Genomic DNA, 72,089 nt, shown 5'->3' on the forward strand with positions numbered 1-72,089 from the left:
TGAAATGGCATGTTTATTATCACGTAACAAAATGTTGTAAACAGTATTATAGAAATAATTTCATTCATTCATTCATTCATTCATTCATTCATTCATATTGTTTCGGTAGAAAACTATGCAATGCAAAATCGTTTAAACACCAGAAAACCAGAAAAGTGCTGGGCCTCAAGATTCTAGATAGAAAGTTCGGACGCTTTTTTTTTTTTTTTTTTTTAGACCCCGGCGAGTATTCGGAACCGGCCTTTATTTGTCACAACACACGCGTACACCCGGCCGTTAAAGGGAACTTGGCGGTTAATTGGAACTCGGCTATTATTTGGTATTTTACGGTATATATATATATATATATATATATATATATATATATATATATATATGTATGAATTTGCTATCAGATTTCCAGCTCTGTAACGTTACATAAAGTGTTAAATCAGTATTAAATGTCCCCAAACCCCAATTAATTTAAAATCAAACAAACAAAAAAAACCCCTACCATTATTATTTACACTGGTTAAACTGTATTGTTAGTTACATTAGTTCTGATAGGCTGCTCTCTAAACACGTGACTCTTTACGCCCGAGAAAAGCTGTGATATCATTGGCCTTCGACCGAGTGACGTAACGATGACGCGAAAACCAGGAAGTAGTTTGGTGTGAGCTGCAGCGTGCAGAGTTCTTATTAAATTAATTTAAATACTACTATTACTAATAAATAAATCATATTGGTTTTATCGTTGTAAATTATGTCCGACAGAAACCCTGGAATGGATCTTGGTAAGTGTTTTAATCAATTTGTTGATTTTTTTCCCCTAATTAATGTGGATCCAATGTGCACGTGACAGGGCGTGTTTTTATAAAATGACATAATTAAACAGAAATGTTGTTAGTGATAATAGTAATCTTTATATAAAGCTTTATTTTGCCTGTATACGCCTTCTATTATGGAGATGATCTGTTTCAACTTTAATAAGTTACACATGATCTACAGACCAGATGGACTCTAGGACTTTTGCCAAGTTGATTAGATAAATGCAAACCAGAAACCATACAAACCACAAATCATATTTTATGTCTATTCAGAATTTTATCTTGAGAATGTCATTTGAAATCTTAACACATTTCTACATGAATGAATTAATCAGTTCTCCAAACTATGGGACTCCACACAGCTGTACAAAGATGAGACTTTGAGTCAGAAGTGACTGCTTTGTGCTAAAGTTCTGTAGTAAAGTCATATTTTCTTCAACAGATCTGGAGTGGGTGTCAAAGGTCAGAGTGAACACTCAGGCTGTGCTGAAAAGGGCCCAACAAGTTCAGGGCCGCAAGGTCGCCAAGAAGCAGTGGCAGGTGCGTGAATGCTGACAGACTGCAGATACTAAATTAAATATGTGCTTGTGAGAAGCATGTGACCCCAAAGTGTCATCCTTTACAGGCAGCCTGGCTCCTGAAGGCTGTGACGTGCATTGACCTGACGACACTCTCTGGTGATGATACACCGTCTAACGTCCACCGACTGTGCACAAAGGCTGTGCAGCCCATCCGCTACGACCTGCTGCAGAACATGGACATGCATGATAAAGGTTCATTTCCATGCTGTTTAGAAGTGTTCGTACGGTATGCTTACATATACTACAGAAGAGAAGAATGGATTGCATGACGGTCTTCCTGAATCCTACAAAAGATATGGATCTGGAGGCATCAGTGGTGGAGTCAGTGGTTTTAAGTCTCTTTACTCCAGCAGCTGTCAGTTAAATATCAGCTCAGCAGAAAGTCTTTAGTCTATATGGTACCTAAGGGTTGATAAATAGAGAAAAAAGTGCATTACATTACAGGCGTTTAGCAGACGCTTTTATCCAGAGCGATGTATAACATACCCAGAGCAGCCTGGGGAGCAGTTGAGGCTTAGATGCCTTGGTCAAGGGCACATCAGCCATTCCTGCTGGTCCAGGGACTCAAACCGGCAACCTTTAGGTCCCAAAGCTGCTTCTCTAACCATTAGACCATGGTTTCCCCCATCATAAACATTCAACTATTGAGGACAACTATTCCATTTCACTTTGCTTGTCAATCATATTGTATGACAGTTACCTCTTGCACTGGTATTCAGTGGTAGTCGTTCTAGCCTTGTTTTTGGGACCATGGCTTTGAAGGGTGCACTGAGTGGATGATGTGTATTTGTTGAATTTGAATTTGAAAATCGTTGGTACCAACTAAACTTCAACCGACTACAACTTTAACAGGAAGCTTATTGGTAGCACAATTCAGGTGTGAGTTGTAAATATTTGTATCCAGTTACACTTGTAACATGGGGGAAAAAATTGTGTAGTACTGAACATCTGGAAATCGACTTTTGTATGGATTCTGCAGGCCTATAGTTCTGATATTTGGTTAGCAGCCTAAAGACAAATAGGTGTAAGATAGCAATTAGTTTATCAGGGTAAACTGAATGCACTGGAAATGCTAACTACAGTAACGTGCAAATTTACATGAACATTCTATTTACAGAGAAGTTTACTGGTAGTAGCTGCAGCAATGTTTATTGTTGGTTGCTCTAATTTAAAAATAAAAAACAAGCAGCAGTATTCCTACACTCAAGGTCCATAAAAATTTAAACGTAGACAGCCTTTTGATTTCATTAAATTGGTGAAATTTACAGTAGTTCCCTCTGAAATTTGGTCATTGTGATGTGTTTATTTCTATAATATCTAAAAAGATAAAAAAAAAAACAGGCCATTCTGTGGCTGGGAAGTTATTTAATTTGAGGGGATTCTCTAGCAAATAATGTGCATGAAATTGCTCGCTTCGCGCAGTCAAGCAGACAGAGGAAGTCCATGTGCGCATTCGCATGCTTTCCTTCGTCTTTTTCATCTTTTGGGTTTTACGGCAGCTGGCATCCAGTGTTGCATTACTGCCATCTACAGGTTTACCTTTGACTGTGCACTGACAGTTCCATCATTCTGTCGCTAAACGAACAGCTGATCACACCGAGGTGCTTGCTGACCGCCGACATTTATTAGCTTGGTCCTGCGTTTCCTTTCCTTTGTAAATAACATAACATCTTTTCTTCTCGTTTTCTGTTACTGTAGTCGGTCTTTCACGTTTCATTCTCACGCTCACATCCTCCATTTTTCTCTCCTGTTTCAAATTTGTATCCCACAATGCCTTGCTCGAACAGGGAAAGCCCACCACGTGATGCATGACGTAATATCTTGAATTGGGTCATGGTGAAGCAGGAAAAAATAGCAGGGAATCTAGGGCCATGTGGCCCTAAATTCATTAATTGTTCTCATCTCATTATCTCTAGCCGCTTTATCCTGTTCTACAGGGTCGCAGGCAAGCTGGAGCCTATCCCAGCTGACTACGGGCGAAAGGCGGGGTACACCCTGGACAAGTCGCCAGGTCATCACAGGGCTGACACATAGACACAGACAACCATTCACATTCACACCTACGGTCAATTTAGAGTCACCAGTTAACCTAACCTGCATGTCTTTGGACTGTGGGGGAAACCGGAGCACCCGGAGGAAACCCACGCGGACACGGGGAGAACATGCAAACTCCGCACAGAAAGGCCCTCGCCGGCCACGGGGCTCGAACCCAGGACCTTCTTGCTGTGAGGCAACAGCGCTAACCACTACACCACCATGCCGCCCATTAATTGTTCTATTTAAAAAAAAAATGTAATAAAATTGCAAGTCTGTGATTTGAATTCGGTAGCTTTCGGTTCACTAAACAAAAATAATTGGGTGTTGGGGAAAATTCTTTTTATGACCTAGACTTGAAAAGGCAAGAAAGGCAGTCTACCTTTAACTGCATGAATCTTTTCAGGTTTGAGACACCAGAAAGAAGTCTCCTAGTCCATTATTTTAGTCTGATTATACTTCCTTAATATGTGCATTTATGCTGTTGCTCACAAGAGGGAGACGAAGCACTTTTATTTGAACAGCTGCCTGCTTGGCCTACCTTACCATTTCATGCATCAGAGTAGTTCTGTACATTGGCTGACATTTATATCTGGAGCTTTGCCTGAATATGCATTGCCCATATGCATGTTTGTTTTTTTACAGGTATTACAACAGCTGCAGTGTGTGTTTATCCATCTCGTGTAGCTGATGCAGTAAAATCTTTAAAAGCAGCCAACTCCAGCATACCTGTTGCTTCTGGTGAGATCCTTACACTGAAAATACACGATCAAATGTATGCCATAGTGTTAACATAACATTCAGATCCTCACAGTGCTCTAATTTAACTTCTTGTCTATTTTAATCCAGTGGCTACTGGGTTCCCTGCTGGTCAGACTCCACTAAAGACACGTCTGGAGGAGGTGCGTATGGCTGTAGAAGACGGAGCAACTGAAATCGATATTGTCATTAATCGAACGTTGGCTCTGACTGGACAGTGGGCAGGTGTGTATTTCTGTTTTGTGCATTGACATTTGTGCATATGGCATCAACCTCATATTCCTGGTTACCGTTTGACTTTTAAGTCCGAACAAATTTTCATGGGCGGACAGATGATACATTTATTAGCTATCCCACTGGGCAAGAAAAAGCTCCAGCGTGCCATCCAGTCCCATGTCTTTGTTGCCCGGAAACCTAATTGACTAAAAGAAGTGTACTTAATATGTTGGCTAGTTGTGATCATGTAATACATTTGTGTTTGTTCACTCGAGAAAATGTCAGCTAGTGAGCAAGTCTTTGGCGATCCTTTATACTATGAGCTGCGGTGTTTTGTTCTGACGTGCATTTCATGTAAAAGATATTATTTGTGTCTGGTTATTGCATGTTTAACTGCATGATGATTACATGCAGGATTGTTCGATATCTTCATTTTGCCCGATTCTGTCAGTGTTTCCACATACCTGCACGTTCGTCATTCTGAAAAGGTCAGCGATCATCCGTGCACACAGATTAAACCATCTCGTTAAAATTCTCCAGTCTACGTTCCGTCAGATCTTTGCCTAGATGAATCTGGAGTAATAGTGTAACTACACTACAGGATTGAGATGGATCACACTACCATGAAGTGCACTATATTTAAAAATACTGTAGCTACACACCAAATAAATATTTTGGTCAATTCAGTAAAGGAGTATGATTTATTTTGTTCATCTGCTTGTTGAACCTTCTTGTCTGCTGGGCAGCTATGAATAAATAGCCCACAAAATCTGCTTTTAACAGGCACGCCGGTTAGTACAATTAGAATAAAATCTCTGATGCCTGTGGCTCATCTGGTTCTTTAAATGGAGGAAAACAACAATCAGTGCGTTTACATGCACATCCAAATCGAGCTACTGTCGGTAATCGAGCTAAGGGTCCCAGCAGGGGTGCCAGAGAAATCCAATCCTACATGCACACAAGGAAATCGAGCTATTGTGTGAGGTACATTGTGCACCCGAGCCACAGGTGGCGCTACACGCCCCATCGTGTTGGTACACTTCCGGTTTTATATATATTCAACTCCTTAAGCTGAATGAGCATGAACTCTATCGCCTCATTGCTCCAGAAGTGCACGTTTCTACTAGTGTTGTCATGCCGACCGAGGCTGTTGTGTTTCCCGCTTGTGGTCTCGTCACTCGTCACTTCCGGAAGGGGCAGTGCTGAAGTAAGTAGCTCGATAGGGTTTACATGCACTAAGTAGCTCGGCTACAATCGCATAATCTAGGTCACGTAGCTCGATTACGAGAAATCCACTTCGGTTCGATTTCAGCCGAGCTAAGGTGTTTCCATGGCATTTTAGAACTTCGATTTCAGTCGAGCTACAGCAGAAATTCGATTTTCTCCATGTGCATGTAAACACACTGATTGTGGACTAACGCACCCTCCAACTAGTCAGGGGAAGGAGGCATTTCCACTTTCAGGTCAGTCAGGAATCAGAATCAGAACCAAATACGTTCTCACATACAAGGAATTTGCTATGGTGATTGGTGCTTGAACAGTTAGGATAGAAGAATTTAGCAACGAGAAAAGTAGTTATGTACATAGAATAAAAATAAGAAGAATCTAAAATGTACAAATTTGAAAAGTGGACATCTTTAAGGGGCATGTGCCAGTGTTGTAGTCGAGTCACTAAACCTCGAGTCCAGTCTTAAGTCCCCAGTGTTCAAGTCCAAGTCATTAAAGAAAATTTCGAGTCGAGTCTGACACAAGCCCCGCTATCAACAGGGCAAAGAACATGAGAGAGGGTTAACACTCGCTAGTTCATCGGTCAGCAAGCAAGCCACGCTATCAGCAGAGCAATGAACATAGCGTGTCACTTCCTTCTCTGGGTGGAGTCTTACCAAATGACGATTGAAGTTCGAGGTTGTCCCCGTCGTCTCTTTGATAGTTCTTCTACATATGGAACACGCAGTTCCGGAAATTCTTCGGGATGTCCCGAATTTTAGGTGAATTTAATTTGTCCTGCGAGGAACAGCTCCCGTCCCGTATTCCAATCGCAGTCGCAGTTTTTGATGAAATATGGATGAAATATTTTGTCCAATAGTAGCAGACTGGTGATTGATGACACATTCTGAACAGGGATCTTTGATAGGCTACTGTGATAAGGCGCCAAAACTCATGCAAACGTTGCTGTGGGAGACGGTTGTTGAGTTCAGTTCAGTCAGTGGTTCTCTGCTCGTGAACAAGTCAGTGAAAATGGATGAACCTGCTAAGAAAAAGAGGCTTTGCAGCTACAACAAGGAATGGGAAGCAAAAAGGTCGTGGGTTAAAGCCACCACAGACGCTAGGAGAGCATTTTGTATATTATGCCGCCGAGAGATATCTATTGGCCATGGTGGCGAGCACGACTTATCCCGCCATGAAGACACAGACTCGCACAAAAGGGCTGTGCTATCGAAAGGAGCTAGCAACAGCAGTACATTCTTCGCCGCATCTACTTCTGAAATCGACAAAATTTCTGCAAGCGAGGTAGCCTATGTGCATCACACCATCAAACACGGCCATAGTTATAACAGCGCGGACTGTACAGTGAAATTAAATGGGACCTTATTTCAAGACTCGAGTGTTGCTAAGAAGATGCAATTGGGAAGAACCAAAGCGGAGATGATAACCATGAATGTCTTGGGACCAAGCACTGTGGGGAAAATAGTGTCTGACCTTTCTACAGATGATGGTGAGCCAATTTATTTTTCACTTGCTAGCGATGCCTCGAACAAGGGAAATAGGAAAATGTTTCCAGTATGTGTGAGGTATTTCTCCGTGTCGGCTGGTGTACAATCCAAGTTTTAATAAATAGTTTAAAAAACTTGCATACATTTCTGTCTTTGCTTTTCCTTCAAGATATGCCCCTCAAATAGAATAACTATGACAATGGTTGGTTTAGGCCTAAGGCTTTTCAGAGTTTGAGAAATTTGAGAGACACTTGTAGGCCTAATGATTGTTTTGACTATTACTTAAACACAATACAGTTTTGCTCGTGCAGTATTAATTTACCAAAATTATACTGAAATTAGTAGGATTGTGGTCTGGATATAGCCTAGTAAACTAGACCCACCCGCCTAGCGGCCAAAAATATTTTTGCCTACGAGTGGGTCTAGCCTCGCACCATATCAACAAAACACCCCGGGCATCAAATCGTGCCCGCCAATCACAACGCAAGGTTTTTGTTTGGATTCTTTGGGCGGGCTTTTGCAGGAGTGACGACAAAGCTGCGCGACGCTGGAGAAAGCACAACAGGAAAGATGGCTACGGCTAGTGAACAGCACTCGTTTGACTCCGCTTTGGAATCAGTTTTAGAAGAATTAGACTTGGAGTTTTCGTTGAAACATGAGCAGGAAGAGGCTCTCCGCTCATTCCTTTTCAAGAAGGACATTTTCGCTATTTTGCCGACCGGCTATGGCAAAAGTCTGATCTACCAGCTGGCTCTGCTGGTAGCCAAAAGGATGGGACTAGTTTGTGCAGTACGAAGAATTAATAAACAGCTTTGAAACATTACTTTTTGATTGTTTCTTATTTTCCCGTTATTTTAAATTTAAGGGAAATTATTTCACCAAACACCACTAAATAAAAACTCTCAATAACAGTTTAAGCAAACCCTTGAAAAACACTTGGAAAAAAAAAAGTGTATGTTAAGTATGTGGTACAGACTCCAAACTTGTGGTCATTATCTCCAAACTTCTTAATATCTAGAACCTGTTAATTAATACGCATTTTGAAAAATTATTTATTTCAAGGCCTCCCCCACTGCTTTCTGTCACTCTGACTACGTCACAGTCACTGTTGCGCTGATTGGTCAGAGCGTTGGCCTATACGCACAAAGACAGTTTGAAAGACAGCGGGTTGTTCCTCCCACACCCTTCGGAAATGTCTACGAGCGAGGCCAGACTAAATATTCACATTTAGTCTGGCTTGCCAGGCTAGTCTGGATAAGGAAACGTTATGATTTCCGTCGTGGGGCAGTGCGGATAGGCCTGGGAAAAAAAGTCCTGCATTTGGGTTGAAAGGTTCAGGGAGTTGGCAACCCTAGAGAAGTCTGTATAAGCAAAGCAGACAATCCTAGGGGCGTTCTCTCCAGGCGTTTTAGTACCATTAACGTTAGTTTGTTCCTGAACATGACACAGGTGAATGTGCAAGAGAATGCACAAAAATTCGTATTAAAAAAAATTTATGTAGATATAAATATGCCAATTTATTATGGCATGCTACAAAAATAAAGAAAAAATCCGAGTGCTCGTCTGAGTCCGAATGCAGTTAATGCATGAGTCCGAGTCATCAGTGCTCAAGTCCAAGTCAAGTCATGAGCCCTTAAAATTGGGGCATGAGTCGGACTTGAGTACTGCAAGCCTGGTATGTGCCTGGGTTGTTTTGAAGTCCAAGCTATACAGTATGTCCCGGAATGTACAAAAAACAGGTCACATGATGAAGATGAAAAGTCATGATATGAATGTGTGAGAAGAAGAGAATATGTGCAATGGGTTAAATAAATAGCCAAGCTGTGCGGTGTGCGCCAGAACGTGCAATAAAAGTACAGAAGCTCATCTTCTTGCACCAGCATTCAGGCATTTTAGCTTAACATGCACATGTCTTAGGCACTTGGCTTTGATGGTAGCACCAAAGTTTTAAATTTTACGTTGGAGGTATGCTGTTGAATTATAAATTCAGTCATTAGGTGCCAAGCACCAAAGGTGCCAGGTACCCATTGTAATTAATTGTTAGTTTTTTCACTATTATTCTGGATTTTGATTAAATTTGGCACATTGATAGAGGACAGTCCAAAGTATCCAGGCATCAAATTTGGGGTCAATCCATCCATTTTCGTAGCACCACTAGCAGACCAAATGTCAAGGTACATTTTTTGCTTATAAATCAAGTTTGCTAACAGTTTGTCCTAGGGTTATTATAATTTCCTCCCCCCCAAATCCTTGGACCATCTCAATTTGAATGCACCTATTGCCGTTAAAGTCCACCATAATGGATTTTCTGCCACTTAGAATTTTTCAAAAAAAACCCTGGCGGCACGGTGGTGTAGTGGTTAGCGCTGTCGCCTCACAGCAAGAAGGTCCGGGTTCGAGCCCCGTGGCCGGCGAGGGCCTTTCTGTGTGGAGTTTGCATGTTCTCCCCGTGGGTTTCCTCTGGGTGCTCCGGTTTCCCCCACAGTCCAAAGACATGCAGGTTAAGTTAACTGGTGACTCTAAATTGACCGTAGGTGTGAATGTGAGTGTGAATGGTTGTCTGTGTCTATGTGTCAGCCCTGTGATGACCTGGCGACTTGTCCAGGGTGTACCCCGCCTCTCGCCTGTAGTCAGCTGGGATAGGCTCCAGCTTGCCTGCGACCCTGTAGAGCAGGATAAAGTGGCTACAGATAATGAGATGAGGTGGAAAAAAAACCCTACTTTTGTGAACTAGTCCTAGATCGTTGATTCTATCGCCACCAAATTTGGTACGTATCACCTAGAGTATTCTGACCAAAAGTAATTGAATTTTCCTAGGGCAAATGATCTGGCTGCTGCTGTTCAATGAATTTTGATGAATTTTCATTGTCAGTGCTTTTGAAGTTGCCAAACAGGAAGTGAGCCCATATCTCATCAGTTCTTCTGTATCTAAACCAAACTTGGTAGACTGACTCAAAACATCACCCATAGGGAGGCCAGAAAAAATTGCCCCATTTTACCACTCGGGGGCGCTATAATGGAGGGGGGAGAACGTCATTACTCTTCATATCTTTGATCTAAAATCATGATTGTTATTTAAAGTCATGTCTTTAAATTATGAGGTCTGGACATGATGTCATTTCCTGTTTTGCTATCATATTTGATGGCGAAGCCTTCAAACAGGAAGTGAGGCTATTTCTCAGTAATGCTTTTATGTATGTAGACCAAACTTGGTGAAATGATTCAAGGCTCCTCCACCCTGAGGGAGTCCAGGAACAGTTACCCCATTTGACCACTCTGGGGTGCTATAATAAGGAGAAACAGTGTATTTTCAGTCATTACTCTTCGTTTCTTTGATCTAAAAACCACCGAACAGGAAGTGAGCCCATATCTTGGCCCATCTTTGGTCAGTTGACGTGAAACTTCCTGTCAGTACATACAGCCATGCCCTTGATAAAATGACATGAAGTTTCCATGGCAACTATGCCCTGCTGCTCTATTTGGCCCCCCTCATTACTGCTTGTGGCTATAAATATACTTTTTAATAATTTATTTAATTATATAACTTTTACACTTTTTTTCTTTGCTTCTGCAGATTTATATGATGAGATCCAGCAGTTCCGCCAGGCATGTGGCGATGCCCACATGAAGACCATCCTGGCAGTAGGAGAGCTCGGCACATTCACCAACGTCTACAAAGCCAGTCTTGTAGCAATGATGGCAGGTAAAGAACTGATCATTCTAGGTCTATTAAAAAGTACACAGTTTTCAAATTCCAGTCATCAGTACACTCTCAGGAAAAAGAAAAGGATGTTAAACTGTACCATTCCTTGTTTCTGGGGTGGTACCCTAATTTTTGTACCCATATGTAAATATAATGTATCTTAAAATAATTTAGGGTATATAGTTCTGTCTGCTGCCATCCTCGTAGTTGAGGGTCGGCGATCCAGGAAACCATCAATTCTCTTGTGATTTGGGTGACCCAGACCTTCATGTGGGCAATTTAGAGTAGCCAGTTGACCTAAACTGCATGTCTTTGGACTGTGGGAGGAAACCAGAGCACCTGGAGGAAACCCATGCATTCACGAGGAGAACACGTGAACTCCACACACAGAGGGCCCCTGTTGGCCGCTGGACTCGAGCCCAGAACGTTATTGCTGTGAGGCAGCAGCGCTAACCACTGCACCACTGTGCCACCCAAGGTGTATAAGGCCATTATTAAAAAATGTTCTGTTTCCGGTCCACTGGCCGGGTGAATGCCGTTTGTGCGGGTGAAATGTTTTTTTTTTTTTTTTTTTTTTTTTTTAATGCCTGTTTTTCGACATTTTTTTTTCGGGTTCGTAAATCTAAAATCGAACTTGACATTTACGCATTCCCAGGGCTTTCCACTAAGGCTCATACTAGCCAGCCATGACAAATAAGGAGCCGCCAATTCCCCTGTGTGAAATGGTGAGAGTGCTGCAGGGCGCGTATCGCAGGCTATGAGGCTCCGATGCTCTGAACCTGTGTGTGTGTGTGAGAGAGAGAGAGCAGCCCCTCCCCTCTCTGCTCCCTGAGTGGAGCTCGTCGCCTTGGTAACGGTGCTCAGGCGCAGGGAAGAGACACAATATGACAAGCAAAGAGCGCTTTTTCTCAGAGTTCCCTCTCCTCGAACAACGGGGATTTACACGGAAACGAAAGGAGCTATTCACAAAATTCTTGCACATTGAGCGCTACAAGCCTCCCATGAACACATTTGATGTAATTTTTTTTGTCCCTAGTGTAAAAAAATGTGGACAATAGAGCGAGTTAAAAACAAGTGACATTTCTGATTTTGCAGTCAGAGCGCAGCCAGGTTTATAATGGGAGTCTATGGGGCAGCGTGGCTGTCCTGTCCTTACTTTCAGGCTTCTCATTCAAAAACTGTAAGTCCTATCGCTCAGGTAGACACATTGTGTGAATCAAGACAAGTGTGACTACAACTTTTGAGAAAATTATGTCTGTAGAGTGAAATTTGTGGCTGAAAACACAGTTTAAATGAGAAAGTTTGAGCTACTTTTTCAAGCTCTCTACACTCTAACTTAACGAGCTCCACTGAAGTGTAACGCCATAGACACCCATTATAAAGTCTGAATTTCTCCAGAATTGATCATGGTGTTTGATCTGTGACTGATCAAAAAGTATAGAACCCAGCAAAAAAGTTGAATGCCAGATCCACACAGGAGAAGTTTGTCTACGTTTTAAAGTTTGAATCATGTCTCTAGGTGAAAGCATACCAGAGCAGCGGATGTTTGAAAAACATTGAAAATGTGCGATTTTTTTTTTCAATTAATTCCATAGAAAATGAATGGGACATTGTGTGATTTTTTTTTTCTCGTGACTACGTCACGAAAAAAATCGTAGAATGCTGAACAAAGTAATAGCATAATGAGTCTGTTCGAGCCGCACGTTTTGATGTATTGTTTGTCTGTGTGCGATGCACGGTTATTCGAAATCGAAATTTGTACAGAAGATGAAAAACAGAAGAACAAGAGTTTGCTGTGCTTTGCTCCCTATATGGGAGTCAATAGTTTGCAATGCATAGCACTGCATCACTAATAATAAACTCCTGTGCACGCAGTTCCCAGGATTAAATGTATTTTCCACAGACCATTGATTTATTCACTTTACTCAAATACAAAGTAAAATGGCAGTAAATCATCTTTCTTTTCTTGCGTATTGCATCATGAGGCGTTCCTGGCTTGTAAATCTCTTATTTTCGCTGCATGACACATTCACGCAGCTGAGCATGCTATGAATTAACAACGACAACGGTCTGCAGTGGTGGCTACACAAACACTCGGCGAACATTTCTCTATTTGTGTATGCAAATGCACTCCAACGATTCAGTTTGGTTTCATTTACAACCAACGGTGTCTTTTGATGCCAGCACGTAATTGAATGAGAGAAGACTGGTTTACCGGAGACGAAATAAGCGTCATCTCTGCTTCTGTTCCCTCTGATGTCGCCTCCGACGGCCCTGACACACTACTGCCTCCGCCGTGTGCGCGCGCACACACCGCATGTCGGGGCCGTGGATGACTTACTCTCCCTTGATCAACGAAGTCGGCAGGGAATTTGTGGTTATTATCGGTACAAACGGCGCGAATCACAACTTAAATGAGTGCGGTTCAGTTTGACATTATTGTCAGTCCGTTAGATAAACTTTTAATTTTATTAAAATCGAAAATTAATACTTGGAGCCTGTGGGCTACAAAAATAATAGTCATTAAAGTAGCCGGCTGGACTTAATTGTGTAGTCGGCTGTATGGCCGGCAGCCGGCGCTTGTGGAAAGCCCTGTCGAATCAGCTCTGTGCATGCGCCGTGCGGCACAAAAAAATGGCAGCCACCATGAAGGAAGGAGATCCGGAGTTTTCAAACATTTGCTTAAGTGTGAAATCGCAAAATGGTATTCTAGCGAACAACAAAATAGTAAAGATTCAGAAAAACAAATCATTCAGTGATCATTTTAATAGTGTAATTTCATCCGAACTAGGCCTAACGGTCGATTTAAAACTACAAAAAGTCCGTGTGTCGGACATTTTAAGTACCTTTTTGTAAAAGTTTTGCAAATGTTGCAGTCAGCATTTAAAATGCTAACTTAAAGTTTTTGTACAAGTTTCAGTTGATTAAACTGTCATTTTATTAAATGTGTCTGCTTTTGTAATAAAAAAAAGTACTGAAAGAAAAAGCATTGCGATTTCTTATCCATCCATTAAAAAAAAAAAATTAAAAAAAAAATCCCTCCCTCCCTACTGAATTTTTTTTTGCTCACCCGGTGGACAGGAAACTGATTTTTTTTTTAAGAATGGCCTAAGCACGCCTTAAAAATGGCCTTTTTAGAGCAAAGCTTTACACTTTTTATACAGGTACCTATGTATTTCTCGGTAAAAGATGCATACAAAAGGTACAAAAATGTACCATCCCAGCAACCTGAGGGTACATCCCCAGCCACAAGGAAAAAGTACAGACGAATAACTTACCTTTTTTCTGAAAGTGTACTGTTTTCCCTAATGGATCTCTGCATACCTGAAGAAGGGCTTAATAATTAGGTTTCCAGTTTGGTGGTGTGTTTTAAAGCATAGCAAATGCAACACTATCTCGTGGCACTTCACCGCTAGACATTGAGGTCCCAACTTGGAGATGAAAAAGGTCCTAAACTTGATCTGTGAGGGTCTGCAGTGTCTAGGATTGAGCCCTGCATAGCACAACCCAATTTTTGCCGGTCATCTCATAGCAAACGAGGAAAGCAACTCACTTAATGGACTAGTTCCCTGGTTCAGGATGTGGTAACCCCAGTGACCTCTAGATTCTTGAGTAATGTAAACCGAGGGTGTTCCCCACATCTGCTCACTGTCACCATGTCAGTTTCCTGTCAAGAATGTTGGGATACAACTAAAAACCAGTACCTGTGCAAAAGTATTCAATAGACTTAAGCCCTGTTCACACCTGGTGTAAATTATCATGATGAGCGATGTGGGCTTCGACCAAACATTGTACCAAGAACAAAAAGGTCTAAGTTGGTCTTATCAGATTGGGGAACCTCTCCAGCATGTGTTTTGGCAAACTATAAACTTTTTTTTTTTTTTTCTTTCAGTGCTAACTTTTTTTTTTTTTTGTACCCCCTGCAACTCTTGATTCTGCCTAGAGGAAGGCCTCCTCTAGGCAGAATCATGGTTGTGCCATATTCTTTCTACTTCAGGATATGTTTAGTTGTCCCCGATTGATACTTTCCAGAGCTTTGTACCAGACTTGTTTTGATAGTTCCTTGGTCTTCATGAAGCGATTTGTGTTGGTATGTTCTCTTACAAACTCTGGGGCCTCCCAGGAACAGGTGCATTCATATTAAGATCACGTGACATTTTAGTTACACTTAGATGGACTCCATTTCAATAATTATTTAGCTTCTGATAGCAACTGGTTGGACCAGAACTAACTGAAAGGTCTCGCAGGAACAAGTATATGGGGTTGCACAAGATATAGTGTTGGTCCCAAGCCCGGATAGATTGGGAAGGGTTGCATCAGGAAGGGCATCCGGTGTAAAACCTATGCCAAATCAAATATGCAGAACAGATCCGCTGTAGTGACCCCGAACATATGGGATCAGCTGAAAGAAGAACAACAGGAACAAGTATGAATATTTATGAAAACTTTTTTTTTTAAGGACAATTTTTTTATTTTTTTTTCCTCTTGCTCTCTATCCGGTTTTACGTTGGCTTGTCCACTGGGAAGTAGGTACGACATTGTATGGCAATTTTGGTTTTTCTTTTCCATCCCTGTCTATCCAATGTGTCCGAGGCCTCCAGCTTGTATTCACGGAGGTCACTTCGGATGACCTCCAACCAGGTTTTCCATGGCCTGCCCCTAGGCACCCGTCCCTCCACGCTAAGGCTGGTCACTTTGGCAATTCACGACTTGCTGCGTTGCACGTGTCCAAACCATCTTGGGCGTCTACCTGAAATGGCTGTCTTCAGATCTGCAATATCAAGCCACTCAAACAGGGAAGAGGTTGGGATGTCTTTATCTCCTCTCATGCCGCAAATCTACCTGACCAGTGATCACGCGTTCCTTTACAATCTACAAAACTCAGCCTTCTTCAGGGCCTAGCACTTGCTGGCATACAGCGTTGCGCCTCTCACACAGATGTTATAAATACTGCCATGCGTTCTCATGGAAAGGCTTTTGCTTGTCAGGAATTTCTTAATTAAAAACTATGAGTAAAACACATTATAAAAGTTCTCAGAGCAACTTTTACAGGTAGACTGCCTTTCAGATTTTTCAAGTCTAGGTCATAAAAAGGAATTTTCCCTGACACCCAGTTATTTTTGTTTAGTGGACCGAAAGCTACTGAATTCGAATCCCAGACTTCCACTTTTATTAGTTTTTTGAATAGAACAATTAATGAATTTAGGGCTATGCGGTCTTAAATTCTCCACTATTTTGTCCTCCTTCACCATGACCCAATTCAAGATACTCCGTCATGCATCACGTGATGGGCTTTCCCCATTCGCACAAAGCATTGTGGGATACAAATTTGAAACAGGAGAGAAAAATGGAGGACGTGAGCGTGCGAATGAAACGTGAAAGACCGACTACAGTAACGGAAAGTGAGAAGAAAAGACGTTATGTTCTACACAAAGGAAACGCAGGACCAAACTAATAAATATCGGCGATCAGCGAGCACCTTGGTGTGATCAGCTGTTCGTTTAGAGACAGAATGATGGAACTGTCAGTGCACGGTCAAGGTAAACCTGTAGATGGCAGTAATGCAACACTGTGAATGTGGATGCCAGCTGCCGTAAAACCCAAAAGAAGAAGCAGGTAAACCTGTGCATGCGCACACGGACTTCCTCTGTCTGCCTGACTGCGTGAACGCCGTTTCTACCGTAACTGGATCCATTAATCACTTGCCCACAAAATAAGAAATTTTTCTTGTCCTTTTTTCAGTGAGGTAATATTTTCAAGATTGAAAATATGGTATTTGGTCTTCTGAAACAGCACGTCATTTAAAAATACACTGAGTAGATCAATAAAAGATTTTTAAAGAATAAAGTTCTATTTCTTTGACATATCTGACAGACATAACTCCCATTTTAAAAATCAATTTCATTATCCCTGTTGCTATCGTCAGTGAATTTCTGTCAGATGACCTGACGATAGACTCGGCCATTATGGATCTTTGGTAGTTATCGTGTGGAAGCAGGCTTTATAATTTTTGGGTGTCAACAGATAGAGTTGAAATAGATTAACAGCGAAAAAACTATTTCGTTCACGAGAGAAGCCCACAGTTATTTTTAAAAAATGCTATCGTCAGTCTGTCAGTCAAATGCACCCGACGATAGCAAAATTCAAGCCCTCACCACGCACATGTTGACTGACGCAAAGAGGAAATTCTACTGCGCATGATTTTTGTGACAGCAGACATTTACTTCTGGGCAAGACTTGGAGTTCTGACAGCTAGATTTCATCAAATAAATCAAGGTAAGATTTTCACTCAGCTATCCTGACGATAGAAATTTTTGACGCTAGAAACATTGAGAATATATTTGTGCATTCATATGTAAAATTTTCTGGAGGAAAACTATCGTAAGTTGAGATAAATCAGAGCCACTTGCGACCCTTTCAGCCGACAGGCCGTTTCAGTGTGTTATTTCCCCGTGAAAGTGACACAGTCGTGTCTATCGTCACTGTTCTGACAATTATTGTTGATATTTCAATTCTGAAAATAAATTTTATCTTTTTTATTTCAATATTTTATTTTATTATTTAGGTGGCACGGTGGTGTAGTAGTTAGCGCTGTCACCTCACAGCAAGAAGGTCCTGGGTTCGAGCCCCGTGGCCGGCGAGGGCCTTTCTGTGTGGAGTTTGCATGTTCTCCCCATGTCCGCGTGGGTTTCCTCCGGGTGCTCTGGTTTCCCCCACAGTCCAAAGACATGCAGGTTAGGTTAACTGGTGACTCTAAATTGAGCGTAGGTGTGAATGTGAGGGTGAATGGTTGTCTGTGTCTATGTGTCAGCCCTGTGATGACCTGGCGACTTGTCCAGGGTGTACCCCGCCTTTCGCCCATAGTCAGCTGGGATAGGCTCCAGCTTGCCTGCGACCCTGTAGAAGGATAAAGCAGCTAGAGATAATGAGATGAGATGAGATTTTATTATTTGGTTCTAGTGATGAGGTATTTAATATTATTACTAAATTTGTCAGATTAATAATGTAAGAAACAGTTTTGTTGCTATTGTCATCTAGAGTGTCTGTCAGAATATGATGGTAGACGTTAGTTTGTCTGTCAGATTTTGATGATAGAAACCGATGTGTTTCTATTGTCATTTAGCATGTCTGTCATGTCAGGCTTTTATTAATTAGTTACCAGGACTACTGTCCTAAAACTTACTGTGAATGTCCAAGACCCCAAATGCTACTAGAAAAACTTAATAGAATGATCAAAATAATCAATTCAGCAATTTAAGGAGATGGGACTTAACTGGCCTCTCTTATGGTAGAATCTGCCTGAAGCGAGCGATTTCATGCACATTATTTGCTAAGGAATCCCCTCAAATTAAATACCTTCCCAGCCACAGAATGGCCTGGGTTCTTGCGATGTTGCAGAAATAAACATGTATCGCAATGACCACATTTCAGAGGGAACTAAATTTCACTGATTTTATGAAATCGAAAGGCCGTCTAGCTTTAAAGGAGTAGGAGTAAAGCTTAAGCATGAAGTTTGACAGTCACTGTAAATCGAGAATCACTTTAAATGATCGGCCACACCCCATTTCTATAATATGAGCTAACAGACATGCAAATGAAGTACAGACAAGTCATGTTCAATGTTATTTGTAAATAATTTTGCAAACTATATTGAATTCTTCTCCCCAGTTCAGTATTATGGGCCATTTTTTTGGAGACTCATGACCTGTAATTGAAAGTCTGTTTCATTTCAAGGCTGTAATACTAGAGAATGTGGAAAAGTTATGCAAACTTAGGTTCTACCTACTGCAATGAGTTACACTGCCCACTGCATGGTGCTGTTGGTTAAATGATGCTTACCTTCCTTTTCTCCAGATGGCCAATCATAATGGCCAATATACCCAACACACACACGTACAGCAAGCCAGTGACTGTATGCTTAAATAGCCATTGCCAGTTAAACTGATTACTGTACCCAATTGTCAGTGGTGCTGATAGAGATCATTATTAAAATGCATTGCTTTTGTCGCAGTGCTCATTCCTTAATCTCTCCTTGTTCCTATGAATTGCGTATGAGGTTTCTGAAATTGAATGATAATTTCGCCTATTAATCTGCAACGGCGAGGCTATTTTACTCCCTAGCTCGCCGGCATTGTACCCCCGCACTGCTGCAAATGAATAGAGCTTCATTACTGTCGGCTGCGTTTAATAACCATTATCCATTATGGTGTAATTAAGACTCCCCCGAACGAATCTTCAGGATTACGCCAGTCTGATAGAAAGGGGGAGTGAGAGAGAGAGAGAGAAAGAGTGCACAGAGTGAAGAGGAAGTGAGGAGAGGGAGGAAGGAAGGAAGGAAGAGGAAAAACGAGTGGAAAAACACATAGAACATATCCCTAATGAACTGAAAAATGTTCATCTTGTCCTGTTTGGTAATGAACAGTCATTAGACGTACGGCAGGGCAGAAGGGTGGGGGTTCAAAAGCGGCTCACAGTTTGTGGTTCATCTATTAAAATCGTCATTTTATCTTCTATTTTTATCAGATCACTGATAAACCATAATAGGCTGAGAAGAAGAGGAAGGGGAAAAATGAGCGTTCTTATTGATGAACACGCTCACGCCCTGTGCACTCCGCCGACGGGAGCATATGTTCTTGTCTGGCCCAGCGTGCTTTCAGGACTAATGTCCTGTCGGGGTGCAGAACCAGACGGCCCTATAAAATGCCAAAATAGAAGCCAGTTCTAAATTTGTGCATCCTCACTTCAAGTTTTTCTGTTTCTGTAGCTCATTTGAGCCTGCCGCAAGTGCTTTGATGTAGCTTTCTCTCCTGTTTTTACTGCATTGTGATGAACCCCAGTAGCCACAAGAGAGGAACTTTGATCCCAGACCAGATGGTCTGTGAAAATCGAAACTTTAGCCCATGGGCTTCTCATGACTGCAGAATGAACAGACTATAATGTTCATCCGAAGCTAAAAGCTTATGTGCACTAGTTTTCATGAATTTTCTGTAATAAAAAGAAAATTAGCATAATTAATTCACTGAGGAATAAAAACAATCATGTTCAGATTATTATGATGAAAATGTACCTTTATAGACAAACTTGGGGAACAGGAACCAGAGCCTGGTATGCATCAAGCTTCTGAGAATTATCAAAAATAGTCTTAGAAGTGTACTTAAGACTGAACAAGTTTAGTTCAAAGCTGGGAGTAAAATGCGTTAAAGTTCTATAGATGAAAGTCTTCCAGATTTACCCGGAAATCCGGATATTTGACAACTCTTGAAAATCTCCGGTTTCCCAAATGGAGAAATTTATTTTTCAGATTTTTCGCGTTCCTAGACGCGGTGTAATACTTCGCATCGTCTTTGCATGGGCTCAGTCCTTAAATAGCCCAAACATAGTTCATTGATTAAAGACGGGTGTTCTTTGTAACGGCGCGCATACCCAAGGCGCGCAGGACTGACACCATTCTGTGCAAGCGTAACACAATCGCACTAGAAAGCATGTTCAAGCTGCCAGTGAAGCTGCAGTCTTTTTAGTTGCGAATTACAAGCATTTCCTCGTGTGTTAATAATTCGCCATGTCAAAACAAGCGTAACTTTCCTCCTTCTTTCAACGTGAAGAGAGGTAAGCAATTTATTATACATTTTTTTCCATCAAAGTTGCATTTTGTGGCTTCGAAGGTAAGTTTTACTGTGGCGTTTCTAGAACACAACATCAAGAAAACGTGGAAGAAACTGCAATAATGGAAGAACCGGTTTCTAAGCGACCTAAAACTAGCAATGGTAATTAATTTTTTTGTTACATAATGCACTCAGGCTGCCAGTCAGTGCATCACACACACACACACACACACACACACACACACACCATGAAAAATCCTAACTACGCCCCGATTTACATGAGAAATTTGGTATTCATTGGCGTGTTTAAATTTACAGACAATACGAACTAATGTAAACAATTGGCTTCAACTCGCATAAATATCTCATCTCATTATCTCCAGCCGCTTTATCCTGTCCTACAGGGTCGCAGACAAGCTGGAGCCTATCCCAGCTGACTACGGGCGAAAGGCGGGGTACACCCTGGACAAGTCGCCAGGTCATCACAGGGCTGACACATAGACACAGACAACCATTCACACTCATATTCACACCTACGCTCAATTTAGAGTCACCAGTTAACCTAACCTGCATGTCTTTGGACTGTGGGGGAAACCGGAGCACCCGGAGGAAACCCACACGGACACGGGGAGAACATGCAAACTCCACACAGAAAGGCCCTCGCCGGCCACAGGGCTCGAACCCGGACCTTCTTGCTGTGAGGCGACAGCACTAACCACTACACCACCATGCCACCCTCACATAAATATGAATTGGAAATTTTTAGTTCACTTTAGCTTATGCAAACGCACAACTCCACTAAAGAGGCTCAATGTCCCCAACAGTGAAACCTGAACGCTTTAGAAACTCTAACAGACGTTTTACTTTTTAACAGTACTGTTTTGGGATTTTGCTGAGTTTACCTTCAACTGTCTGATTTTTTTCAAGTAATGAACTGTGTAGCAGGAAAATCACCGCGTTTTCTAAATGCACTCCTGAAAATTACTCATTAACTAGGGGAATTAAATTTGATATTTTTGACATGTTAATCATTAATGTACATGAAAGAAAAAGGCTTAAAAGTTATAACTTGTTTTAGTGAAAATAAGTACTAGGGTTTTGCGTGTTATTAAAATTTTTTCGGGGGACGTTGCCCCCCCCAATCTTAGTTTGACTTTCAAAAGTTCAGGATTTTTTTCTTTGCTCCACTTTCATCTCTAAAGTTCTCAGAGACACTTTTATTTTATTTTTTTTTTAAAACAAGGATGAGCAGTTAATTCTAGGAGTAAATCTCAAGCATTAAGAAGGACTGCCATGGACTGAAGGTTAGAGAAGCAGCCTTGGGCCCAAAGTGTTGCTGGTTCGGACTGGCAGAAAAATGTGAAGGGAGTTGAGTGAATGAACGAACAGCACTTTTATGCCCTTGAGCAAGGCACCTAACCCCCAACTGCTCCCTGGGTGCTGTAGCATAGCTGCCCACTGCTCTAGGTATTTGTGTTTGTGTGTGCACATGCTCATTGCTCACTTGTGTGTGCATGCGTGTATTCATCGCTTCAGATGGGTTAAATGCAGAGGAGGAATTTCGCTGTGCTTGTTCTTCTTCTAATGATAGTCAATGTAAATCAAGAATCACTTTAAATTGATCAGCCACACCGTATTTCCATTATATGAGCCAGAAGAAGTGTACAAGTAGTATATACAAATCATGGTGAAGTTTATTTATGATACACCACCACATGGACCATGACTACTCCTCTTCTTCTTCCTCTTTGTCCAGCGCTATTGCCAGGCCGGGGTCCATGTGGACCATACTGATCCACATGTCATATTAAAGGAGAACTGAAGTCATTTTTAAACTTGCTTTATTTCTTAATTAACGTGTTTTTCAATTACGTTTTCGGTTTTAGTAACCTTATATCGTGACTCGTATTGGCAACTAATTGCAATTAAATATTATACTTATCGGCCTATTCGGTTTTTAGCCATGTTGAATTTAGTTCGTTTGGTCCACGGCAGGCGTCGCTTATCCACGCGATCTTCACGAGACTTGTACAAGACTTCGAAACGTGAAGTGTCAGCCAGGTGTCAGTGCCGCCATGTTGAAAACTGTTGGACAGTTTTCGAAAGAGGGCATGCGTGTCTTTTGATGACGTTGGCAGATGTTGGTCACTTTGATTTCCGCTGTACGTTTTACTTCCGTCCTACGATGTCTCGCACAGGTCTCAGTGAAGCTTGTTTATGGCCATTGCTTTGACATATGGACTGATATATTACAGAGCACATTTCAAACACTCATAACTTGCTATAGCAGTGACAGAATAGCTATCAAAAATGCATTTCTATATTTAATAAAATGAGAAATAGAATTTTGATGATTTTAAAATTTTGCCTTCAGTTCTCCTTTAATTCGAGCAGAGTTTTACTCCGGATGCCCTTCCTGCCGCAACCCTCCCATTTCTGCGTTTGGGAAACAACCATTCATACCTATGGGCAATTTAGAGCCACCAGTTAACCTAACCTGCATGTCTTTGGACTGTGGGGGGGAAAGCGGAGCACCCGGAGGAAACCCACACGGACACGGGGAGAACATGCAAACTCCACACAGAAAGGCCCCGTCAGCCACTGGGCTCAAACCCAGAATCTTCTTGCTGCGAGGTGACTGTGCTAATCATTGCACCACCGTGCCACCCCAGATCATGACTTAAAGCTACAGAAAGATAATCTATGAAGGCCAGTAATGCTATAGTTAGATGTCGGTAAACGTAGGCAAAGAACAGAAGCATATTTACAGTCCACATATTACATCATTCCTTTTTACATGAGATAAAATGAACAATGAGTTGACCACATGCTGCATCCAAAATGATTGTTCCAGTAATGTGATTTGCATTGTATTTGATTACTAGTCAAGTCAAGTTTAATTGTATAGCGCTTTTAGCAATAAACATTGTCGCAAAGCAGCTTTACACAATTACAACCCCGATTCCAAAAAAGTTGGGACAAAGTACAAATTGTAAATAAAAACGGAATGCAATGATGTGGAAGTTTCAAAATTCCATATTTTATTCAGAATAGAACATAGATGACATATCAAATGTTTAAACTGAGAAAATGTATCATTTAAAGAGAAAAATTAGGTGATTTTAAATTTCATGACACATCTCAAAAAAGTTGGGACAAGGCCATGTTTAGCACTGTGAGACATCCCCTTTTCTCTTTACAACAGTCTGTAAACGTCTGGGGACTGAGGAGACAAGTTGCTCAAGTTTAGGGATAGGAATGTTAACCCATTCTTGTCTAATGTAGGATTCTAGTTGCTCAACTGTCTTAGGTCTTTTTTTGTCGTATCTAACGTTTTATGATGCACCAAATGTTTTCTATGGGTGAAAGATCTGGACTGCAGGCTGGCCAGTTCAGTACCCGGACCCTTCTTCTACGCAGCCATGATGCTGTAATTGATGCAGTATGTGGTTTGGCATTGTCACGTTGGAAAATGCAAGGTCTTCCCTGAAAGAGATGTCGTCTGGATGGGAGCATATGTTGCTGTAGAACCTGGATATACCTTTTAGCGTTGATGGTGTCTTTCCAGATGCGTAAGCTGCCCATGCCACACGCACTAATGCAGCCGCATACCATCAGAGATGCAGGCTTCTGAACTGAGCGCTGATGATAACTCGGGTCGTCCTTCTCCTCTTTAGTCCGAATGACACGGCGTCCCTGATTTCCATAAAGAACTTCAAATTTTGATTCGTCTGACCAGAGAACAGTTTTCCACTTTGCCACAGTCCATTTTAAATGAGCCTTGGCCCAGAGAAGACGTCTGCGCTTCTGGATCATGTTTAGATACGGCTTCTTCTTGCAACTATAAAGTTTTAGCTGGCAACGGCGGATGGCACGGTGAATTGTGTTCACAGATAATGTTCTCTGGAAATATTCCTGAGCCCATTTTGTGATTTCCAATACAGAAGCATGCCTGTATGTGATGCAGTGCCGTCTAAGGGCCCAAAGATCACAGGCACCCAGTATGGTTTTCTGGCCTTGACCCTTACGCACAGAGATTCTTCCAGATTCTCTGAATCTTTTGATGATATTATGCACTGTAGATGATATGTTCAAACTCTTTGCGATTTTACACTGTCGAACTCCTTTCTGATATTGCTCCACTATTTGTCGGCACAGAATTAGGGGGATTGGTAATCCTCTTCCCATCTTTACTTCTGAGAGCCGCTGCCACTCCAAGATGCTCTTTTTATACCCAGTCATGTTAATGACCTATTGCCAGTTGACCTAATGAGTTGCAGTTTGGTCCTCCAGCTGTTCCTTTTTTGTACCTTTAACTTTTCCAGCCTCTTATTGCCCCTGTCCCAACTTTTTTGAGATGTGTTGCTGTCATGAAATTTCAAATGAGCCAATATTTGGTATGAAATTTCAAAATGTCTCACTTTTGACATTTGATATGTTGTCTATGTTCTATTGTGAATACAATATCAGTTTGAGATTTGTAAATTATTGCATTCCGTTTTTATTTACAATTTGTACTTTGTCCCAACTTTTTTGGAATTGGGGTTGTAATTAAATCTGTGATTAAATAACAAGATAACTGCATTATCATGACCTGGTAAGTTTTGAGGTCTGCATCAACAGTCAATTGCAGTACTGTATGTCTTTCGGTATGCAGGTGACTGTATCTCTTTCCTCTCTCACTGCTGCAGATATTTGCTACTCTTACCTGTTAAGATATCTCTGAAGCCCTCTTAATAGTCAGCAGGGACAGGTCTATGAATTTTTTTTTTCTTCATTTTTACACTCAATACTTGGTTGGGCTTCTTTACCATGGATTACTGCATCAGTGCAGCATGGCATGGAGGCAATCAGCCTGTGGCACTGCTGAGGTGTTATCAAAGCACCCTGGGCTTCAGTAACGGCCTTCAGTTCGTCTGTATTTTTGGGTCGGGTGTTTCTCATCTTCCTCTTGACAATACTCCATAGATTCTCTGTGGGCTTCAAGTCAGGCAAGTTGGCTGGCCAATCAAATACAGTAATATCATGCTCAGCAAACCATTTGGTAGTAGTTTTGGCACTGTGGGCAGGTGCTAAGTCCTGCTGGAATAGGAAATCGGCATCTCCATAAAGCTTGTCAGCAGATGGAAGCATGAAGTGCTCTAAAATCTCCTGGTAAATGGCTGTGTTGACTTTGGACTTGATAGAACACAGTGGACCAACACCAGCAGGTGACATGGCACCCCAAATCATCACAGACTGCAGAAACTTCACACTGGACTTCAAACCCCTTGGATTCTGTACCTCTCCACTCTTCCTCCAGACTCTAGGACCTTGATTTCCAAATGAAATGCAAAATTTACTTTCATCTGAAAAGAGGACTTTGGACCACTGAGCAGCAGTCCAGTTCTTTCTCTCCTTAGCTCAGGTAAGACGCTTGTGGTGATGTCTGTGGTTCAGGAGTGATTTGATATTAGGAATGCAACAGTTGTAGCCCCTTTCCTGAAGACGTCTGTGTGTGGTGGCTCTTGATGCATTGACACCAGCCTCAGTCCACTCCTCGTGAAGCTCTCTCAAGTTCTTGAATTGACTTTTCTTGACAATCTTCTCAAGGCTGCAGTCATCCCTGTTGCTTGTGCAACTTTTCCAGCCAGCCTTTTCAGCAGTGACCTCCTGTGGCTTACCCTTCTTGTGCAGGGTGTCAATGATCGTCTTCTGGACAACTGTCAAGTTAGCAGTCTTCGCCATGATTGTGGTTGCGTGTACTGAACTAAACCGAGAGATACACGGTATTTATACTGTTTTACTCAAACTCGAAATGAAATATTCTCATATTTTGAGGGGTTTTTTTTGTTTTGTTTTTTTTGTTTGTTTGTTTTTTTTTGTTTTGCACTGTAGGCCATAATTATCAAAATTTAAAATGTAATGAGTCGAGAAAACTTAATATATTCACTTACTTAAATAACTGATGGAAAATATTGAACTTTTCATGCATCTCAAACAATCATAATATCAATAGTACATGACTCCATATTCTCAATATCATGGCAATATCAAGGTATATCAAGCCACTGTGATATATGATGCAAGAGGTTTCTTATTAATGAAATTGCAGCCCAGGATTCGGAATGTGCTTTTTACTGTAAGGCTCTGTAAATTCTTATACTTTTACTATTAAACCAGACTCACACACTCACTCTCTCTCTCTCTCTCTCTCTCTCTCTCTCTCTCTCTCTCTCTCTCTCTCTCTTTATCCTGGTCAAGGATGCTGTGGATCCAAATCCTGTTTCAGGAACACTGGGTTTGGGGCTGGTTAGAACACTAGATGGGATGCTAGACCATCTTAGGGCAACGTGCGCACATAAATTGCCCCTAGGCTTGACTGTATCTTCGGCAGTCCACCTCAATGTCAGTGTTTCTTAGTGCCAAGGATCTGTTAAAGGCTGTATTTCAAGGATGCCACGTCATCAGATCCCACCAAAGTACTGTTCTGATGTCCAGGATCTTTCGAATTTTTCCAAGGACTGTGTCCTTCATTCAAAAAAATTTTTCAAAGATGCATGTGTGGCTCTTCAGCGTCCTTAAATCACCCTCAGTCCTATGTGCACATACAGTTAGGTCCATAAATATTTGGACAGAGACATTTTTCTAATTTTGGTTCTGTACTGTACATTACCACAATGAATTTTGAACAAAACAATTCGGATGCAGTTGAAGTTCAGACTTTCAGCTTTAATTCAGTGGGTTGAACAAAATGATTGCATAAAAATGTGAGGAACTAAAGCATTTTTTAAACACAATCCCTTCATTTCAGGGGCTCAAAAGTAATTGGACAAATTAAATAATTGTAAATAAAATGTTCATTTCTAATACTTGGTTGAAAACCCGTTGTTGGCAATGACTGCCTGAAGTCTTGAACTCATGTACATCACCAGACACCGTGTTTCCTCCTTTTTAATGCTCTGCCAGGCCTTTACTGCAGTGGTTTTCAGTTGCTGTTTGTTTGTGGGCCTTTCTGTCTGAAGTTTAATCTTTAACAAGTGAAATGCATGCTCAATTGGGTTGAGATCAGGTGACTGACTTGGCCATTCAAGAATATTCCACTTCTTTGCTTTAATAAACTCCTGGGTTGCTTTGGCTTTATGTTTTGGGTCATTGTCCATCTGTATTATGAAACGCCGACCAATCAATTTGGCTGGATTTGAGCACACAGTATGTCTCTGAATACCTCAGAATTCATCCGGCTGCTTCTGTCCTGTGTCACATCATCAATAAACACTAGTGACCCAGTGCCACTGGCAGCCATGCATGCCCAAGCCATCACACCGTCTCCGCCATGTTTTACAGATGATGTGGTATGCTTTGGATCATGAGCTGTACCACGCCTTTGCCATACTTTTTTCTTTCCATCATTCTGGTTGAGGTTGATCTTGGTTTCATCTGTCCAAAGAATGTTCTTCCAGAACTGTGCTGGCTTTTTTAGATGTTTTTTAGCAAAGTCCAATCTAGCCTTTTTATTCTTGAGGCTTATGAGTGGCTTGCACCGTACAGTGAACCCTCTGTATTTACTTTCATGCAGTCTTCTCTTTATGGTAGATTTGGATATTGATACGCCTACCTCCTGGAGAGTGTTGTTCACTTGGTTGGCTGTTGTGAAGGGGTTTCTCTTCACCATGGAAATTATTCTGCAATCATCCACCACTGTTGTCTTCTGTGGGCGTCCAGGTCTTTTTGCATTGATGAGTTCACCAGTGCTTTCTTTCTTTCTCAGGATGTACCAAACTGTAGATTTTGCCACTCCTAATATTATAGTAATTTCTCGGATTTTTTTTTCTGTTTTCGCAGCTTAAGGATGGCTTGTTTCACCTGCATGGAGAGCTCCTTTGACCGCATGTTTTCTTCACAGCAAAATCTTCCAAATGCAAGCACCACACCTCAAATCAACTCCAGGTCTTTTATCTGCTTAATTGAGAATGACATAACGAAGGAATTGCCCACACCTGCCCATGAAATAGCCTTTGAGTCAATTGTCCAATTACTTTTGGTCCCTTTAAAAACAGGGTGGCACATGTTAAGGAGCTGAAACTCCTAAACCCTTCATCCAATTTTAATGTGGATACCCTCAAATGAAAGCTGAAAGTCTGGACTTTATGTCCATGTCCATTATATAACTATAACTTGAATATGTTTCAGTAAACAGGTAAAAAAAGAACATTTGTGTCAGTGTCCAAATATATATGGACCTAACTGTACAAGGCGGGGCGTTTTCAATGACGCACCAAAACACTGCCAATGGCCCTCAACATCAGCTGGTTTGACAAGATCAACAAAAAAATAGTCTATGGAAACCTACCCAGACCTACCACCAAAATCCAAGAGAGAAGGATGAAGCTCGCAGGCCACATAAGACAACATGACGACCTACTGGCGCACAAGCTGCTGTTCTGGGGCCTGAAGCGTGGAGAGTGAGGACGCAGGTGTCCCCACCTTACGTTCCTCGACATGCTTTACAGGGACACCGAACTTGACAGCGTTGCTGAGATAGAGAGCCTGATGCTAGACCGACGTGTGGTGGTGTACCACAGCATCTCGGATGATCAAGCCGCCCTAACGTGCACCAAAATGACTGCGTGTAGGACACACAAGTCCAAATTGTTGCCCAAGATTAATAGGGAAATATCAGTCTGGGGCATGTTTTTACTGCAGGGAAAAGTATGTTTGGGAATGCGGGGAATATGCAGAAAAAAACTCTGGAGGATCGAAATAAAGAGGCAAAATATTAATTGACCTTTTGAATAGCCTGAGATAAGCACTTGGGACACAATCCAAGACTAAAGCTGTTTTCATATTTATAAGAATGACTGACTGGTCTTGCAAATATTCATTCATTCATTCATTCATTCATATTCCCAAAAGTATTTACACCTCATTCCTGCAGAGGGCGGTGATGTACCAAGATTGCATGCTGTAATAACTCAACAGAAGAAGACGACACACACCTGCGCACTCGTTAGACTGTTCCATTATGTGTTCTCTAAATGTTAGGAAGGAATCTCGCCTAGCTTCTGAAGCACCCAACTTGGAAAGACCAGCCCTACCAAGGAAACATCCTTCATCTTGAGAAACACCCCACATAGACCCGAGCTGTGATGGTCCATCATTCCACCCTGTAAACCAGACTGCATCTTTTTAAATAGAAAGGACCGTTGAATTCTCCACTGTGACTGGTCAGAACGTGTCGATTAATTTTCTTTGAAAGTAGTGCTAACTGCAAGGACCATCATCTTCTTTTGATTGTTCCTGTTCGGAGTTGCCACAGTGGATAATAAAAACATGTTGATGTGGTGAAGCTTTCTGGAAGACGTTTATTGGAAGGAGTCTCCAGTGTCAGCACTTTGTTCTGCCACAGGATAGTCTTTTAGTGCTTTGTGGATTCTTGGTAACATGAAAAGTAGTGCCTTTTTTTTGTCTCATTAATGTTACATTAACATAAGCTAGAACAGGAACTTGCTTTCCGTAGCTGAAAGGTACATGTTTTAGGTCTGACTGCAGTTATTTTGTCAGCTCCTTTCTCACTATAATGCCTTTCCAGCTCCAGTTATGAGCACGCTTATGTATTAGGAATGTTTTACTTGAATTGGTACGAGTAGAACCAAAATTCCTTTGCTCTCAGAATTATTGAGCAGTTATAACTGGTTTCTTACTCTGAAAGGTGTGATGTAGATTGTGTAGAGTTACACGTCCTTGTGGATTTCCTAAAAAACATGTCACTTTTTGAACTTGATACTCTAAATTTGCCCAGTATATGAATTTATGTGCATGGTGCCCTGTGACGGACTATCCAGGGTGCTGTGCTCCCAGATGAGTAAATAAACGTTATTTACGTAGAAAAATTGCTGATTTAAAAGGTGCTGTTGAAGGGTACAAGCCTCACTCATGCCTCTTCTCATCATCTACTAGGATCTGACTTCATCAAAACGTCTACTGGCAAAGAGTCTGTTAATGCCACCTACCCAGTCGCCATAGTAATGGTCCGGGCCATTCGAGATTACTACTTGAAGACGGGTCAGAAGGTAGAGTCAATGAGCGAAGGCTGTCCAAACCACTTAATTTTTATTTATTTATGTATTTATTTATTCAGCTTTTCAATATAAGATTGAAGCATTATCTCTCTGTGTGTGTGTGTGGGGGGGGGTGCAGGTTGGGTTTAAGCCAGCGGGGGGTATTCGCACAGCGCAGGATGCCCTGGTGTGGCTGGTACTGATGAAGGAGGAGTTGGGTGACCAATGGCTCACTCCTCACCTCTTCCGCCTGGGAGCCAGCAGTCTGCTTGGAGACATTGAACGTCAGGTAGGCTCTGCTCAAATAACAGTACAGAACTCTGTGCAGCTCATGTTCAGCAGGCTGATAATCAGGGACCGTAACTGTTTAGAACAGAAGTCTGAGAACATTGATGTGATATGTCATCTTTAATATAGAATGATCTATAGTGTTTAATGGAATGGGACCTTCAGTGATTTTTCTTCCGGTTACTAGGCAGCCTGGTCTGTGTGTACTTTTCTTTCCAACTTTTTCCATTTTCCATCCACTGTAATTTCTGAGATTGCTCATAAAAGCACTGTTTGCCTTCCTTTTCTTCAACAGCACAGACTATTTCAGGAGTTTGTTTGCCTCTTTGTGAACTGCATCGCTCCATGATGCACATAAAAGACGATATAAATTAGTTTCAGAAGTGTGCATGAACAGGGGAGGAAATGTCACTTTCTTTTTCAGATACACAAGCATGAGGTCCTTTAGTGGTGTTACAGGTGCTAAAACCTGATTGAAGTTGGCGTTTAATGCTACAACTGAGAAACTGTGTTCAACAATATAGCCATAAAGCTTTATAGACACTGTAAACACAAATCCATTCATGGGTTTAAAAATCTGGATTTTTAACATTTGTGTATTTTTACACCTCAAAGTGCTGCTGACTGACATGATTTGTTAAAGGGGTACCAAATATAATATATACAGTTGCTGATGTGACAAAGTAACGTATTCTTAAGTATTCTATCAAATTTATATACTAGAAAACAACGAAATATCTTGGTAATTGTAAATAGAATACTTTATACGCTAAACCGCACAAGAGTCACCATTTTTAAAAGACCGTGACGTCAGCGCTACCCACTGCACTAGCGGAACTCTCCGAAATAGAGGAGATAAGCGTGTAATCATGGCGTCGGGCGCATCAAGTGAAAGCGACAGCTCTGTCGAATCATACGAAGAGATCCCGCAAGACACACTGCAAGCAGGCTATGACTTAGAAGGGTACCAGTTTGAACCTAGGAGAGGTACTCTCGACTCCGGTGATGAAATAAGAGAAGAAAGCTCGGATGACGGCGAGGATGAGACTGATGCTGACCATGGGCATGGCGAGCGTGGGGCAGAGCGTCTGCGTGCAGGTGACACGGCTTGGTGCTCGTGCGGAAAATGTAACGTGGAGTTGCTCACGAGTCCAGCAGAATTTATTTGCTGCAATGAGATAGGCGCCACCCGTGGACTTGCGAAATTGTCGCAAGAGGCAGAAACAGGTATTTCACACGTGCTATTCCCAACCTCAATGAGCCAACACAACTGGGCACATACATACGTCATGAGTGTTGCGCAGAGAAAATGAACGTGCATTCTGATTGGATAAAATTAATATCATGGCGGGCTGTTCAAACTGCGGAAATAGTTTGCTCGAGCTACTTTCAAAACACTATAACTTTCCAACCTTAGAACAAAAAACTTTTGTAAGTCTTGAATAAGGTTCGTTAATGTGTGTTTTATTGTTATATTTACTCTATATATTGCCCTCTGTTCCCCTTTAAATACGGTCACAATAATTCACTTACATCACCATTATTGTACCTCAGTAAACCAAGTTGGTCCATAACTTCCAGTGGGTTTGAATAGGTATTTAGAAGTCTTAAATGATTCTATATAATTAAAACACTAAAACGCTTTATTTCTATTTTGACTGAATAAATTTGACTCCTCTAACCAAGGAATTTTTTTGCACTTCACAGATTTATCACTACGTAACCGGACGCTATCCAGCCTATCACGAGCTACCTATGGCTTGATTTCCTGAGATCCTGTTTGTGACTGACTAAACTCAGGACCTGTTCCAAATCAGCCAATCACACCATAAGCCAAAACCTCCACTGAAGTCTTCAGGGAAATAATGTTACTCGCTGACAAACGTGTACTTTACAGATCTGAAGATAATACTGAGGGCAGGGCCTCCCATTGCCCTTGCCTTGATTTTGTAAATGACTCATTTCATTCAAGAGTCCTTTCATACTGATGAGAAAAACTGTATTTGAAGGGTAGTGTGTAAAGTTTATCTAAAGAATTAAGGAAAAAATAATTTAATAAAAGCCAAAATGTTCTATTCAGTCAGTCAGGTTTCACTTTTTTCCACTTCCACTGCGTACCACTCTTCTGTTTCAAATGTTCAATCCCGCTGATGGCTAACCTCCTTGAGCATCCCCTAATCTGCACTCGGGGTCACAGCATCACTCACAAAGGGATATATTATTTGACTTCAACTGAGCTGATTTCATTAACTCTGCACAGATCGTGTGAAGTGTGTGTTGGGGATTAATTAAGGGGGTTAAGTGAGTTTAAATGATCGGATCGAGCTGCACACCAATTTGGGCTTCATTTGAAGACGAAGGAACGAACTTTCTTCTCTTCCCTCTTTCTTCTTTAATTAAGAGATCTCGGGCCGTGCCCTTGACTGGAACAGAGGATAAATGAGTGAATTAATTGTGGAATGGAGAATGAGCTGGGAGAAGGGTTGAAGTGAGGTAAAACTTCAGGAAATGGAAGTATATTCAGGCTAGCATGACCCGGGCACTTAGGAATATATAATAAGGGTTGAATGTGCAGACATGCAGTACATACAGTATGAGGCACTATTTAGAAGTGGCCATTGGAATCTTAAATGTCTATGAGGTCATTTATGCAAACAAAGAGCATTAAATGTGATTAAACAATAAAGAGGAACGAGACAGTCAGTGACTGCGTAGCTCACTCCGACCCCCCCTCTAGTCCAGAAGGAACGATCTAAAGTGGGCTACCTTCCGCAATAAATGTTGCAAGCTATATACAAGCTACATATAGAAGCTATATACACCCTAGGAATACCAACCTATTTGCCAGAAAGAATCCAAAACGGCGAGGAATTGACTGAAGAAGCGATTTTTGTTGAACTGCTCATTAAGGCTTAATTAGTCCATGACTCCATTAATAATTGCAATTAAGTAAATCTGGGTAGAAGTTACAGTATATGCATCCTAGGTACCCCTACCTTCATGCCAGAAAGAATCAAAATCTGTGAAGAACTGAGGGAGAAGAAGCGATTTGTGTGGAAACTGCTCGTTAGGACATAATTAGTCCATATCTTCATTATAAAATTGCTATTATGCAAATTTGAGTAGAAGCTATATTCACCCCAGGCAGACCTACTTTCCTGCCAAAAAGAATAAAAATCGGTGAAGAATTGAGGAAGAAGTAGTGATTTTTGTAAAATGTGGACAATACCAAACAGACAGCAGCCAACACATGATTGTATAAACTCATCACCTGTCGGCCGGATGAGCTAATAAATGACACCAACATGCAGTTTGAGACAGTTTTGTTTTAACCAAAGTTCGGTATTGACATGATTTCAAACCTCCATTATATTGGCACGACAGCAATTCTAGTTTAGTAACCTCATCTCATCTCATTATCTCTAGCCGCTTTATCCTGTTCTACAGGGTCGCAGGCAAGCTGGAGCCTATCCCAGCTGACTACGGGCGAAAGGCGGGGTACACCCTGGACAAGTCGCCAGGTCATCACAGGGCTGACACATAGACACAGACAACCATTCACACTCACATTCACACCTACGGTCAATTTAGAGTCACCAGTTAACCTAACCTGCATGTCTTTGGACTGTGGGGGAAACCGGAGCACCCGGAGGAAACCCACGCGGACACGGGGAGAACATGCAAACCCCGCACAGAAAGGCCCTCGCCGACCACGGGGCTCAAACCCGGACCCTCTTGCTATGAGGCGACAGCGCTAACCACTACACCACCGTGCCGCCCAGTTTAGTAACCTAAGATTTTATATCTTCTATGTTATTGAGTCATTTTCGATTTCCAAATATTAGTTTTCTATCAGGCGGCACGGTGGTGTAATGGTTAGCGCTGTCGCCTCACAGCAAGAAGGTCCGGGTTCGAGCCCCGTGGCCGGCGAGGGCCTTTCTGTGCGGAGTTTGCATGTTCTCCGCGTGGGTTTCCTCCGGGTGCTCCGGTTTCCCGCACAGTCCAAAGACATGCAGGTTAGGCTAACTGGTGACTCTAAATTGACCGTAGGTGTGAATGTGAGTGTGAATGGTTGTCTGTGTCTATGTGTCAGCCCTGTGATGACCTGGCGACTTGTCCAGGGTGTACCCCGCCTTTCGCCCGTAGTCAGCTGGGATAGGCTCCAGCTTGCCTGCAACCCTGTAGAACAGGATAAAGCGGCTACAGATAATGAGATGAGTTTTCTATCACAAAATTAAATGTTACAGAAAAACATATGCATGTCAGTAAAGAAAGCAGCATACTACATAAGAGACCACTTTTCAGACAAAAGCATCATGAATGCTGCTGGGTTTTGCTGTGAAAATTAAGAAGCGAGTGTGACAGTCAAAGTGTCCAGAAGAACTGTGGCTGGTTCTGTAAGATGCTCATTAAAACCTACAGCTCATTTCCTTATAAAACTGCACTCATTGTACATGAGACTACTATTTTTAAAACAAAGAGACAAACAACTATTCACACTCACAGTTCCACTTTTGGACAATTTAGAGTAGCCGGTTGACCTAATCTGCACGTCTTTGGACATTTGGAGGAAACTGGAGCACCCAGAGAGCATGCAAACCACACACAGAAAGGCCCCAGTCATTACGTTACTGACATTTAGTAGACGCTCTTATCCAGAGTGACCTACAATCCCGATTCCAAAAAAGTTGGGACAAAGTACAAATTGTAAATAAAAACGGAATGCAATCATTTACAAATCTTAAAAACTGATATTGTATTCACAATAGAACATACACAACATTTCAAATGTCGAAAGTGAGACATTTTGAAATTCCATGCCAAATATTGGCTCATTTGAAATTTCATGACAGCAACACATCTCAAAAAAGTTGGGACAGGGGCAATAAGAGGCTGGAAAAGTTAAAGGTACAAAAAAGGAACAGCTGGAGGACCAAATTGCAACTCATTAGGTCAATTGGCAATAGGTCATTAACATGACTGGGTATAAAAAGAGCATCTTGGAGTGGCAGTGGCTCTCAGAAGTAAAGATGGGAAGAGGATCACCAATCCCCCTAATTCTGCACCGACAAATAGTGGAGCAATATCAGAAAGGAGTTCGACAGTGTAAAATTGCAAAGAGTTTGAACATATCATCCTCTACAGTGCATAATTTCATCAAAATTGTCTGTGTCTATGTGTCAGCCCTGTGATGACCTGGCGACTTGTCCAGGGTGTACCCCGCCTTTCGCCCGTAGTCAGCTGGGATAGGCTCCAGCTTGCCTGCAACCCTGTAGAACAGGATAAAGGGGCTAGAGATAATGAGATGAGATGAAATGAAGTCAGAGGTGGACAAAGTACAGATCCCACTGGTCAAATGTTACTCTGATACAAGTGAAAGTTGTACATTCAAATTTTTACTTAAGTTAAAGTACTGAAGTACTTGCTTTTAAAAATACTTAAGTATTAAAAGTATATTTTCTGTCAACACATTTTTGTATTATTGCCACAAAATTATTACAAAACCTAATGCCGTTACCAAAGACAGAAATGTGAATTCACAAAATGAACGCATGCTGTGCATCATGGTGGTTTAACGTTAAGCTAGCTAGTCAGTGAAACTCCACCTGACATGCTAGCAAACTCTTTTCAAACTCGAAATCATATTGGGTAGCTAATGCTACTAGAAAAGAAAGACTTCTACATTCTGTTTATTTGGCAAGATTATGCTAAAACGTATTTCTGAAAGCACTTCAGATAAGTTAACATTATTCATATTAGCATAACTTTGTTTTTACATGCTAACTAACTGTCCAAGTTCACTAGCTATGTGTAAGCGTTAGCCGTGGACAAGGCGATGGCAACTTGGTGAGCAAATCCATAGAAAGTCATTTGACTAACCAGACTGCATAGCTATTGCAATGATATTGCTAGCTCTAAAAGCACAGACAATTTCGTTGCAAGCCTTCTCTTGGAATAAAACGTTTATATACCTCAATATGGTTCCGCAGGTTGGATGGCGAGTTTTTGTAGGCAGTGATGTGGTTTGTTTTCGGCAAACAAAGCAAATATTTAAAATAAAACGAATCTTTAATCCTTTCAGAAAACTGAAACATGGGTTCATGGGCCATGGGTGCATGCGTTCTTCAGAAGAACCGCCTCCTTCCATTCTGCCATCAACTGATGGTGTTCAAATAACGCTGCTGAGAAATCACTGAACTTGATTTTATCCAGTCTATGGACGCGACGTCACCTTAGTGATTACTGATCGGCTGTCTCAGTGTCACCTGCGAAAAAACCAATCACGTTTTAGAAAAGAAAAAACATCCACTTTCAAAGCTGCTTCATAGTTACGAGTAATGAGGACCTTGACAGAAATGTAGTGGAGTGAAAAGTACGATATTCGCCTTTCAAATGTAGTGAAGTCATAAGTTTCCAAAAAACAAATACTCAAAGTACAGATACTCAAAAAGTGTACTTAAGTACAGTACTCAAGTAAATGTACTTCGTTACTGTCCACCCCTGCCAAAAGTCAAATATCAAACGATTGTTTATTCAGAAAATAAATTGTGAGCAATCCTGTCTCATACTACATATGCGAATGCTGGGCTCTGATAAACATCGATTATACAACTTCTTGCTTTGTTGGCATGAGTGATAAGATAAGCATCAGTCTTAATTGTTCTAGTGTCAGGTCATGCAGCAAGCTTCACGCTAAGGTTTCATAGACTGGATTCCTGTCTAAGGTTAAATTGTTACACTTGCCACGCAACCAAACATTGGCACTAGTTTATCGCTTCCCCATGTGTCAACCGCAAAGTTCGAACCTTGCTGTGACACGACAGTACTACAACCCTGGCAAAAAGTATGGAATCACCAGTCTTGATTGAGCACTCATTCACACGTTTTATTCTGTAGAACAAACTCAGATCACAAACATGATACAATAATAAAGTCATTCCAAAGTGCACCTTCTTGGCCTTCAGAAACACTAAAAGAAATGAAGAAAAAGCATTGTGGAAGTCAGTAAATGTTACTTTTATAGACCAAGCACAGGGAAAAAAAATATGGAATCACTCAATTCTGAGGAAAAAAATATGGAATCATGAAAAACAGACAAACAAAAGAACATTCAAAACACATCACTAGTACTTAGTTGCACCACCTCTGGCTTTTATAACGGCTTGCAGTCTCTTAGGCATGGACTTGATGAGTGACAAACAGTATTCTTCATCAATTTGGTGTCAACTCTCTTTGATTGCAGTTGCCAGATCAGCTTTGCAGGCCGGAGCCTTGTCGTGGACCATTTTTTTCAATTTCCACCACAAGTTTTCTATTGGGTTGAGATCTGGACTACAGTGGTGCTTGAAAGTTTGTGAACCCTTTAGAATTTTCTATATTTCTGCAAAAATATGACCTAAAACATCATCAGATTTTCATACAAGTCCTAAAAGTAGATAAAGAGAACCCAGTTAAACAAATGAGACAAAAATATTATACTTGGCCATTTATTTATTGAGGAAAATGATCCAATATTACATATCTGTGAGGGGCAAAAGTATGTGAACCTTTGCTTTCAGTATCTGGTGTGAGCCCCTTGTGCAGCAATAGCTGCAACTAAACGTTTCCAGTAACTGTTGATCAGTCCTGCACACCGGCTTGGAGGAATTTTAGCCCATTCCCCCGTACAGAACAGCTTCAACTCTGGGATGTTGGTGGGTTTCCTCACATGAACTGCTCGCTTCAGGTCCTTCCACAACATTTTGATTGGATTAAGGTCAGGACTTTGACTTGGCCATTCCAAAACATTAACTTTATTCTTCTTTAACCATTCTTTGGTAGAACGACTTGTGTGCTTAGGGTCGTTGTCTTGCTGCATGACCCACCTTCTCTTGAGATTCAGTTCATGGACAGATGTCCTGACATTTTCCTTTAGAATTTGCTGGTATAATTCAGAATTCATTGCTCCATCAATGATGGCAAGCCGTCCTGGGCCAGATGCAGCAAAACAGGCCCAAACCATGATACTACCACCACCATGTTTCTCAGATGGGATAAGGTTCTTATGCTGGAATGCAGTGTTTTCCTTTCTCCAAACATAACGCTTCTCATTTAAACCAAAATGTTCTATTTTGGTCTCATCCATCCACAAAAGATTTTTCCAATAGCCTTCTGGCTTGTCCATATGATCTTTAGCAAACTACAGACAAGTAGCAAGTTTTTTGGAGAGCAGTGGGTTTCTCCTTGCAACCCTGCCATGCACACCATTGTTGTTCAGTGTTCTCCTGATGGTGGACTCATGAACATTAACATTAGCCAATGTGATAGAGGCCTTCAGTTGCTTAGAAGTTACCCTGGGGTCCTTTGTGACCTTGCCGACTATTACACGCCTTGCTCTTGGAGTGATCTTTGTTGGTCAACCACTCCTGGGGAGGGTAACAATGGTCTTGAATTTCCTCCATTTGTACACAATCTGTCTGACTGTGGATTGGTGGAGTCCAAACTCTTTAGAGATGGTTTTGTAACCTTTTCCAGCCTGATGAGCATCAACAACGCTTTTTCTGAGGTCCTCAGAAATCTCCTTTGTTCGTGCCATGATACACTTCCACAAACATGTGTTGTGAAGCTCAGACCTTGATAGATCCCTGTTCTTTAAATAAAACAGGGTGCCCACTCACACCTGATTGTCATCCCATTGATTGAAAACACCTGACTCTAATTTCACCTTCAAATTAACTGCTAATCCTAGAGGTTCACATACTTTTGCCACTCACAGATATGTAATATTGGATCATTTTCCTCAATAAATAAATGACCAAGTATAATATTTTTGTCTCATTTGTTTAACTGGGTTCTCTTTATCTACTTTTAGGACTTGTGTGAAAATCTGATGATTTTTTGGGTCATATTTATGCAGAAATATAGAAAATTCTAAAGGGTTCACAAACTTTCAAGCACCACTGTATTTGCAGGCCATGACATTGACTGGATGTGTCTTTCACCAAGGAATGCTTTCACAGTTTTTGCTCTATGGCACGATGCATTGTCATCTTGGAAAATTATTTCATCATCCCCAAACATCTTTTCAATTGAAGGGATAAGAAAACTGTCCAAAATGTCAATGTAAACCTGTGCATTTATTGAAGAAGTAACCACAGCCATCTCCCCAGTGCCTTTGCCTGACATACAGCCCCATATCATCAAGGATTGTGGAAATTTGGATGTTTTCTTCAGGCAGTCCTCTTCATAAATCTCACTGGAACGGCACCAAACAAAAGTTCCAGCATCATCACCTTGTCCAATGCAGATTCGTGATTCATCACTGAAGATAACTTTCATCCAGTCATCCACAGTCCATGATTGCTTCTCCTTAGCCCATTGTAGTCTTGTTCTTTTCTGTTTAGGTGTCAATGATGGTTTTCTTTTAGCTTTCCTATATGAAAATCCCATTTCCTTTAGGCGATTTCTCACGGTTCGGTCACATACTTGTACATTGACTCCAGCTTCCTCCCATTTATGCTTCATTTGTTTTGTTGTACTTTTTCGGTTTTCAAGACATATGGCCTTAAGTTTTTTGTCTTGACGCTTTGATGTCTTCCTTGGTCTACCAGTACGCTTGGCTTTAAAAACCTTCCCATACTGTTTGTGCTTGGTCCATATCTTAGATACAGCTGACTGTGAACAGCCCACATCTTTGGCAACCATGCGTGAAGAGTTACCTTCTTTAAGAAGTTTGACAATCCTCTCTTTTGTTTCAAGAGACATCTCTCTTGTTGGAGCCATGATTCTTGCCAATCCACTTGGTCCAGCAGCCCTCCAAGGTGTGATAACTGCGCTGTTTCTAACTGCAGACTAACGAGCAGATCTAATCTGAGGCAGGCATCAATTTAGGGAAAGGAAATTGACTGGGTGAGTCCTTATTTTCTACCTGAAAATTGAGTGATTCCATATTTTTTTCCTCAGAATTGAGTGATTCCATATTTTTTTTCCCTGTGCTTGGTCTATAAAAGTAACATTTGCTGACTATCACAATGTATTTTCTTCGTTTATTTTAGTGTTTCTGAAGGCCAAGAAGTTGCACTTTGGAATGACTTTATTATTGTATCATGTTTGTGATCTGAGTTTGTTCTACAGAATAAAACGTCTGAATGAGTGCTCATCCAAGACTGGTGATTCCATACTTTTTGCCAGGGGTTGTAAACACTGCACCACCGTGTCACCCACATTTTATTATATTTTAAATATTCACAGGTTCGGTATCGGCGGCACGGTGGTGTAGTGGTTAGCGCTGTCGCCTCACAGCAAGAAGGTCCGGGTTCAAGCCCCGTGGCCAGCGAGGGCCTTTCTGTGTGGAGTTTGCATGTTCTCCCCGTGTCCGCGTGGGTTTCCTCCGGGTGCTCCGGTTTCCCCCACAGTCCAAAGACATGCAGGTTAGGTTAACTGGCGACTCTAAATTGACCGTAGGTGTGAATGAGAGTGTGAATGGTTGTCTGTGTCTATGTGTCAGCCCTGTGATGACCTGGCGACTTGTCCATGGTGTACCCCGCCTTTCGCCCGTAGTCAGCTGGGATAGGCTCCAGCTTGCCTGCGACCCTGTAGAACAGGATAAAGCGGCTAGAGATAATGAGATGAGATAATGAGGTTCGGTATCTTCTGTGCATGAGTATGCAGTATCTAGGTGTCTTTTGAATACCACTGCAGTATCTACACTATTCATTCTGTTTTATTTACATCATGATTAGCAATGAAGTAATAGCAGCTCTGTGATGCATCTCATTTCGACTAGCTGTGTAGTGTATAAGGCCTCAGGAAAAAGCTGCATCAGGTTGATGAAGCACCACAGTGCTATGTGTCTCTCTCCAGTCTCTCTCCACCTCCCAGAAGCCGTGACAGATTAGCTGCACTTACATAAAGGCATGTAGATCATCTGCAATCTGGAGCCGCGGCCTGCTCCAACACGCTAGATAAGACTGAAAGATTGAGTTGCCTTCAGATTGATTCTACCTTCCATAGAGAAAGCGCTTTCTGTCTACTCTCTCTCTCTCGGTCCCTGCTTCTCAGTTTCTCTCTCTGTCACTTGCTGTCTTTGAGGCCTTCTATCATTCTATCACAGGACTCGCATGGCCTGTGGTTATGTTTCCATAAGCTGTTGATTCTCTCCGGACACATTCACAGTATAATTACTGATTAACCACTCTTGTGTGTTAACCACAGTGGTGGTGTCAGTTTATAAAAATTAGCACCGCTGCACAATCTATGAAAAAACACGAAAGAAAGGAAGTGTATGAGTTGAAATATCTGTGATTCCAAACTGAAAACCAAATGAGATATTTTCTTCCTCAGAAAGGCACAAGATTGATACTTTTACGGATGTGTTCATTTGTCATATAAGTCTAATTTGATTATGGGGTCACACAGTGAATGAAATGTAAATTAATTAAGCTTCCAGGAAACAGATGCCACGGGGAATAGCTGAATTACAGTTGAATTATTCATTAGAATATGGAGCTCTGATGCTTGGGGCACAATTTTGCATTTGATATAAATCATTCCATTTGACACATAATCTAGCGAAATCTTAAAAATATTGTGCTCGACATTTTATTTTATATATCATTTCGAATATTATTACAAGATGGTTAAGTATCACATAAGATGATATACCTCATTAACTACTACATAGAAGAGAAAGTCTGATACTCAACCTTAGCTACTTTTTAATATGCTTTTCCAAGAGGAAATGAGGTAACAAGTCCACGCATGCTTTTGTACTATATTATTGCAAACTATGTGGTCACGTCGTGCTCTTTTCAACAGAGTGTCTGGATCTGTCAACTGACCAGAGTGACTCTCACTCACTCTCTGACACATCCCTTTGCTCAGACTGATTGCTTTTCTGTTGTTTTATTCATCAATGTTTTTAGCCAGAGACCGGACGTGAAAAATGGTGTGGTCCGGGAGGTGTTTCCACACCAAAAAGCTGTTTGTAATGAGACACTAGTCACATGTCAACTATACTCATTACACACCAGGACTAGGATTTGTCATTCGGAGGCTTGGAAGACGAGATGGGGAGGCATGTGAGATGTCAACTTTCCATCAGTTATAGCAGTCCACTAGCTAATTTTTCTTCGACAGACACATTGTGGTCCTTGATGTGAATGATGGAGGACACACATCATATATTTAACACATGTTTGAAAATAGGTCCAATAACACTGAGAGGCTTAAAAAAGGAAAGGCAATATTTCAGACTGAGGATGTGGTATAAAATATGTAAGACTAGTCTAACTTGTATATTCTTCAGAGGATGTCATTCTTTTCTACTGGCAGGCCAAATCATTAAAATACCACAAGATGTTGATAAATAGTATAAAATGACAAATGTGTGAAACAAAGTGAACGAAAAAAATGTCATGAGTGCACTTCAAAATGGTGTCAGACTCCGTGCTAGAATCTATGCATAATTGGTAACATGATGTGACACAGCCGCTGTGACATATCTGACAATACAATGTGACAGTAGGAGTTGCGATTTGATGCATGGTGACACGTGCCAGTTTGTAGCTTAAATATAGGAACGTGATTTAAGCTAATTTGAGTAGACGTGTTAAGACAACCAGCGCAACAGTTTTAAGCCTTAAAGTCCCAGAATGCTGTGTATTTATCTCTCCTGCTAGAACATTTTAAATGAAAAACAACTTAATATACATAATAAACCATAATTAGTTTACTTCCTAGAATACAACTTTTATTTGGTGCTAACTGAAATCTGCACTGTGACATTTTGGCACAGCTGCATGGAGCTTAAGCTTTTCACTACAGCCAAGAGAATTCAAGAAGGCAAAATTGTTGCCAAAAAAAAAGTCTTGGTGAGAAAACTGCAAAACAACACCCATTTAAATAGATGTGCAAAGACTGACTGGGCACTGGAAAGCCAACAAGAGCAGCATCTGACTGTTTTCTCCTCAGTATCGTTTGGATGGCACTAGGGGTCTTGGCCTTAGCCCTCAGTCATGGTGCATTTCACCTCACCAGGAAGGTCACACACAGTCATTCTTTGTCTAACGAACACAAAGCCCAGGTGAAAAGCAGAGGCGATAATTGGCTCTTCAGCTGTAATGATATTAATGATGCAATTAAAACAAGAGCTTGCTTCTCAGGGAGATGGAGAAACAGGTAGTGATGGCTGCTACCCAGGGACTTCACTAGTGTCAGTCTAGTGCTTCTGATGCTGCCATGATGTGCACAAAAGCAAAGGGCCGGAGCAAGAGCGTGCGATGGCTCGCCGCCGAGCGTCTCCTGCCGTGCACACTTGTCTTTGAGTTCTGACCTTGACGCCTAGTTCCCCAGTGACAGAGAAGAGATGGAATACATGTATTCGAGATCAAACCGTCTGCTCGGGAATTCACCTGGCTCTGAAGCATCTCCCTCCGACGGGCTGCGCCACAGCTGTCCTCGTCAAGCACACTGCAGCAAATTAAGGATAAATGTTAATTAGCTTCGATTTCTCTCAAATCTGCAGCGGATAAATTATTTGTCATTGACAGATCGGTGGAGTATTTATTGTCCATTAGATCTTGGCATGCATGAATTGAAAGTAATTTTAACTCCTGCTGTTTACCAAAGAAAGAAGCCAATGTGGGCCTCTGAGAAACATAAACCAAATTCTTTCTCAGGGTCTAACCTCCTGGTATAAACTGTAGCTTTTCGATTAAAAGACTTCTATTTCTTGTATTTTGAATTTCACCATCAAAACAGGAAAAAAAAACCCCAGCTCTAGCTGATGCACTGCTCTACATACGAACTCTTTTGCACTGTTCATTGATTAATGAAGTATTTTCAGATTTGTCACTCAGTGTAATCTAGCTGAAAGTCCTTAGCGCAATTTCTTCCAACATCTTCACACTGCCAGTGGAAAGGATATCTCTGATATTGCTGATCTGCACCACTTGTATTTGCAGGGTTTTGCAAACACACCAATTGAGTTTCCAAAGCACAAAATGCCACAATCACAGAGCAATCGATACAGAAATATCCTTGTATGCTCACAATAAATGAAATGCTACCGCTCGAGGATGGGTGGGGTAGGGGCTGGTGGTGGAGGCGGTGTAAGAGCCACACTCCCAGATTACGACATTTGATGGATGCTCCAAAAACACGGCAGTGATCCTTATTGATCCTCCTTTTTCAATCAGGGGGAACATAATTATCGGTTTGGCTTCCATCTCCTATGGGATGATGAGAGTAATCCTGAAAATTCTTTTAAAAAGCCAAGGTTAAATACCACAACTCAAACCAACAAACTTACTGAATAGATTAGAAGACTTTACAGTCGTAATTATTACCAGACTATAGCTTGCTACCATGAGAACATCAGGGTCTGGAAATGTGATTCTTTCCAGGCCTCAGTCTTTCTGACCAACACATGACTTTCTAGCAGTAGTTACTCTTCCCTCTGCGTCAGTCTTTAATCTACACTATATGACCAAAAGTTTGTGGACATCTAATCATAACACTCATGCTTTTTCAATGTCTCGTTCAAATTTTAGTTACCTTTTTTGCTGTTATACTCCCCTACCACTCTTTCCACTAGATTTTGCAGTATGGCTGTGGGGATTTAGCCAAAAGGTCAGGCACTGATGTCCGGTGAAGAGGCCTGGGGTGCAGTCAGCTTTCAAATTCATCCCAAAGGTGTTCAGTGGGGTTGAGGTCAGGACTCTGTGCAATTGAGTTCTTCCACTCAATCCTTAGCAAACCATGTCTTCATGTATTTGCTTTGTGCACAGGGACATTGTCGTGTTGGAACAGGTTTGGACCTCTGGGTTTCAGTGAAGGAAAACTGTAAAGCTACAGGGACATTCTAGACAATTGTGTGCTTCAACTTTGGGGAAACAGTTTAGAGAAGGCTCACATACCGTATGGGTGTGAACCATCAGGTCTTCCCAAAAGGTTTGGCAATATAGTTTATTCTAGATGCTGATAATATGTAAGTTGACAAATTAAATAGTGCCTCTAGCTATTTAAGCTAGCTAGCTAGCTAGATAGATAGAGTGGTGCTTGAAAGTTTGTGAACACTTTAGAATTTTCTATATTTCTGCATAAATATGACCTAGGCAGCACGGTGGTGTAGTGGTTAGTGCTGTCGCCTCACAGCAAGAAGGTCCGGGTTCGAGCCCCATGGCCGACGAGGGCCTTTCTGTGCAGAGTTTGCATGTTCTCCCCGTGTCCGCGTGGGTTTCCTCCGGGTGCTCCGGTTTCCCCCACAGTCCAAAGACATGCAGGTTAGGTTAACTAGTGACTCTAAATTGACCGTAGGTGTGAATGTGAGTGTGAATGGTTGTCTGTGTCTATGTGTCAGCCCTGTGATGACCTGGCGACTTGTCCAGGGTGTACCCCGCCTTTCGCCCGTAGTCAGCTGGGATAGGCTCCAGCTTGCCTGCGACCCTGTAGGACAGGATAAAGCGGCTAGAGATAATGAGATGAGATGAATATGACCTAAAACATCATCAGATTTTCACACAAGTCCTAAAAGTGGATAAAGAGAACCCAGTTAAACAAATGAGATAAAAAATATTATGCCTGGTCATTTATTTATTGAGGAAAATGATCTAATATTACATATCTGTGAGTGGCAAAAGTGTGTGAACCTTTGCTTTCAGCATCTGGTGTAACCCCCTTGTGCAGCAATAACTGTAAATAAATGTTTCCGGTAACTGCTGATCAGTCCTGCACACCGACTTGGAGGAATTTTAGCCCATTCCTCCGTACAGAACAGCTTCAACTCTGGGATGTTGGTGGGTTTTCTTACATGAACTGCTCGCTTCAGGTCCTTCCACAACATTTCGATTGGATTAAAGTCAGGACTTTAACTTGGCCATTCCAAAACATTAACTTTATTCTTCTTTAACCATTCTTTGGTAGAACGACTTGTGTGCTTAGGGTCGTTGTCTTGCTGCATGACCCACCTTCTCTTGAGATTCAGTTCATGGACAGATGTCCTGACATTTTCCTTTAGAATTCACTGGTATAATTCAGAATTCATTGTTCCATCAATGATGGCAAGCCGTCCTGGCCCAGATGCAGCAAAACCGGCTCAAACCATGATACTACCACCACCATGTTTCACAGATGGGATAAGGTTCTTATGCTGGAACGTGGTTGTGGCAGCGGGGGCATGGTCAAGCATCGGTCTGTGACAGGAGGGCGGAGTCAGGGAAGGTAAGTGGCAGAATCACTACACCTGTCGTTAATTAATGTGTTTGTGTGTCTTCCCAGTGACCGTGCCCTATTTAAGGAGAGAGAGCGAGAGCAGAGAGAGCTCTCTCCCAAACCAGACGACTGGAATGTGTGTGCATGCGTGTGTGGCTGAGAGAGAGTAAGATTTGCACTGAAAAGTGAAAATAAAAGAGTTTTGTGAACTCAGTTCTGTCCTACCGTCCTTCTGTGCTCCACCCATCTACACGAACTGTCACAGTGGTGCTGAAACCCGGGATCGAGCACAGAAGAGAACAGCCCCTCCACCTACGCCGACCTGATCCACGGCCCAACAGAGCCAGCACCAGGTGCTGCTCGTCCTCCGAAAGGAGCAAGAACAACGGTTCGAGGCCCTGGTGCTGGCGCAACAGGAAGATCGTCGGGCGTTCTGGCACCTCCTCGCGTTGGCGGGGTCCACCATCTCCACCGCCGCGGGCCCTTCCCCCCTCACCCTCATGAAGATGGGCCCGCAGGACGACCCCGAGGCATTCCTCACGCTCTTTGAGCAGGTAGCAGAGACTTCGGGGTGGCCGGTGGAACAGCGCGCGGCGCGCCTCCTCCCCCTGCTAATGGGAGAGGCGCAGCTGGCCGCGCTACAGCTCCCCACCGACTGCCCTACGTGGATCTTCGCCGGGCCGTCCTCCAGCGGGTGGAATGCACCCCGGAGCATCAACGTCAGCGTTTCCGCGCTCTGCACTTGGAGGAAGTCGGCCGGCCGTTTGCGTTTGGCCAGCAACTCTGGGATGCCTGCTGGCAGTGGTTGAGGGCCGACAGCTGTGACGCCGAGGGACTCATCGACCAGGTGGTACTAGAGCAGTTCGTCGCGCGTTTACCAGCAGGAACCGCAGAGTGGGTCCAGTGCCACTGCCCGGTGTCGCTGGATCAGGTAATCGAGCTGGCGGAGGACCATCTGGTGGCTGTCCCGATGGCAGGACAGCAGACGACCTCTTCTCTTCTCTCCTCTCTCTCCCCTCCTCCTGTGTCTTCTCCTTGCCCTATTCCCCCACCGCGGGGGCCGGCGCCACCTCAGCCGGCCTGCCGCACCCGCGGTGCCCTCCCATGTTTCCCTTCTGTGTCTGTCTCTCCCCCCCCCCCCTCAGGTGAGTGAGCCCCAGAGCACTAGTGCAGAGAGGAAGCCCGGGCCGGTTTGCTGGCGCTGCGGGGAGCTGGGCCACCTCCAACAGCAGTGCTCGGTAATGGAGGTGGGCGCGGTGGTTCGGATCCCCGACGCGCCAGGAGCCGTCCTCGATTGGGCCGGAGCGTATCACATACTGGTGAGTATCTAAGGGGATACATATCAGGCATTGGTGGATTCTGGCTGTAATCAGACCTCAATCCACCAAAGCCTGGTGCAAGACGAGGCATTGGGGGGAGCACAATTGGTGAAGGTGTTGTGTGTGCACGGGGATGTTCACAACTACCCTTTAGTGTCAGTCCACATTCTTTTCCGAGGGGAAAAATTTATAGTGAAGGCGGCGGTTAATCCTCACCTTACCCACTCTATAATTTTGGGGACTGATTGGCCGGGATTTCGGGATTTAATGAAACATTTAGTGAAGAGTGGGTCCTGCCATTTAACAGGGGGAGGTCCCGGTGTCGCTTTGGTGGGAGCAGCTGTCACAGAGCCGTCTACATCATCTCCGCGTCAGAGTGAGGAGCCGCCGGCCCCTCCTCTCTCTGTTGGGGAATCCCTTGCAGATTTCCCATTAGAGCAATCGCGAGACGAGACTCTGCGACATGCGTTTGACCAAGTGAGAGTAATCAATGGTCAAATGCTCCCGCCGAACGCCACCCCGTCCTTCCCCTACTTCGCGATTATGAAGGATAGATTATACCGAGTGACGCAGGACACTCAAACTAAAGAGCGAGTCACGCAGCTTTTGATTCCGAAGAGCCGCCGGGAATTGGTATTCCAGGTGGCTCACTTTAATCCCATGGCTGGACACTTAGGGCAGGATAAAACACTAGCCCGAATAATGGCCCGATTCTATTGGCCGGGGATTTGCGGCGATGTCCGTAGGTGGTGTACGGCGTGCTGCGAATGCCAGTTAGTAAATCCAGCGGCCATTCCAAAAGCACCTTTGCGCCCTCTACCGTTAATCGAGACCCCATTCGAAAGAATTGGGATGGATCTCGTCAGGCCATTAGATCGGTCAACACAAGGGTACCGCTTTATATCAGTTCTAGTGGACTATGCAACGCGATACCCAGAAGCAGTGCCTCTGCGCAATATCTCAGCACGCAGTATTGCGGAAGCGCTCTTCCGCGTCATCTCCCGAGTTGGAATCCCGAAAGAGATTCTGACTGATCAAGGCACCTCATTTATGTCATGAACACTGAACGAACTGTATGGGTTATTAGGTATTAAGCTGATCCGCACCAGCATGTATCACCCACAAACGGACGGTTTAGTGGAACGGTTTAATCGCACCCTTAAAAACATAATTAAAAAATTTGTAAGTGAGGACGTGCATAACTGGGATAAATGGCTCGAACCCTTGCTCTTTGCAGTGCGAGAGGTCCCCCAAGCCTCCACGGGGTTCTCCCCATTTGAATTATTATATGGGCGTAAGCCGCGTGGCATTTTAGATGTGCTGCGAGAAAATTGGGAGGAGGGACCTTCACCAAGCAAAAATGAAATTCGATACGTTATTGACCTGCACGCAAAACTCCACACACTCACACACCTAACCTAGGAGAATTTGCGGCAGGCCCAAGAACGGCAAACCCGCCTGTACGACAAGGGTACGCGCCTTAGAGAGTTCACACCGGGAGATAAAGTACTCATACTGTTGCCCACATCGAGCTCTAAATTAGTCGCCAAGTGGCAAGGACCCTTTGAGGTCACACGGCGAGTCGGGGACGTCGACTATGAGGTGAAGCAAACAGACAGGGGTGGGGCACTACAGATTTACCACCTCAACCTACTCAAACTCTGGAACGAGGAGGTCCCCGTGGTGTTGGTGTCGGTGGTTCCGGAGAAGGCGGAGCTGGGGCCGGAGGTTCAAAAAGGAACATTAGCATCATGTACCTCTCCGGTCCCCTGTGGAGACCACCTCTCCCTGACCCAACTCGTGGAGATTGCCCAGTTGCAGACCGAGTTATCGGACGTGTTCTCGCCCCTGCCCGGCCTCACTAACCTCATAGAGTACCACATTGAGATGCCCCCGGGGGTGGTAGTGCGTAGCCACCCTTACAGGTTACCCGAACACAAGAAAAAGGTGGTTCGGGAAGAACTTGAGGCCATGTTTGAAATGGGCATCATCGAGGAGTCCCACAGTGACTGGAGCAACCCGGTGGTCTTGGTACCCAAGGCCGACGGGTCGGTCCGGTTCTGTGTAGACTATAGAAAAGTCAACGCGGTGTCTAAATTCAATGCGTACCCAATGCCTCGTATTGATGACTTGCTCGATCGGCTAGGCACGGCTCATTTTTACTCGACACTGGATTTAACAAAGGGTTATTGGCAGATCCCCTTGACTCCATTATCCTGGGAAAAAATGGCTTTTTCCACACCGTTCGGCTTACACCAATTCGTCACACTTCCTTTTGGGCTGTTTGGGGCACCCGCTACGTTTCAGCGGCTGATGGACAGGGTCCTCCGCCCCCACGCCACCTATGCGGCCACCAATCTTGACGACATCATCGTCTATAGTAACGACTGGCTGAAGCACCTCGAACATCTGAGGGCTGTCCTTAGGTCGCTGAGGCGAGCGGGTCTCACAGCCAACCCGAAGAAGTGTGCGATTGGGCGAGTGGAAGTACGGTATCTGGGCTTCCACTTGGGCAATGGGCAGGTGCGTCCCCAAATTAACAAGACAGCAGCAATTGCGGCCTGCCCAAGGCCCAAGACCAAAAAGGGGGTGAGATAGTTCCTGGGGCTGGCTGGCTATTATCGTAGGTTTATACCTAATTATTCGGACGTCACCAGCCCGCTGACTGATCTGACTAAAAAAGGGGGCACCAGATCCGGTCCAATGGACGGAGCAATGCCAGCGGGCTTTTTCTAAGGTAAAGGCTGCACTGTGTGGGGGGCCACTTTTACACTCTCCTGACTTTTCTCTCCCCTTTATGTTGCAGACGGATGCGTCGGACAGAGGGCTGGGGGCCGTTTTGTCCCAGCAGGTGGAGGGGGAGGATCGCCCAGTCTTATACATTAGTCGTAAGCTGTCGGTGCGTGAGGGGTGCTACAGCACCATCGAGAAGGAGTGCCTGGCGATCAAGTGGGCGGTCCTCGCCCTCCAGTACTACCTGCTGGGACGCTCTTTCACCCTCTGTTCGGACCACGCGCCCCTCCAGTGGCTCCACCGCATGAAGGATGCCAACGCGCGGATCACCCGTTGGTATCTGGCACTCCAACCCTTTAACTTCAAGGTGATCCACAGGCCGGGGGCACAGATGGTCGTGGCGGACTTCCTCTCCCGTCAAGGGCGGGCGGTGGGGGTATGTGGCAGCGGGGGTGTGGTCAAGCATCGGTCTGTGACAGGAGGGTGGAGTCAGGGAAGGTAAGTGGCAGAATCACTACACCTGTCGTTAATTAATGTGTTTGTGTGTCTTCCCAGTGACCGCGCCCTATTTAAGGAGAGAGAGAACGAGAGCAGAGGGAGCTCTCTCCCAAACCAGACGACTGGAATGTGTGTGCGTGCGTATGTGGCTGAGAGAGAGTAAGATTTGCACTGAAAAGTGAAAATAAAAGAGTTTTGTGAACTCAGTTCTGTCCTGCCGTCCTTCTGTGCTCCACCCACCTACACAAACTGTCACAGCGGTGTTTTCCTTTCTCCAAACACAATGCTTCTCATTTAAACCAAAAAGTTCTATTTGGGTCTCATCTGTCCACAAAACATTTTTCCAATAGCCTTCTGGCTTGTCCATGTGATCTTTAGCAAACTGCAGATGAGCAGCAATGTTCTTTTTGGAGAGCAGTGGCTTTGTCCTTGTAACCCTGCCATGTACACCATTGTTGTTCAGTGTTCTCCTGATGGTGGACTCATGAACATTAACATTAGCCAATGTGAGAGAGCCCTTCAGTTGCTTAAACATTACCCTGGTGTCCTTTGTGACCTCACCGACTATTACACACCTTGCTCTTGGAGTGATCTTTGTTGGTCGACCACTCCTGGGGAGGGTAACAATGGTCTTGAATTTCCTCCATTTGTACACAGTCTGTCTGACTGTGGATTGGTGGAGTCCAAACTCTTTAGAGATGGTTTTGTAACCTTTTCCAGCCTGATGAGCATCAACAACGCTTTTTCTGAGGTCCTCAGAAATCTCCTTTTTTTCGTGTCATGATACACTTCCACAAACGTGTTGTGAAGATCAGACTTTGATAGATCCCTGTTCTTTAAATAAAACACGGTGCCCACTCACACCTGATTGTCATCCCATTGAATGAAAACACCTGACTCTAATTTCACCTTCAAATTAACTGCTAATCCTAGAGGTTCACATACTTTTGCCACTCACAGATATGTAATATTGGATCATTTTCCTCAATAAATAAATGGCCAAGTATAATATTTTTGTCTCGTTTGTTTAACTGGGTTCTCTTTATCTACTTTTAGGACTTGTGTGAAAATCTGATGATGTTTTAGGTCATATTTACGCAGAAATATAGAAAATTCTAAAAGGTTCACAAACTTTCAAGCACCACCGTAGATAGATTAATGAAGGTAAAATTACATGCACATAGGACAATATACTAATGTACTGTACAATTGAACTAAATACACAAAACTAAATGAAGGATAGCACAACAAAGTGTAAAACACTTATTTCCATTGTGGTCCTCTAATCTGTTCTAGTGATTCACAAAGAATGGATTCACCTGCTAGGTAAATTTCCTGTAGGTTTGAATGTGTGTTTGCATGATGTAGATTTTCTTTATATGTCTCTAAGGCTTTTGCATAACAGTTTTTTTTTTAAAGAAAATACTATTATTTAAAAATATGAGCTCTTATGGCAATGTAAGTAAGTAAGTATGGCAATGATTTTTGTTTGAGGGAAGGAAAATATATACTAGTATATGTTATGTCCCAGCTGGGACGTCCTTATCGTGAAATACCATGACCGAGGTCTTGAAAGTACTGACCAAGGCCCTCTGGGCCGAGGTCAGTATTCAAGGCCCAGGTCACGGTATTTCACCATACAGACTGACCTTAAGCTGGTAAATAATATATTTATTTTTTTCTTTACCAAATTCTAACAGAAAACGAGAGCGCCTGAAAGGGAAAACCGAGCCGAGCCGCCATTTTGAATCCTCATTCACGGCTGTAATGCAAATTGCTTCCTCCTCAGTATACAAGTGCACTTCCATGGCAGGAAAAAAACTACATTTTGCCACCTATGTAGTCCCCCATTTATACAAAACTGAGTCATTCAGGATTCAGCCATGTTTTTGCTCGGCGTTAGCAAGTTACAGGTTTTTAGCTTTCTCCTGAAATGTTTTATTTTATTTTGTCTTCTTCAGGGTAGTAAAACTCACTTTCACTGTGAAGACTGTCATTATCGCTATCCATGCTGTAAAATTAATGCTATTTTGAATCCTCATTCACGGCTGTAATGCAAATTGCTTCCTCCTCGGTATACAAGTGCACTTCCATGGCAGGAAAAAAAACTACATTTTGCCGCCTATGTAGTCCCCTATTTATACAAAATTGAGTCATTCAGGATTCAGCCATGTTTTTGCTTGGCATTAGCAAGTTACAGGTTTTTAGCTTTCTGTTGAAATGTTTTATTTTATTTATTCTTCCTCAGCGTAGTAAAACTTGCTTTTGCTGTGAACACTGTCGTTATCGCTATCCATGCTGTAAAATTAATGCTATTATGCTGAGAAATGCTGGCAAAAACTTAAGATTTTTGATAAAAATCTTATAAATATATCTTATAAAAAAGATAAATGTTGACAAAAAATGCTACTATATTTGTTGTTGTGAACGAGTGAGTCACCAGAGGTCCGTAACCGGGGTCCGTAACTGGGGTCTGTACCATAGGATACAGACCCGCTCGCCAGCCAATCAGAGTGCAGGACTTGATGAAAACTGCACTGCAAAAAAAACTTTATCTTATTTTTTGAGAGAACATTTTGATTCGTTGTGTGCATTGTTTATTTTCTCAATACTCACTGGCCATTCTTTTGAAGGGTGCCAATACATTTGGAGTTGTGGGTATGTTCAAAGATTTTTTTTTAAAACAACAGTGCAAATTCGGAGCAGGTGTTTGTATTAAGCATTGGTTGGAGGAGCTTTTTAATTGTGATGCAATCAAAAGTCGAAAGGATCTGCCAGTTAGTGGGAGATATAATAATTGTTTGGAATAGGGATTCTCAGCGGACTCCTCTGAGCATGTTGGCAGGCGTTTGAAGTTTGAAGTTTGCCCTGACATTGGAAAAACTCAAGGGCGGGTGGGGGGGGGGGGATGGGGAAGAAACACAGCCTCTCAAATGAGACAGGAATAGAAAAATAGTGAAAGTGAAAAGGGGAAAAAAGAGAGATGGAAGCAAGTCAACTTCAGAAGTCATAAGTGCCATTTTACTTTGAAGTCAAAGGAAGATATGAGTGGTTTGGTGCACTGAGCGGGCCCTTTGTGTGTGTGTGTGTGTGCGCACGCGTGTGTGTGCGCGCAAGCCCAGTACTGGGCTGGTTCGAAACTCACAGCTCTCATTAACTATTAGAGCCCACTGTTGCCCTAAGAGACTTCAGTGAGGCTCAAAAAGCCTGAGAAGCTCAAGGACCCTGGGTATGACCTTGAGCATCTCTTAAAAAAAAATCAACTTAAAAAAAAAAATCCATCGCTCGTGACCTTGAGAATCATTCTACAAGAAAAAGAAGTGAGGAGACGAGGGACACCTCTCCCTGGCTACACACAGGTGCACTGCCCTTCATCCCATATGAAGAAAAGACCACATATGAATTCATTGTAGCTTTAACTACACTGAAAACGATATCAAATGCCATAATGCCTGCGAGCCTGCCCTCCAGCGAGCGCCATGCACATGTGAGGATGATTGCCTTGTTGTGTCCACTAACTGCTAAAGCATGCTGAGCCTAAGCTGCAGGGATGCTGATTAAGGCCAGATTGCCCTTAAGCTTCAAGTTGGTGATTCTTAGCTCCTTTCACTTTAAATTGGTTATATGTAGCACAGACTCGCAGTCTGTCAGAAATGACATGCTTCTTGTGAGTAACATGAGGCACATGGACAATTAGTATGGGCATGAGTGCAAAATAATGAATGGTGCTGTGGACTTAAAAATAATAATAAAAAAAAGACAGAAATACACAAAGATATTGGGATGAGTTTGCAAAATCACTAAAGCACAATCACAAAAACTTGTGGCATTATTTCTGACACATCAAAATAGTCACTGTCAAACTCTAGCTCAACAGTCAGAGGAAAAGTAGACTAAAATTAACGAGACCATCAGTGGCAGCGTAGCTCACTCCGGCCCTGTCTATTCCAGAAGGAACGATCTAAAGTGGGCCACCTTGTGCAATAAATGTTGCAAGCTATACACTATATAGAAGAAGAAGAAGAAGCCTTTATTTGTCACACTCAAGCACAGTGAAATTCGTCCTTTGCATTTAACCCGTCTGAAGCAGTGAACACACACATAAGTGAGCAATGAGCACATACACATACCCAGAGCAGTGGGCAGCTATGCTACAGCACCTGGGGAGCAGTTGGGCGTTAGGTGCCTTGCTCAAGGGCACTTCAGCTCAACCTCAGGCCATGGCTGTGCCATGTTAACCTAACCTTACCTAATATACAAGCTATCCATCCATCCATTATCCATAACCACTTATCCTGTGCAGGGTCGCGGGCAAGCTGGAGCCTATCCCAGCTGCCTATGGGTGAGAGGCAGGGTACACCCTGGACAAGTTGCCAGGTCATCACAGGGCTGACACATAGAGACAAACAACCATTCACACTCACATTCACACCTACAGTCAATTTAGAGCCACCAATTAGCCTAACCTGCATGTCTTTGGACTGTGGGGGAAACCGGAGCACCCGGAGGAAACCCATGTAGACACGTGGAGAACATGCAAACTCCATACAGAAATGCCCTGTCGGCTACTGGGCTCGAGCCTAGAACCTTCTTGCTGTGAAGCGACCAGTACACCACCAATATACAAGCTATATATAGAATACACCCTAGGAATACCTACTTATTTGAAAGAAAGAATCCAAAATGGCAAGGAATTGACCGAAAAGAAGTGATTTTTGTTTAACTGCTCATTAAGGTTTAGTTAGTACATAACTTATTTAACAATTGTAATTAAGCAAATCTGGGTAGAAGTTATATGCACCCTAGGTACCCCTACCTTCATGTCAGAAAGAATCAAAATCGGTGAAGAATTGAGGGAGAAGAAGCGATTTGTGTGGAAACTGCTCGTTAGGGCTTAATTAGTCCATATCTTCATTATTAATTGCAATTATGCAAATTTGGGTAGACCTACCTTCCTGCCAAAAAGAATAAAAATTGGTGAAGAATTGAGGGAGAAGAAGCGATTTTCATGAAATGTGGACGACACCAGATGGATGACGGACGACACATGACGGCATAAACTCATCACCTTTCAGCCGGATGAGCTAATAATTCACTGATTGTGCTATTATTTAGGCAAGGGGAGGTATAACCATCTCAGCTAATTATCTGTAGCCGCTTTATCCTGTTCTACAGGGTCGCAGGCAAGTTGGAGCCTATCCCAGCTGACTACGGGCGAAAGGCGGGGTACACCCTGGACAAGTCTCCAGGTCATCACAGGGCTGACACATAGACACAGACAACCATTCACACTCACATTCACACCTACGGTCAATTTAGAGTCACCAGTTAACCTAACCTGCATGTCTTTGGACTGTGGGGGAAACCGGAGCACCCGGAGGAAACCCACGCGGACACGGGGAGAACATGCAAACTCCACACAGAAAGGCCCTCGCCGGCCCCGGGGCTCGAACCCGGACCTTCTTGCTGTGAGGTGACAGCGCTAACCACTACACCACCGTGCCGCAGGTATAACCATGTATAAGAAAAGATTTGTGGGAGAATTTACATTAGTTCTACCTGATAAAATGGCCATTAAGAGTAGTAGGCAGTGAGTATTTCAAATAATAATATTAGAAGCCTTTTCAAAAACTTCTTTTTAATTTTTGAGGAAGTAATGCTGAACATCATAATTCTAATCCTAATTAGCAAACAAGCTGTGGTTAAAAAAAGAATATGTACTAAAGCATGTGAAATAAATATGTTCTCATCCTTAGACTATTAAAATCTGCTCATACTGAGCATCTGTTCAGCACAGTACTGTTGCCTTTACTCTTCTACACCTGTATACTGTAATAATTTATAATCCCACTATCTGGTGTCACCCAGAAGAGGATGGGTTCCCTTTCGATTCTGTCCCTCTCATGGTTTCTTCCTCTTGTCATCTCAGGGAGTGTTTCCTTGCCACTGTCACCTCTGGTTCGCTTATTAGGGATGCGGCTCTAGACCTGGATCTCTGTGAAGCTGCTTTGTGACAATGTCTGTTGTTAAAAGCATTGCACAAATAAAATGTAAAATTAAATGCAAACTTTTTACTTCTTGAGCTCCACATATGGTATTATTACAGACATGCACATGCACGCACAGAGTAGCCTAGTTAACAGCAAAACTGTAAAGATTCCAACCAGAAACAAGGGGATAAATTATGGCAAAAACTAAAAGTCATGTGAAGTTTCCTTGTGCATCCTTGTGACAGACAGCCAGTGTGGTGGGGAAAATGTCACACGGTGAAAAGGAGGCCAACCCACCAGACAATGGAACTAAGAAAGGCAAACGTCGAGAAAGAAACACAAGACCTTTTCATTCTACTCCCCAACTTGTATTAAAACTGAGTCAAACCGTAAACTATTAAACAATCAGACGTCAAGAGGGGGAATATAGGGAATATATATATGGCAAACAGTTTTTTTCTCTCAATCACAACTGGCAGAATTGTCACTGAATCTTTTGAAAGATGGTGGTGGGAAACATCCAGGGACCTCGCAAGCGAGTAAATAAAACATGGCCCTTTATTTTTTTACTTCCTTCTTCTTTGCCGCTTTTGTTTAATAGAGACGCTCCGACTGATCAAAAACACATTTGCATAAACTAATCAATCAATGCCTCAGTCGGCAGCTCACTCCTTTTCATCACTCAATGGATGGAGGTTAACATTTTGTGTGAGCGAGCAAGGTCCCTTCATGCAACTTGGTGCCAGAAAATCCTCGCCTGCCTTTCTCACGCTATGCCGTGTCTGCTCGAATCATCCCACATTCTTTTTTTGTGTGCACGTTCTGCTAAATTCTTCTTTTTTAGCTTTATTTATTTTCAGAAAAAAAAGAGAAATTCATCCATTGTGAACTTTTTTCCTGTAAATGGATGTGAAGGCTGAATTACTGGTGACCTTTTAAAATTGAAGGTGAGTTGCGTGAATAGCAGGCTCATGGATGAAAAACATGAGTGAGTCAAGTGTTTCTCTTTAGTCTATTCCAACCTTGATTTGAATGCCCCTTGCTTTATTCTGAAGCACAATAGGCAGTCTTCGTAATGTGCCATATCCATTGCCGTAATTCCTGGGCCTATAGAAATAACCACTCAATGACATAGAAAGTCCGGTGCTGTTAAAAAGTATGGTTTTCTCTGTTTTTGTACATCTTTTGTACCTGTTCTTTGGTGTAGCTTTGAAATCAAGAAAAGATTTAAATGTTTGTGGTTTGTTTGCTTCATTTATAGCACCAAGTGTGAAAACGAAGTGACCCTCCAGTGTCCAGTGTTACTTCAGAGTAAGAGTCGCAGGAATATTTGTATGAATGCTCCAGTTTGAATTGGAGCACTGCTGTGCCATATAGACTTGACTCTGGAGGCACAAAATGCCAAATTCCAAAAATAAGATTATAAATAACTTCTGAAATGGTCTTGAAATTGGGGCATTTCAAATGCTCTGACCTTTCACTAAATACAGTAGATCTATATAGTCCAAATGCATATTCTGTAGTAATTAGAATGGCTCATTTGATGGAAAATGTAGCTGATCTACACACACACACACACACACACACACACACACACACACACACACACACACACACACCTTTTACAAACTGTCAATCACTAAGTAAGATCCAGAAAATTCATGGAGACATGGGCTGTGTTCGAAATCACTCACTCATTCACTACTCCCTACTCACTATCTAGGGAATTCTATATATGTAGAGGACTATATAGTGAGCTCATCTGTAAAATGAAAAAAAAAAAAGCTTTCGGACACTACTCTGCCGCGTTGTTATTTACATCATTACTGTCACACAATTAAAACGTGCCAGATCGGTCGGCCGTTGGGTTTTCAAAATAAAATACATGCATGTATTTTTGTGATAAATCCATGTTATACTGAGCGTATTTCCCACATTTATCAATACAAAGTACTTTATGTCTGCTGCATCTTTCAGTTCTTTTAAATCAAGGCTGAATCCTTTCTTCTTCACTGCTGCCTTTTATTAAAAAAAATTTTGAGGCTTTTGATTAATTCCTCGCTTTGCACTCTAACTTTTATTCTTGTATTTTATGTCTTATTCTATCATCTCATCTCATTATCTCTATCTGCTTTATCCTGTTCTACAGGGTCGCAGGCAAGCTGGAGCCTATCCCAGCTGACTACAGGCGAAAGGCGGGGTACACCCTGGACAAGTCGCCAGGTCATCACAGGGCTGACACATAGACACAGACAACCATTCACACTCACATTCACACCTACGGTCAATTTAGAGCCACCAGTTAACCTAACCTGCATGTCTTTGGACTGTGGGAGAAACCGGAGCACCCGGAGGAAACCCACACGGACACGGGGAGAACATGCAAACTCCGCACAGAAAGGCCTTCACTGGCCCCGGGGCTCGAACCCGGACCTTCTTGCTGTGAGGCGACAGCGCTAACCGCTACACCACCGTGCTGCCCCCCATCTTATTCTATTTTAGATTATTTTCTATTCTCTTACTATTTTTTATTTGTACTTGAATGTCCATTTATAATGTGTTTCTTCCTCCATCCATTGACCCCAACACGCATTTTTTTTTTTCAGCACAACTGCAATGCATGATGGTATATATTGCTTGGTTAGTGACCATTGGTTGTACACTACTTTTCACGGTGCATTGTGGGATACTGTGAGTCCACTATATAGGGTGTAATAATTCTCACTATACATTCAGACAGCACTACAAAGTGGCAAACTCACTATATAGTCCACTATATAGTGAGTAGTCAGTGATTTCGGACACAGGGCAGGTTCCTGCTCTCACTTTGGCCGAGCGTAAGTAGCTACCTGAAGTAGTTCATAATTAGCTAGCTCATAAGCACCACCGACTGCCCTTATTTCACACAACAACCTATAAAGGTGGTTTATTAGCTCATCTGGCTGACAGGCAATAAGCTAATGCCATCATGTGTTGACCGTCGTCGTCCACATTTTACAAAAATTGCTTTTTCTGTCTCAATTCTTCACCAATTTTTATTCTTTCTGGCAGGAAGGTAGGTCTGCCTGGGGTGCAGATAGTTTCTAGCCAAATTTGCATAATTGCAATTCATAATGAAGATATGGAGTAATTAAACCCTAATGAACAGTTTCCACACAAATCGCTTCTTCACCGATTTTGATTCTTTCTTGCATGAAGGTAGGGGTACCTAAAGTGCATATAACTTCTACCCAGATTTGGGCCGGAGTGAGCTACGCCGTAATTGACGGTCTCATTTAAAGGGGAACAGAGGGAAATATAGAGAGTAAATATAACAATAAAACACACATTAACGAACCTTATTCAAGACTTACAAAGGTTCTAAGGTTGGAAAGTTATAGTGTTTTGAAAGTAGCTCGAGCAAACTATTTCCGCAGTTTGAACAGCCCGCCATGATATTAATTTTATCCAATCAGAATGCACATTCATTTTCTCTGCGTAACACTCATGACATATGTATGTGCCCAGTTGTGTTGGCTCATTGAGGTTGGGAATAGCACGTGTGAAATACCTGTTTCTGCCTCTTGCGACGATTTCGCAAGTCCACGGGTGGCGCCTATCTCATTGCAGCAAATAAATTCTGCTGGACTCGTGAGCAACTCCACGTTACATTTTCCGCATGAGCACCACGCCGTGTCACCTGCACGCAGACGCTCTGCCCCACGCTCGCATGCCCATGGTCAGCATCAGTCTCATCCTCGCCGTCATCCGAGCTTTCTGCTCTTATTTCATCACCGGAGTCGAGAGTACCTCTCCTAGGTTCAAACTGGTACCCTTCTAAGCCATAGCCTGCTTGCAGTGTGTCTTGCGGGATCTCTTCGTATGATTCGACAGAGCTGTCGCTTTCACTTGATGCGCCCGATGCCATGATTACACGCTTATCTCCTCTATTTCGGAGAGTTCCGCTAGTGCAGTGGGTAGCGCTGACGTCACGGTCTTTTAAAAATGGCGACTCTTGTGCGGTTTAGCGTATAAAGTATTATATTTATAATTACCAAGATATTTCGTTGTTTTCTAGTATATAAATTTGATAGAATACTTAAGAATACGTTACTTTGTCACATCAGCAACTGTATATATTATATTTGGTACCCCTTTAAAATTATTGCTATATTTGGCTAGCTGAATAAATAATGAAACAGTATCATTTGCTTCTTTATTTCTTCTGGGGTCTGTTTCTTTTTTCCTTTTTTTTTTAAAGATAAGAGTGGAATGAACAGAAAGTACACAAACACAGCAGTAAGTCACAGACCTCCATTTTCCCTGCATTATTCTCAGGCATTCAGGATACATTTGCTTTGATCACTTCACAAAAGTATCTGCTAACATGGTGCTATGCATATATTTTCACATTATTTGAAATTGTAAAGCCACTTTGAATTGAGTAAACAGCGAGTCAAGTTGCTATGGGGTAGTGTGTTGACAGACAACTGTCTCTCTAAATTGATGTTAGCAAAGTCGAGACAACCATGTGGGCAGAGGTTAGTTTTATTTAGCAACATTAAAATCTGTAGAGTCCATTTTTGCTCTCTTATCTTATTTACAAGCACAGTTTTGTTATTCTCTCTCCATGTGACCTGCGTCTCGTTGCAAAAAATGCAAATGAATGTAATGTCGAATGACAGGGAAAGTTAACTTTCTTGTGTGTGTGTGTGTGTGTGTGTGTGTGTGTGTGTGTGTGTGTGTGTGTGTGTGCGTGTGTGTCACTTCCCCCTTCGGGAGGATGGCGAGCTGTGTAAGCCGTGCTCTAATTCTGTCATTGTCAAAAGTTTTGACATAATAAGCGATTGTTTGCGTGCCTTTGTTCAGTGGTGATTTACAAAGAAAAACAGCACGGCTCCTATTCCTTTAAGGCATGATTGGCACTCCTTATGCTAAATATCATAACTTTTACTGTTGCCACGTGTTTTTGAGCACCTCTTTCATCTGCTGTGGATCCGCAGGTGTTTACCTTAGCGAAGTGGCCCGTTTCGATAGCTGAGAGAATTCTTTCTGCGATCAAAGCCTCTGCGTAGCACTCAATGTTGATTCTCTTGCTTCCTGCGTGATGATCAAGCACTGTGTTTTGTTAAAGGGTCGTCCCTGACTCTCCCAGCATTTGCCCAGAACACTCATCATGTCTGCGTATTTACTGCCAGACACGTGTGTGTGTACAGCAAATGAACTGCCAAGTTGAATGGCACACGCTGATATAGACCAGGATTCCATCATCTTACAGTGTTATCAATACGAGCTACATGAAAGCTAGAGTCTGTCATTTTTATTAGAAGATGTGTTTTGTTATATTTCTTGAAATTATCTTTACATCCTCACAGTGATGAATACATCAAATGCTCCAATAATAATAATAATAATAATAATAATAAATCTGTCATCTGTGGCAGTTGCAGTGCTGTAAAAAGACCGTACAATCATTTCATTCAGTCTGAATGAAATAACTGGATGGCGCACCTGTCTGGCTGCTTACCTACTTGTGCGCACTCCGAGTCTTCTACGAGGCTAGACAGCCATATTGCAGACATATTGCTCAGGCTAGCAAGTTTGTTGACAGCTACGAGGACTAACAATAGCCATGTTTGTTGTTTACATTCATTATGACAATGTTAGGTGTTTTCTGACATATGAGTGAGACATGAGGTAGTTGGATATGACAGTGATGCGGTACACTCCTCCTCCTAACTCTCTCTCTCTCTCTCTCTCTCTCTCTCTCTCTCAGACTCACCCTGCAGCTGTAGTCAGGCAGTGCACGTTCATGTGTTTTAAATGTGTGGCTTTGGAGGGAGGGATGAAGATAGAGGGTGGAATTTTTCAGTTGGATACTTTTAAAATCTAACTTCCTGTTGCTGGTTTCTTCAAAACGACTTACCATTGCTTTAATGGTCATTTATATGAGCTGATGCTATATTTGCAGGTATATCTAAAGCATAAGAGTACATTTAAAGGAATACTACAATACACTGTCCCCAAGGTACATACAGTGGTGCTTGATAGTTTGTGAACCCTTTAGAATTTTCTATATTTCTGCATAAATATGACCTAAAACATCATCAGATTTTCACACAAGTCCTAAAAGTAGATAAAGAGAACCCAGTTAAACATCCATCCATCCATTATCTGTAGCCGCTTTATCCTGTTTTACAGGGTCGCAGGCAAGCTGGAGCCTATCCCAGCTGACTATGGGCGAGAGGCAGGGTACACCCTGGAAAAGTTGCCAGGTCATCACAGGGCTGACACAGAGACAAACAACCATTCACACTCATAAGCACACCTATGGTCAATTTAGAGTCACCAGTTAACCTAACCTGCATGTCTTTGGACTGCGGGGGAAACTGGAGCACCCGGAGGAAACCCACGCAGACACGGGGAGAACATGCAAACTTCACACAGAAAGGCCCTCGCCGGCTGCTGGGCTGGAACCCAGGACCTTCTTGCTGTGAGGCGACAGTGCTAACTGCTACACCACCATGCCGCCCCCAATTAAAGAAATGAGACAAAAATAATATACTTGGTCATTTATTGATTGAGGAAAATGATCCAATATTGCATATCTGTGAGTGGCAAAAGTATGTGAACCTCTAGGATTAGCAGCTAATTTGAAGGTGAAATTAGAGTCAGGTGTTTTCAATCAATGGGATGACAATCAGGTGTGAGTGGGCACCCTGTTTTATTTAAAGAACAGGGATCTATCAAAGTCTGATCTTCACAACACATGTTTGTGGAAGTGTATCATGGCACGAACAAACGAGATTTCTATGGACCTCAGAAAAAGCATTGTTGATGCTCATCAGGCTGGAAAAGGTTACAAAACCATCTTTAAAGAATTTGGACTCCACCAATCCACAGTTAGACAGATTGTGTACAAATGGAGGAAATTCAAGACCACTGTTGCCCTCCCCAGGAGTGGTCAACCAACAAAGATCACTCCAAGAGCAAGGCGTGTAATAGTCAACAAGGTCACAAAGGACACCAGGGTAACTTCTAAGCAACTGAAGGCCTCTCTCACATTGCCTAATGTTAATGTTCATGAGTTCACCATCAGGAGAACACTGAACAACAATGGTGTGTATGGCAGGGTTGCAAGGAGAAAGCCACTGCTCTCCAAAAAGAACATTACTGCTCGTCTGCAGTTTGCTAAAGATCATGTGGACAAGCCAGAAGGCTATTGGGAAAATGTTTTGTGGATGGATGAGACCAAAATAGAACTTTTTGGTTTAAATGAGAAGCATTATGTTTGGAGAAAGGAAAACACTGCATTCCAGCATAAGAACCTTATCCCATCTGTGAAACATGGTGGTGGTAGTATCATGGTTTGGGCCGGTTTTGCTGCATCTGGGCCAGGACAGCTTGCCATCATTGATGGTACAATGAATTCTGAATTATACCAGTGAATTCTAAAGGAAAATGCCAGGACATCTGTCCATGAATTGAATCTCAAGAGAAGGTGGGTCATGCAGCAAGACAACGACCCTAAGCACACAAGTCGTTCTACCAAAGAATGGTTAAAGAAGAATATTGTTAATGTTTTGGAATAGCCAAGTCAAAGTCCTGACCTTAATCCAAACGAAATGTCGTGGAAGGACCTGAAGCGAGCAGTTCATGTGAGGAAACCCACCAACATCCCAGAGTTGAAGCTGTTCTGTACGGAGGAATGGGCTAAAATTCCTCCAAGCCGGTGTGCAGGACTGATCAACAGTTACCGGAAACGTTTAGTTGCAGTTATTGCTGCACAAGGGGGTCACACCAGATACTGAAAGCAAAGGTTCACATACTTTTGCCATTCACAGATATGTAATACTGGGTCATTTTCCTCAATAAATAAATGACGAAGTATAATATTTTTGTCTCATTTGTTTAACTGGGTTCTCTTTATCTACTTTTAGGACTTGTGTGAAAATCCGATGATGTTTTAGGTCATATTTATGCAGAAATATAGAAAATTCTAAAGGGTTCACAAACTTTCAGGCACCACTGTACATACATATTTCATAACCTATTATGCCTTATGATGCTTAAGGTGCCAACTTAATTTACACTGGTCTTTCTTCAACTACATTCCTGAAAAAAATGACTCCGTTTAAGCACCCAGTTCTTCTTGCAACTTTCTAACATTTTCATACACAGTCTTGTGATGGAATCCAACTTTACTAAACTTTTCGTCTACAAACATCAACCTCTTTGTAAGTGTTTTGTTAGATGACCGGACTCCATGAACAATCCATTTTCCATTTAACGTTTTTTTTTAAATGTACTCTTTGATTTTTTTGTGTTTTACATGCCAACAATATATTTTCATTGATATATTTACAGGCCCAGTTGATACTTTCAATCCCGCTATCATCTCCAGTTGTTGCTAGAGCTTTTGCTTCTTCGATCTCTTTCCTTAATATGAACAGCTTCAATTCGATTGTATTGTCTATGTGTGAGAGTCCATGTTTCGCAGCAATAACAGAGACGACTTCTGATATAAGTGTTATAGAACTTCATCCTTATACTTAATTTAAGATGGTAGTTACACAGTAGTTTTTTTCAACTCAGCAAACTTACTGTGAGCCAATCCAATTCTTCTTTCCAGTTCTTTATCTGATGTTCCAGGTTCAGAGGAAGCTCTAACAGCTCCTAAATACATCAAGTGTGTTACATTTTCAATAGGCTTATTCTTGATGATGATGATGATGATGATGATGATACTGCTTGGATTCTCCTTATCCTTAAAATTTAAAATCATAGTTTTAGTTTTGTCGATGCTAATGACTAAACCAGATCTTTGTAGAAGATTGCACAATACATCTGTCTTCACTAATGTACCCCCTAAGGCTCATTATTGGACTGCAAGGTAACTATTGCCGCTTTTCCACTACAAACGCGGCTGAGCCGTGCCGTGCCGAGTCGAGCTGAGTCGGGCTGAGCGGGGCTGTTGGAGTTGCATTTCGACTACAACCGCGCTGAACCGTGCTGGCTGGAAGTGGGTGGACACATTGGGTGGAGTAAGCGAAAGTGGGTGGACGTCATGTGATGTCGTTAAGCAGCGCAAACAGTGACATCAGTGACAGTGGCGGAACAAGTCAGAGCCGGGCCGGGGGCGGGGCAAATGACCGGGCCCTTTATTAAAGCTTATCATAACATCATTTTAGGCTACAAAATGTCCGCAACTGCGGTGTTTACCAATTTCAACACTACCGGGTGCAACTATGTTATTTAGTACATCAAGTCCTTCAAACGAACATGTAACTCAGAAACAAAAAACATTAGGATACTGTACATGGCTCATAATAAAACATCAATAGCCTATACTGCGCACATTATTTGAAGGGCATACGAATGAGCGCTCAGAGGTTGCAACGGTGACAGGAAGAGTCAGAAATAAAAGGAGGGCGGTGCAAACCTCACTGAATGCACTGTGTTTACCAATTTCAACACTCCGGGGTGCAACTATGTTATTTTGTACATTAAGTCCTTCAAACGAACATGTAACTCAGAAACAAAAAAAACATTCGGCGACATACTGTACATGGCTCATAATAAAACATCAATAGCCTACTGCGCGCATTATTTGAAGGGCATACGGCGAGCCTTGCGCTCCGCGAACTCGTCCACGATGCTCTGTATGTCACTGATTCAGTGAGCTTTTAAGCGGTAGTCTCACGACCCGAATAGTAAACAATAAACATGGAGGACATGGAGTCGTTAGTGTTGCTGGTCTTGGTGCTGTGGCTTGTTGTCACCGACAACGCGGACAGATACTGGCAAGAGCGTATAGATGAGGCGAGGCGCATAAGGCTTCAGAAATTCTCGTAATTCATAATTATTCTCCTTCCGGGTTTGCGGTGTTTACAGATCCCAGCGCGCTCGCGGGGCGTGTGTGGGCATGTGAGGACACTCCTCCTCACCAATCAGTGCACAGGGGAGTGTCTGCTCACGCCCCCAACCTCAGTCGGCACGGTTTGGCTTGCTTCAGCCCCACTCCAAAACGGTGCGAGTTTTAGGGGCTAAGCAGGGCTGAAACGAGCTGAGTCGTGCTGGTTTTTGGTAGTCGAAACGCGAGCCGTGTCGGGCTGAAGTGAGCTGAAGCGAGCTGAAGTGAGCTGAAAAAGGGTAGTGGAAAAGGGCCATATGTGTACCATTTAGGGCAAAAAAGGTACATATATGTTCCCAAGCAGTATGCAGTGGTGCTTGAAAGTTTGAGAACCCTTTAGAATTTTCTATATTTCTGCATAAATATGACCTAAAACACCATCAGATTTTCACACAAGTCCTAAAAGTAGATAAAGAGAACCCAGTTAAATAAATGAGACAAAAATATTATACTTGGTCATTTATTTATTGAGGAAAAGGATCCAATATTACATATCTGTGAGCGGCAAAAGTATGTGAACCTTTGCTTTCAGTATCTGGTGTGACCCCCTTGTGTAGCAATAACTGCAACTAAACATTTCTGGTAACTGATGATCAGTCCTGCATACCGGCTTGGAGGAATTTTAGCCCATTCCTCCATACAGAACAGCTTCAACTCTGGGATGTTGGTGGGTTTCCTCACATGAACTGCTCGCTTCAGGTCCTTCCACAACATTTCGATTGGATTAAGGTCAGGACTTTGACTTGGCCATTCCAAAACATTAACTTGATTGTTCTTTAACTATTCTTTGGTAGAACGACTTGTGTGCTTAGGGTCATTGTCTTGCTGCATGACCCACCTTCTCTTGAGATTCAATTCATGGGCAGATGTCCTGACATTTTCCTTTAGAATTCACTGGTATAATTCAGAATTCATTGTTCCATCAATGATGGCAAGCTGTCCTGGCCCAGATGCAGCAAAACCGGCCCAAACCATGATACTACCATCACCATGTTTCACAGATGGGATAAGGTTCTTATGCTGGAATGCAGTGTTTTCCTTTCTCCAAACATAACGCTTCTCATTTAAACCAAAAAGTTATATTTTGGTCTCATCCATCCACAAAACAATTTTCCAATTGCCTTCTGGCTTGTCCACGTGATCTTTAGCAAACTGCAGACGAACAGCAATGATCTTTTTGGAGAGAGCAGTGGCTTTCTCCTTGCAACCCTGCCATGCACACCATTGTTGTTCAGTGTTCTCCTGATGGTGGACTCACAAACATTAACATTAGCCAATGTGAAAGAGGCCTTCAGTTGCTTAGAAGTTACCCTGGTGTCCTTTGTGATCTCGCCGACTATTACATGCCTTGCTCTTGGAGTGATCTTTGTCATTCTGTGCTCACTGTTACTTATATTTATACTTATTTATATTTACTATTTCATCTTTGCACTATGCACCATATTGCACCAAAAGGGAAAATCCTTTCTGTGATGAACAGCTAAAATCCAGATTCATATATCAGTATTATCACTTGTAAAATAGCTGCACACTTATACCGTCATTCTGTGCACACTGTATACTTTATATTTATTTATCTATTTCATACTTGGGCAGCACGGTGGTGTAGTGGTTAGCGCTGTTGCCTCACAGCAAGAAGGTCCGGGTTCGAGCCCCGTGGCCGGCGAGGGCCTTTCTGTGTGGAGTTTGCATGTTCTCCCCGTGTCCGTGTGGGTTTCCTCCGGGTGCTCCGGATTCCCCCACAGTCCAAAGACATGCAGGTTAGGTTAACTGGTGACTCTAAATTGATCGTAGGTGTGAATGTGAGTGTGAATGGTTGTCTGTGTCTATGTGTCAGCTCTGTGATGACCTGGCGACTTGTCCAGGGTGTACCCCGCCTTTCGCCCGTAGTCAGCTGGGATAGGCTCCAGCTTGCCTGCAACCCTGTAGAACAGGATAAAGCGGCTAGAGATAATGAGATGAGATGAGATGAGATGAGATGAGATGAGATGAGATTTCATACTTGACTTACCTGGATTAGTTTGCACTATGCACCTATTGCATCATTTTTTTGTTTGTTTGTTTTGTGTTTACGCTTTTTATCTGTTTTTGTACTATGAGAGCTAAGTGAAACCGGAGTCAAATTCCTTGTGTGTGTCCACATACCTGGCAATAAAAGTGTTTCTGAGTCTGATCTTTGTTGGTCGACCACTCTTAGGGAGGGTAACAATGGTCTTGAATTTCCTCCATTTGTACACAATCTGTCTGACTGAGGATTGGTGGAGTCCAAACTCTTTAGAGATGGTTTTGTAGCCTTTTCCAGCCTGATGAGCATCAAGAACACTTTTTCTGAGGTCCTCAGAAATCTCCTTTGTTCGTGCCATGATAAACTTCCACAAACGTGTGTTGTTAAGATCAGACTTTGATAGATCCCTGTTCTTTAAATAAAACAGGGTGCCCACTCACACCTGATTGTCATCCCATTGATTGAAAACACCTGACTCTAATTTCACCTTCAAATTAACTGCTAATCCTAGAGGTTCACATACTTTTGCAACACACAGCTATGTAATCTCATCTCATCTCATCTCATTATCTCTAGCCGCTTTATCCTTCTACAGGGTCGCAGGCAAGCTAGAGCCTATCCCAGCTGACTACGGGCGAAAGGCGGGGTACACCCTGGACAAGTTGCCAGGTCATCACAGGGTCGACACATAGACACAACCATTCACACGCACATTCACACCTACGGTCAATTTAGAGTCACCAGTTAACCTAACCTGCATGTCTTTGGACTGTGGGAGAAACCAGAGCACCCAGACGAAACCCACGCGGACACGGGGAGAACATGCAAACTCCACACAGAAAGGCCCTCGCCGGCCACGGGGCTCGAACCCGGACCTTCTTGCTGTGAGGCGACAGCGCTAACCACTACACCACCGTGCCGCCCACAGCTATGTAATATTGGATTATTTTCCTCAATAAATAAATGACCAAGTATAATATTTTTGTCTCATTTGTTTAACTGGGTTCTCTTTATCTACTTTTAGGACGTGTGTGAAAATCTGATGATGTTTTAGGTCATATTTATGCAGAAATATAGAAAATTCTAAAGGGTTCACAAACTTTCAAGCACCACTGTATAAAGGGTACGAATAAGTACTTTAGAGGGTACTGCCTCAGTGACAAGCCGTTGTACCGCTAAACATTTTCAGCTGTTTTTTCTTTCCTCAAGACTCACTTACTAAAGTTGGGCTTAAATTATATGAGGAGAGAAATGATATTTGATTCCTGCTCACACTTCACAACTCTTGACACAATGCTGAAAATCACATTCCAGACGTGTTCACACTGTACAATATTTCGCAATGCAGGCACTCAAGTTAAATGCCAGTGATGCCACTAGTGACCTCAGTCCAAAAATGTTGACAAGCAGGCACTGTTTAGTTGCACACTTTTATGCGCTCAAATTTCTAAAGAACACTTAGGATCCTGTCGCCACTGTTCAATTAACACCTGGATGTTTTTGTAATCTTTTCCTCTCAGTTTGCCTTTGGATTCAACCTGTACAATCTAGACCATGTGACTATGGTTACCAAGCAACCATACCACTCAGATTCTTTGTTGAACACTTTCAGAGGTTCTTCAGTTGAAGGTACTTGTAAATTATGCCCTAAATCTGAAAAAGGACTTTTTCAGTCCCCCCCCCCTTTTTTTTATAATTGCACCTATTCTACAGATTCCATGGATGGAGATGAGATTGTAAATGCTACAGAATACTTTTAAATGATATGTCATGCTTTAGAGAGCAAGAACTGTTCTGATTACTAAGAGCAGCTGAATGGTGCTGATTGTTGGTTTGGTTACTTCACCCAGTGAAGTATTTCCTCAGTTCTTCATCATCCTGAATATGGATTGAACCGAACAGAAATGTACATACATTATTCAGAATGAACAGATAATACATCTGTCTTTAATTGCAATTGTAGTTAATTTTTTAAGGTCACTAACAGTAAGCTTACCCTGAAAATTAATTTTAACATCTCAGCAAAAATTAAAACTAGTATTGGTCACTCGAATTTGTGGATACAGCTTTAGAATAGAATGCTTTTATTGTCATTGCACGACAAAATTTAGTTCATCATAAGAGAGCAAAGGGGTGGCACGGTGGTGTAGTGGTTAGCACTGTCGCCTCAGCAAGAAGGTCCGGGTTCGAGCCCCATGGCCGGCGAAGGCCTTTCTGTGTGGAGTTTGCATGTTCTCCCCGTGTCCGCGTGGGTTTCCTCTGGGTGCTCCGGTTTCCCCCACAGTCCAAAGACATGCAGGTTAGGTTAGGTTAACTGGTGACTCTAAATTGACCGTAGGTGTGAATGGTTGTCTGTGTCTATGTGTCAGCCCTGTGATGACCTGGCGACTTGTCCAGGGTGTACCCCGCCTTTCGCCCGTAGTCAGCTGGGATAGGCTCCAGCTTGCCTGCGACCCTGTAGAACAGGATAAAGCGGCTACAGATAATGAGATGAGATGAGAAGAGAGCAAAGCCACTGCGTACGTGCACGCCACCACTCTTGGGCACTTCAGCCCAAGGCTGTCCCATGTTGACCTAACTGCATGTCTTTGAACTGTGGGGGAAACCGGAGCACCTGGAGGAAACCCATGCAGACAACATGCAAACTCCACACAGAAAGGCTCCCATTGGCCACTGGGCTTGAACCCAGAACCTTCTTGCTGTGAGGCGACAGTGCTA

At 42.6% G+C, this 72,089-nt stretch overlaps 1 protein-coding gene across 1 annotated transcript; it reads left to right on the forward strand.

Annotated features, from left to right (window-relative positions):
• The first annotated feature begins 622 nt into the window (after positions 1-622).
• dera (deoxyribose-phosphate aldolase (putative)) lies at positions 623-32,822 on the forward strand. Its single transcript, XM_060903283.1, has 9 exons — positions 623-773; positions 1,249-1,346; positions 1,432-1,579; positions 4,067-4,162; positions 4,271-4,405; positions 10,685-10,813; positions 30,355-30,467; positions 30,595-30,744; positions 32,451-32,822. Exons 1-9 carry the CDS (start codon positions 743-745, stop codon positions 32,505-32,507), a joined length of 957 nt encoding a protein of 318 aa, XP_060759266.1. The 5' UTR covers positions 623-742; the 3' UTR covers positions 32,508-32,822.
• The last annotated feature ends 39,267 nt before the right edge of the window (positions 32,823-72,089 follow it).

Source organism: Neoarius graeffei, chromosome 21, assembly GCF_027579695.1.
Source record: "Neoarius graeffei isolate fNeoGra1 chromosome 21, fNeoGra1.pri, whole genome shotgun sequence".
In the NCBI taxonomy this organism is placed as follows: domain Eukaryota; kingdom Metazoa; phylum Chordata; class Actinopteri; order Siluriformes; family Ariidae; genus Neoarius; species Neoarius graeffei.

What these genes read in the sequence shown, in the direction of transcription:
- dera (XM_060903283.1), top strand. Translation starts at nt 743, where the DNA reads ATGTCCGACAGAAACCCTGGAATGGATCTTG. An exon ending in TCGCCAAGAAGCAGTGGCAG is followed by an intron (nt 1,347 to 1,431) that starts GTGCGTGAATGC and finishes CATCCTTTACAG; the next exon opens with GCAGCCTGGCTCCTGAAGGC. An exon ending in CATGGACATGCATGATAAAG is followed by an intron (nt 1,580 to 4,066) that starts GTTCATTTCCAT and finishes GTTTTTTTACAG; the next exon opens with GTATTACAACAGCTGCAGTG.